Raw genomic sequence first — 72,089 nt, 5'->3', positions numbered from 1 at the left:
AGCAGGTCCAAGGGATACAGTAAACCTGGAGTGGAGCATCGGAATCTAAAACTGGACTCACAGGAGAGGTTCAAATCATAGAAAGTTAGAGTATCAGCCCTCTTGTACTTAAGTCGGCATTGTGCCTTTTGAATTTCATTCCGATCCAATTTGTGTGCTTCATCGTCAATAAGAAGGTCCATGGTAGACAGTAAACCTGAAGTGTAGCATCGGCATCTAAAACTGGCCCCACAGGTAAGGTCCAATTCATAGAAATGTAGAGTGCCTGTCCTCTTGTACTTAAGTCGGCATTGTGCCTTTTGAATATAATTCCGATGCAATTTCTGTATTTCATCGTCAATAAGAATGTCCACGGTATACAGTAAACCTGAAGTGAAGCATCGGAATCAAGAAGTGGACTCACAGGAGAGGTTCAAATCATAGAAAGTTAGAGTGTCAGTCCTCTTGTACTTAAGTCGGCATTGTGCCTTTTGTATTTAATTCGCATGCAATTTCTGTGTTTCATCGTCAATAAGAAGGTCCAAGGGATACAGTAAACCTGAAGTGAAGCATCGGAATCTAAAACTGGCCTCACAGGAGAGGTTCGAATCATAGAAATTTAGAGTGTCAGTCCTCTTGTACTTAAGTCGGCATTGTGCCTTTTGATTATAAGTCCGATGCAATTTCTGTGTTTCATCGTCAATAAGAAGGTCCAAGGTATACAGTAAACCTGAAGTGAAGCATCGGAATCAAAACCTGGACTCACAGGAGAGGTTCAAATTATAGAAAGTTAGAGTGTCAGTCCTCTTGTACTTAAGTCGGCATTGTGCCTTTTGTATTAAATTCGGATGCAATTTTTGTGATTCATCCTCAATAAGAAGGTCCAAGGGATACAGTAAACCTGAAGTGATGCATCGGAAACTAATACTGGACTCACAGGAGAGGTTCAAATCATAGAAAATTAGAGTGTCAGTCCTTTTGTACTTAAGTCGTCATTGTGCCTATTGTATTAAGTTCGGATGCAATTTCTGTGTTTCATCTTCAATAAGAAGGTTCGAGGGATACAGTAAACCTGAAGTGACGCATCGGAATCTAAAACTGGACTCACTGGAGAGGTTCAAATCAGAGAAAGTTAGAGTGTCAGTTCTCTTGTACTTAAGTCGGCATTGTGCCCTTTGTATTAAATTCGGATGCAATTTCTGTGTTTCATCGTCAATAAGAAGGTACAAGGGATACAGTAAACCTGAAGTGAAGCATCGGAATCTAAAACTGGACCCACAGGAGGGTTTCAAATAATAGAAAGATAGAGTGTCAGTCCTCTTGTACTTAAGTCGGCATTGTGCCTTTTGTATTAAATTCGGATGCAATTTCTGTGTTTCATCGTCAATAGGAAGGTCCAAGGGATACAGTAAACCTGAAGTGAAACATCGGATTCTAAAACTGGACTCACAGGAGAGGTTCAAATCATAGAAAGTTAGAGTGCCAGTCATCTTGTACTTAAGTCGGCATTGTGCCTGTTGAATTTCTTTCCGATGCAATTTCTGTGTTTCATCGTCAATAAGAAGGTCCAAGGTATACAGTAATCCTGAAGTGAAGCATCGGAATCTAAAACTGGACTCACTGGAGAGGTTCTAATCATAGAAAGTTAGAGTGTCAGTCCACTTGTACTTAAGTCGGCATTGTGCCATTTGAATTTAATTCCGATGCAATTACTGTGTTTTATCGTCAATAAGAAGGTACAAGGGATACAGTAAACCTGAAGTGAAGCATCGGAATCTAAAACTGGACCCACAGGAGGGTTTCAAATAATAGAAAGTTAGAGTGTCAGTCCTCTTGTACTTAAGTCGGCATTGTGCCTTTTCTATTTAATTCCGATGCAATTTCTGTCTTTCATCGTCAATAAGAAGGTCCAAGGTATACAGTACACTTGAAATGAAGCATCGGAATCTAAAACTGGACTTACAGGAAAGATTCAAATCATAGAAAGTTGAAGTGTCAGTCCTCTTGTACCTAAGTCGGCATTGTGCCTTTGGAATTTAATTCCGATGCAATTTGTGTGCTTCATCGTCAATAAGAAGGTAAAAGGGATACAGTAAACCTGAAGTGAAGCATCGGAATCTAAAAATGGACTCACAGGAAAGGTTCATATCATATAAAGTTAGAGTGTCAGTTCTCTTGTACTTAAGTCGGCATTGTGCCTTTTGAATTTAATTCCGATCCAATTTCTGTGCTTCATCGTCAATATGAAGGTCCATTGTAGACAGTAAACGTGAGGTGTAGCATCGGCATCTAAAACTGGACCCACAGGTGAGGTTCAAATCATAGAAAGTTAGAGTGTCAGTCCTCTTGTACTTAAGTCGGCATTGTGCCTTTTGAATTTAATTCCGATGCAATTTCTGTGTTTCATCGTCAATAAGAAGGTCCAAGGGATACAGTAAGCATGAAGTGAAGCATCGGAATCTAAAACTGGCCTCACAGGAGAGGTTCGACTCATAGAAATTTAGAGTGTCGGTCGTCTTGTACTGAAGTCGGCATTGTGCCTTTTGTATTTAATTCGGATGCAATTTCTGTGTTTCATCGTCAATAAGAAGCATCGGAATCAAAAACTGGACTCACAGGATAGGTTCAAATCATAGAAAGTTAGAGTGTCAGTCCTCTTGTACTTAAGTCGGCATTGTGCCTTTTGTATTTAATTCGGATGCAATTTCTGTGTTTCATCGTCAATAAGAAGGTCCAAGGGATACAGTAAACCTGAAGTGAAGCATCGGAATCTATAACTGGACTCACAGGAGAGGTTCAAATCATAGAAAATTAGAGTGGTAGTCCTCTTGTACTTAAGTCGGCATTGTGCCTTTTGAATTAATTTCCGATGCAATTACTGTGCTTCATCGACAAAAAGAAGGTCCAAGGGATACAGTAAGCATGAAGTGAAGCATCGGAATCTAAAACTGGCCTCACAGGAGAGGTTCGACTCATAGAAATTTAGAGTGTCGGTCGTCTTGTACTGAAGTCGGCATTGTGCCTTTTGTATTAAATTCGGATGCAATTTTTGTGTTTCATCCTCAATAAGAAATTCCAAGGGATACAGTAAACCTGAAGTGAAGCATCGGAATCTAAAACTGGACTCGCAGGAGAGGTTCCAATCATAGAAAGTTAGAGTGTCAGTCCACTTGTACTTAATTCGGCATTGTGCCTTTTGAATTTCATTCCCATGCAATTTCTGAGCTTCGTCGTCAGTAAGAAGGTCCAAGGGATACAGTAAACCTGAAGTGAAGCATCGGAATCTAAAATTCTACTCACAGGAGACGTTAAAATCATAGAAAGTTAGAGTATCAGTCCTCTTGTACTTACGTCGGCAATATGCCTTTTGAATTTAATTCCGATGCAATTTCTGTGTTTCATCGTCAAAAACAAGGTCCAAGGTATACAGTAAACCTGAAGTGAAGCATCCGAATCTAAAACTGGACTCACTGGAGAGGTTCAAATCATAGAAAATTAGAGTGTCAGTCCTCTTGTACTTAAGTCGGCATTGTGCCATTTGAATTTAATTCCGATGCAATTACTGTGTTTAGTCGTCAATAAGAAGGTACAAGGTATACCGTGAACCTGAAGTGAAGCATCGGAATCTAAAACTGGAGTCACAGGAGAGGTCCAAATCATAGAAAGTTAGAGTGTCAGTCCTCTTGTACTTAAGTCAGCATTGTGCCTTTTGTATTTAATTCGGATGCAATTTCTGTGCTTCATCGACAATAAGAAGGTACAAGGGATACAGTAAACCTGAAGTGAAGCATCGGAATCTAAAACTGGACCCACAGGAGGGTTTCAAATAATAGAAAGTTGGAGTGTCAGTCCTCTTGTACTTAAGTCGGCATTGTGCCTTTTCTATTTAATTCCGATGCAATTTCTGTCTTTCATCGTCAATAAGAAGGTCCAAGGTATACAGTACACTTGAAATGAAGCATCGGAATCTAAAACTGGACTTACAGGAGAGATTCAAATCATAGAAAGTTGAAGTGTCAGTCCTCTTGTACTTAAGTCGGCATTGTGCCTTTTCTATTTAATTCCGATGCAATTTCTGTCTTTCATCGTCAATAAGAAGGTCCAAGGTATACAGTACACTTGAAATGAAGCATCGGAATCTAAAACTGGACTTACAGGAGAGATTCAAATCATAGAAATTTGAAATGTCAGTCCTCTTGTACTTAAGTCGGCATTGTGCCTTTGGAATTTAATTCCGATGCAATTTGTGTGCTTCATCGTCAATAAGAAGGTAAAAGGGATACAGTAAACCTGAAGTGAAGCATCGGAATCTAAAACTGGACCCACAGGAGGGTTTCAAATAATAGAAAGTTAGAGTGTCAGTCCTCTTGTACTTAAGTCGGCATCGTGCCTTTTGAATTTAATTCCGATGCAATTTCTGTGTTTCATCGTTAATAACAAGGTCCAAGGTATACAGTAAACCTGAAGTGAAGCATCCGAATCTAAAACTGGACTCACTGGAGAGGTTCAAATCATAGAAAATTAGAGTGTCAGTCCTCTTGTACTTAAGTCGGCATTGTGCCATTTGAATTTAATTCCGATGCAATTACTGTGTTTAGTCGTCAATAAGAAGGTACAAGGTATACCGTGAACCTGAAGTGAAGCATCGGAATCTAAAACTGGAGTCACAGGAGAGGCCAAATCATAGAAAGTTAGAGTGTCAGTCCTCTTGTACTTAAGTCAGCATTGTGCCTTTTGTATTAAATTCGGATGCAATTTCTGTGCTTCATCGTCAATAAGAAGGTCCAAGGGATACACTAAACCTGAATTGATGCATCGGAATCTAATACTGGACTCACAGGAGAGGTTCAAATCATAGAAAATTAGAGTGTCAGTCCTTTTGTACTTAAGTCGTCATTGTGCCTATTGTATTAAGTTCGGATGCAATTTCTGTGTTTCATCGTCAATAAGAAGGTTCAAGGGATACAGTAAACCTGAAGTGACGCATCGGAATCTTAAACTGGACTCACAGGAGAGGTTCAAATCAGAGAAAGTTAGAGTGTCAGTCCTCTTGTACTTAAGTCGGCATTGTGCCTTTTGAATTTAATTCCGATGCAATTTCTGTGTTTCATCGTCAATAAGGAGGTCCAAGGTATACCGTGAACCTGAAGTGAAGCATCGGAATCTAAAACTGGAGTCACAGGAGAGGTCCAAATCATAGTAAGTTAGAGTGTCAGTCCTCTTGTACTTAAGTCAGCATTGTGCCTTTTGTATTAAATTCGGATGCAATTTCTGTGTTTCATCGTCAATAAGAAGGTCCAAGGCATACAGTAAACCTGAAGTGAAGCATCGGAATCTAAAACTGGACTCACTGGAGAGGTTCAAATCATAGAAAGTTAGAGTGTCAGTCCTCTTGTACTTAAGCCGGCATTGTGCCTTTTGAATTTAATTCCGATGCAATTTCTGTGTTTCATCGCCAATAAGAAGGTCCAAGGGATACAGTAATCCTGAAGTGAAGCATCGGAATCTAAAACTGGACTCACAGGGGAGGTTCAACTCATAGAAAGTTAGAGTGTCAGTCCTCTTGTACTTAAGTCGGCATTGTGCCTTTTGAATTTAATTCCGATCCAATTTCTGTGCTTCATCGTCAATAAGAAGGTCCATGGTACACAGTAAACCTGAAGTGTAGCATCGGCATCTAAAACTGACCCACAAGTGAGGTTCAAATCATAGAAAATTAGAGTGTCAGTCCTCTTGTACTTAAGTCGGCATTGTGCCTTTCGAATTTAATTCCGATGCAATTTCTGAGCTTCATTGTCAATAAGAAGGTCCAAGGGATACAGTAAACCTGAAGTGAAGCATCGGAATCTAAAATTCTACTCACAGCAGACGTTAACATCTTAGAAAGTTAGAGTATCAGTCCTCTTGTACTTACGTCGGCAATGTGCCTTTTGAATGTAATTCCGATGCAATTTCTGTGTTTCATCGTCAATAAGAAGATCCAAGGTATACAGTAAACCTGAAGTGAAGCATCGGAATCTAAAACTGGACTCACTGGAGAGGTTCAAATCATAGAAAGTTAGAGTGTCAGTCATCTTGTACTTAAGTCGGCATTGTGGCATTTGAATTTAATTCCGATGCAATTACTGTGTTTTATCGTCAATAAGAAGGTACAAGGGATACAGTAAACCTGAAGTGAAGCATTGGAATCTAAAACTGGACCCACAGGAGGGTTTCAAATAATAGAAAGTTAGAGTGTCAGTAATCTTGTACTTAAGTCGGCATTGTGCCTTTTCTATTTAATTCCGATGCAATTTCTGTCTTTCATCGTCAATAAGAAGGTCCAAGGTATACAGTACACTTGAAATGAAGCATCGGAATCTAAAACTGGACTTACTGGAGAGATTCAAATCATAGAAAGTTGAAGTGTCAGTCCTCTTGTACTTAAGTCGGCATTGTGCCTTTGGAATTTAATTCCGATGCAATTTGTGTGCTTCATCGTCAATAAGAAGGTAAAAGGGATACAGTAAACCTGAAGTGAAGCATCGGAATCTAAAAATGGACTCTCAGGAGAGGTTCATATCATATAAAGTTAGAGTGTCAGTTCTCTTGTACTTAAGTCGGCATTGTGCCTTTTGAATGTAATTCCGATGCAATTTCTGTGTTTCATCGTCAAAAACAAGGTCCAAGGTATACAGTAAACCTGAAGTGAAGCATCCGAATCTAAAACTGGACTCACTGGAGAGGTTCAAATCATAGAAAATTAGAGTGTCAGTCCTCTTGTACTTAAGTCGGCATTGTGCCATTTGAATTTAATTCCGATGCAATTACTGTGTTTAGTCGTCAATAAGAAGGTACAAGGTATACCGTGAACCTGAAGTGAAGCATCGGAATCTAAAACTGGAGTCACAGGAGAGGTCCAAATCATAGAAAGTTAGAGTGTCAGTCCTCTTGTACTTAAGTCAGCATTGTGCCTTTTGTATTTAATTCGGATGCAATTTCTGTGCTTCATCGACAATAAGAAGGTACAAGGGATACAGTAAACCTGAAGTGAAGCATCGGAATCTAAAACTGGACCCACAGGAGGGTTTCAAATAATAGAAAGTTGGAGTGTCAGTCCTCTTGTACTTAAGTCGGCATTGTGCCTTTTCTATTTAATTCCGATGCAATTTCTGTCTTTCATCGTCAATAAGAAGGTCCAAGGTATACAGTACACTTGAAATGAAGCATCGGAATCTAAAACTGGACTTACAGGAGAGATTCAAATCATAGAAAGTTGAAGTGTCAGTCCTCTTGTACTTAAGTCGGCATTGTGCCTTTTCTATTTAATTCCGATGCAATTTCTGTCTTTCATCGTCAATAAGAAGGTCCAAGGTATACAGTACACTTGAAATGAAGCATCGGAATCTAAAACTGGACTTACAGGAGAGATTCAAATCATAGAAATTTGAAATGTCAGTCCTCTTGTACTTAAGTCGGCATTGTGCCTTTGGAATTTAATTCCGATGCAATTTGTGTGCTTCATCGTCAATAAGAAGGTAAAAGGGATACAGTAAACCTGAAGTGAAGCATCGGAATCTAAAACTGGACCCACAGGAGGGTTTCAAATAATAGAAAGTTAGAGTGTCAGTCCTCTTGTACTTAAGTCGGCATCGTGCCTTTTGAATTTAATTCCGATGCAATTTCTGTGTTTCATCGTTAATAACAAGGTCCAAGGTATACAGTAAACCTGAAGTGAAGCATCCGAATCTAAAACTGGACTCACTGGAGAGGTTCAAATCATAGAAAATTAGAGTGTCAGTCCTCTTGTACTTAAGTCGGCATTGTGCCATTTGAATTTAATTCCGATGCAATTACTGTGTTTAGTCGTCAATAAGAAGGTACAAGGTATACCGTGAACCTGAAGTGAAGCATCGGAATCTAAAACTGGAGTCACAGGAGAGGCCAAATCATAGAAAGTTAGAGTGTCAGTCCTCTTGTACTTAAGTCAGCATTGTGCCTTTTGTATTAAATTCGGATGCAATTTCTGTGCTTCATCGTCAATAAGAAGGTCCAAGGGATACACTAAACCTGAATTGATGCATCGGAATCTAATACTGGACTCACAGGAGAGGTTCAAATCATAGAAAATTAGAGTGTCAGTCCTTTTGTACTTAAGTCGTCATTGTGCCTATTGTATTAAGTTCGGATGCAATTTCTGTGTTTCATCGTCAATAAGAAGGTTCAAGGGATACAGTAAACCTGAAGTGACGCATCGGAATCTTAAACTGGACTCACAGGAGAGGTTCAAATCAGAGAAAGTTAGAGTGTCAGTCCTCTTGTACTTAAGTCGGCATTGTGCCTTTTGAATTTAATTCCGATGCAATTTCTGTGTTTCATCGTCAATAAGGAGGTCCAAGGTATACCGTGAACCTGAAGTGAAGCATCGGAATCTAAAACTGGAGTCACAGGAGAGGTCCAAATCATAGTAAGTTAGAGTGTCAGTCCTCTTGTACTTAAGTCAGCATTGTGCCTTTTGTATTAAATTCGGATGCAATTTCTGTGTTTCATCGTCAATAAGAAGGTCCAAGGCATACAGTAAACCTGAAGTGAAGCATCGGAATCTAAAACTGGACTCACTGGAGAGGTTCAAATCATAGAAAGTTAGAGTGTCAGTCCTCTTGTACTTAAGCCGGCATTGTGCCTTTTGAATTTAATTCCGATGCAATTTCTGTGTTTCATCGCCAATAAGAAGGTCCAAGGGATACAGTAATCCTGAAGTGAAGCATCGGAATCTAAAACTGGACTCACAGGGGAGGTTCAACTCATAGAAAGTTAGAGTGTCAGTCCTCTTGTACTTAAGTCGGCATTGTGCCTTTTGAATTTAATTCCGATCCAATTTCTGTGCTTCATCGTCAATAAGAAGGTCCATGGTACACAGTAAACCTGAAGTGTAGCATCGGCATCTAAAACTGACCCACAAGTGAGGTTCAAATCATAGAAAATTAGAGTGTCAGTCCTCTTGTACTTAAGTCGGCATTGTGCCTTTCGAATTTAATTCCGATGCAATTTCTGAGCTTCATTGTCAATAAGAAGGTCCAAGGGATACAGTAAACCTGAAGTGAAGCATCGGAATCTAAAATTCTACTCACAGCAGACGTTAACATCTTAGAAAGTTAGAGTATCAGTCCTCTTGTACTTACGTCGGCAATGTGCCTTTTGAATGTAATTCCGATGCAATTTCTGTGTTTCATCGTCAATAAGAAGATCCAAGGTATACAGTAAACCTGAAGTGAAGCATCGGAATCTAAAACTGGACTCACTGGAGAGGTTCAAATCATAGAAAGTTAGAGTGTCAGTCATCTTGTACTTAAGTCGGCATTGTGGCATTTGAATTTAATTCCGATGCAATTACTGTGTTTTATCGTCAATAAGAAGGTACAAGGGATACAGTAAACCTGAAGTGAAGCATTGGAATCTAAAACTGGACCCACAGGAGGGTTTCAAATAATAGAAAGTTAGAGTGTCAGTAATCTTGTACTTAAGTCGGCATTGTGCCTTTTCTATTTAATTCCGATGCAATTTCTGTCTTTCATCGTCAATAAGAAGGTCCAAGGTATACAGTACACTTGAAATGAAGCATCGGAATCTAAAACTGGACTTACTGGAGAGATTCAAATCATAGAAAGTTGAAGTGTCAGTCCTCTTGTACTTAAGTCGGCATTGTGCCTTTGGAATTTAATTCCGATGCAATTTGTGTGCTTCATCGTCAATAAGAAGGTAAAAGGGATACAGTAAACCTGAAGTGAAGCATCGGAATCTAAAAATGGACTCTCAGGAGAGGTTCATATCATATAAAGTTAGAGTGTCAGTTCTCTTGTACTTAAGTCGGCATTGTGCCTTTTGAATGTAATTCCGATGCAATTTCTGTGCTTCATCGTCAATAAGAAGGTCCAAGGGATACACTAAACCTGAAGTGAAGCATCGGAATCTAATACTGGACTCACAGGAGAGGTTCAAATCATAGAAAATTAGAGTGTCAGTCCTTTTGTACTTAAGTCGTCATTGTGCCTATTGTATTAAGTTCGGATGCAATTTCTGTGTTTCATCGTCAATAAGAAGGTTCGAGGGATACAGTAAACCTGAAGTGACGCATCGGAATCTAAAACTGGACTCACAGGAGAGGTTCAAATCAGACAAAGTTAGAGTGTCAGTCCTCTTGTACTTAAGTCGGCATTGTGCCTTTTGAATTTAATTCCGATGCAATTTCTGTGTTTCATCGTCAATAAGAAGGTCCAAGGTATACCGTGAACCTGAAGTGAAGCATCGGAATCTAAAACTGGAGTCACAGGAGAGGTCCAAATCATAGAAAGTTAGAGTGTCAGTCCTCTTGTACTTAAGTCAGCATTGTGCCTTTTGCATTAAATTCGGATGCAATTTCTGTGTTTCATCGTCAATAAGAAGGTCCAAGGCCTACAGTAAACCTGAAGTGAAGCATCGGAATCTAAAACTGGACTCACTGGAGAGGTTCAAATCATAGAAAGTTAGAGTGTCAGTCCTCTTGTACTTAAGCCGGCATTGTGCCTTTTGAATTTCATTCCGATGCAATTTCTGTGTTTCATCGCCAATAAGAAGGTCCAAGGGATACAGTAATCCTGAAGTGAAGCATCGGAATCTAAAACTGGACTCACAGGGGAGGTTCAACTCATAGAAAGTTAGAGTGTCAGTCCTCTTGTACTTAAGTCGACATTGTGCCTTTTGAATTTAATTCCGATCCAATTTCTGTGCTTCATCGTCAATAAGAAGGTCCAAGGTATACCGTGAACCTGAAGTGAATCATCGGAATCTAAAACTGGAGTCACAGGAGAGGTCCAAATCATAGAAAGTTAGAGTGTCAGTCCTCTTGTACTTAAGTCAGCATTGTGCCTTTTGTATTAAATTCGGATGAAATTTCTGTGTTTCATCGTCAATAAGAAGATCCAAGGCATACAGTAAACCTGAAGTGAAGCATCGGAATCTAAAACTGGACTCACTGGAGAGGTTCAAATCATAGAAAATAAGAGTGGTAGTCCTCTTGTACTTAAGTCGGCATTGTGCTTTTTGAATTAATTTCCGATGCAATTACTGTGCTTCATCGTCAAAAAGAAGGTCCAAGGGATACAGTAAGCATGAAGTGAAGCATCGGAATCTAAAACTGGCCACACAGGAGAGGTTCGACTCATAGAAATTTAGAGTGTCGGTCGTCTTGTACTGATGTCGGCATTGTGCCTTTTGTATTAAATTCGGATGCAATTTTTGTGTTTCATCCTCAATATGAAATTCCAAGGGATACAGTAAACCTGAAGTGAAGCATCGGAATCTAAAACTGGACTCGCAGGAGAGGTTCCAATCATAGAAAGTTAGAGTGTCAGTCCACTTGTACTTAATTCGGCATTGTGCCTTTTGAATTTCATTCCCATGCAATTTCTGAGCTTCGTCGTCAGTAAGAAGGTCCAAGGGATACAGTAAACCTGAAGTGAAGCATCGGAATCTAAAATTCTACTCACAGGAGACGTTAAAATCATAGAAAGTTAGAGTATCAGTCCTCTTGTATTTACGTCGGCAATATGCCTTTTGAATTTAATTCCGATGCAATTTCTGTGTTTCATCGTCAATAACAAGGTCCAAGGTATACAGTAAACCTGAAGTGAAGCATCCGAATCTAAAACTGGACTCACTGGAGAGGTTCAAATCATAGAAAATTAGAGTGTCAGTCCTCTTGTACTTAAGTCGGCATTGTGCCATTTGAATTTAATTCCGATGCAATTACTGTGTTTAGTCGTCAATAAGAAGGTACAAGGTATACCGTGAACCTGAAGTGAAGCATCGGAATCTAAAACTGGAGTCACAGGAGGGGTCCAAATCATAGAAAGTTAGAGTGTCAGTCCTCTTGTACTTAAGTCAGCATTGTGCCTTTTGTATTAAATTCGTATGCAATTTCTGTGCTTCATCGACAATAAGAAGGTACAAGGGATACAGTAAACCTGAAGTGAAGCATCGGAATCTAAAACTGGACCCACAGGAGGGTTTCAAATAATAGAAAGTTAGAGTGTCAGTCCTCTTGTACTTAAGTCGGCATTGTGCCTTTTCTATTTAATTCCGATGCAATTTCTGTCTTTCATCGTCAATAAGAAGGTCCAAGGTATACAGTACACTTGAAATGAAGCATCGGAATCTAAAACTGGACTTACAGGAAAGATTCAAATCATAGAAAGTTGAAGTGTCAGTCCTCTTGTACTTAAGTCGGCATTGTGCCTTTTCTATTTAATTCCGATGCAATTTCTGTCTTTCATCGTCAATAAGAAGGTCCAAGGTATACAGTACACTTGAAATGAAGCATCGGAATCTAAAACTGGACTTACAGGAGAGATTCAAATCATAGAAATTTGAAGTGTCAGTCCTCTTGTACTTAAGTCGGCATTGTGCCTTTGGAATTTAATTCCGATGCAATTTGTGTGCTTCATCGTCAATAAGAAGGTAAAAGGGATACAGTAAACCTGAAGTGAAGCATCGGAATCTAAAACTGGACCCACAGGAGAGTTTCAAATAATAGAAAGTTAGAGTGTCAGTCCTCTTGTACTTAAGTCGGCATTGTGCCTTTTGAATTTAATTCCGATGCAATTTCTGTGTTTCATCGTCAATAACAAGGTCCAAGGTATACAGTAAACCTCAAGTGAAGCATTCGAATCAAAACTGGACTCACTGGAGAGGTTCAAATCATAGAAAATTAGAGTGTCAGTCCTCTTGTACTTAAGTCGGCATTGTGCCATTTGAATTTAATTCCGATGCAATTACTGTGTTTAGTCGTCAATAAGAAGGTACAAGGTATACCGTGAACCTGAAGTGAAGCATCGGAATCTAAAACTGGAGTCACAGGAGAGGTCCAAATCATAGAAAGTTAGAGTGTCAGTCCTCTTGTACTTAAGTCAGCATTGTGCCTTTTGTATTAAATTCGGATGCAATTTCTGTGCTTCATCGTCAATAAGAAGGTCCAAGGGATACACTAAACCTGAATTGATGCATCGGAATCTAATACTGGACTCACAGGAGAGGTTCAAATCATAGAAAATTAGAGTGTCAGTCCTTTTGTACTTAAGTCGTCATTGTGCCAATTGTATTAAGTTCGGATGCAATTTCTGTGTTTCATCGCCAATAAGAAGGTTCGAGGGATACAGTAAACCTGAAGTGACGCATCGGAATCTAAAACTGGACTCACAGGAGAGGTTCAAATCAGAGAAAGTTAGAGTGTCAGTCCTCTTGTACTTAAGTCGGCATTGTGCTTTTTGAATTTAATTCCGATGCAATTTCTGTGTTTCATCGTCAATAAGAAGGTCCAAGGTATACCGTGAACCTGAAGTGAAGCATCGGAATCTAAAACTGCAGTCACAGGAGAGGTCCAAATCATAGTAAGTTAGAGTGTCCGTCCTCTTGTACTTAAGTCAGCATTGTGCCTTTTGTATTAAATTCGGATGCAATTTCTGTGTTTCATCGTCAATAAGAAGGTCCAAGGCACACAGTAAACCTGAAGTGAAGCATCGGAATCTAAAACTGGACTCACTGGAGAGGTTCCAATCATAGAAAGTTAGAGTGTCAGTCCTCTTGTACTTAAGCCGGCATTGTGCCTTTTAAATTTAATTCCGATGCAATTTCTGTGTTTCATCGCCAATAAGAAGGTCCAAGGGATAGAGTAATCCTGAAGTGAAGCATCGGAATCTAAAACTGGACTCACAGGGGAGGTTCAACTCATAGAAAGTTAGAGTGTCAGTCCTCTTGTACTTAAGTCGGCATTGTGCCTTTTGAATTTAATTCCGATCCAATTTCTGTGCTTCATCGTCAGTAAGAAGGTCCATGGTACACAGTAAACCTGAAGTGTAGCATCGGCATCTAAAACTGGACCCACAAGTGAGGTTCAAATCATAGAAAATTAGAGTGTCAGTCCTCTTGTACTTAAGTCGGCATTGTGCCTTTCGAATTTAATTCCGATGCAATTTCTGAGCTTCATTGTCAATAAGAAGGTCCAAGGGATACAGTAAACCTGAAGTGAAGCATCGGAATCTAAAATTCTACTCACAGGAGACGTTAACATCTTAGAAAGTTAGAGTATCAGTCCTCTTGTACTTACGTCGGCAATGTGCCTTTTGAAAGCAATTCCGATGCAATTTCTGTGTTTCATCGTCAATAAGAAAATCCAAGGTATACAGTAAACCTGAAGTGAAGCATCGGAATCTAAAACTGGACTCACTGGAGAGGTTCAAATCATAGAAAGTTAGAGTGTCAGTCATCTTGTAATTAAGTCGGCATTGTGGCATTTGAATTTAATTCCGATGCAATTACTGTGTTTTATCGTCAATAAGAAGGTACAAGGGATACAGTAAACCTGAAGTGAAGCATCGGAATCTAAAACTGGACCCACAGGAGGGTTTCAAATAATAGAAAGTTAGAGTGTCAGTCCTCTTGTACTTAAGTCGGCATTGTGCCTTTTCTATTTAATTCCGATGCAATTTCTGTCTTTCATCGTCAATAAGAAGGTAGAAGGTATACAGTACACTTGAAATGAAGCATCGGAATCTAAAACTGGACTTACTGGAGAGATTCAAATCATAGAAAGTTGAAGTGTCAGTCCTCTTGTACTTAAGTCGGCATTGTGCCTTTGGAATTTAATTCCGATGCAATTTGTGTGCTTCATCGTCAATAAGAAGGTAAAAGGGATACAGTAAACCTGAAGTGAAGCATCGGAATCTAAAACTGGACTCTCAGGAGAGGTTCATATCATATAAAGTTAGAGTGTCAGTTCTCTTGTACTTAAGTCGGCATTGTGCCTTTTGAATGTAATTCCGATGCAATTTCTGTGCTTCATCGTCAATAAGAAGGTCCAAGGGATACACTAAACCTGAAGTGAAGCATCGGAATCTAATACTGGACTCACAGGAGAGGTTCAAATCATAGAAAATTAGAGTGTCAGTCCTTTTGTACTTAAGTCGTCATTGTGCCTATTGTATTAAGTTCGGATGCAATTTCTGTGTTTCATCGTCAATAAGAAGGTTCGAGGGATACAGTAAACCTGAAGTGACGCATCGGAATCTAAAACTGGACTCACAGGAGAGGTTCAAATCAGAGAAAGTTAGAGTGTCAGTCCTCTTTTACTTAAGTCGGCATTGTGCCTTTTGAATTTAATTCCGATGCAATTTCTGTGTTTCATCGTCAATAAGAAGGTCCAAGGTATACCGTGAACCTGAAGTGAAGCATCGGAATCTAAAACTGGAGTCACAGGAGAGGTCCAAATCATAGAAAGTTTGAGTGTCAGTCCTCTTGTACTTAAGTCAGCATTGTGCCTTTTGTATTATATTCGGATGCAATTTCTGTGTTTCATCGTCAATAAGAAGGTCCAAGGCATACAGTAAACCTGAAGTGAAGCATCGGAATCTAAAACTGGACTCACTGGAGAGGTTCAAATCATAGAAAGTTAGAGTGTCAGTCCTCTTGTACTTAAGCCGGCATTGTGCCTTTTGAATTTCATTCCGATGCAATTTCTGTGTTTCATCGCCAATAAGAAGGTCCAAGGGATACAGTAATCCTGAAGTGAAGCATCGGAATCTAAAACTGGACTCACAGGGGAGGTTCAACTCATAGAAAGTTAGAGTGTCAGTCCTCTTGTACTTAAGTCGACATTGTGCCTTTTGAATTTAATTCCGATCCAATTTCTGTGCTTCATCGTCAATAAGAAGGTCCATGGTACACAGTAAACCTGAGGTGTAGCATCGGCATCTAAAACTGGAACCACAGGTGAGGTACAAATCATAGAAAATTAGAGTGTCAGTCCTCTTGTACTTAAGTCGGCATTGTGCCTTTCGAATTTAATTCCGATGCAATTTCTGTGCTTCATCGACAAAAAGAAGGTCCAAGGGATACAGGAAACATGAAGTGAAGCATCGGAATCTAAAACTGGCCTCACAGGAGAGGTTCGACACATAGAAATTTAGAGTGTCAGTCCTCTTGTACTTAAGTCGGCATTGTGCCTTTTGAATATAAGTCCGATGCAATTTCTGTGTTTCATCGTCAATAAGTAGGTCCAAGGTATACAGTAAACCTGAAGTGAAGCATCGGAATCAAAACCTGGACTCACAGGAGAGGTTCAAATTATAGAAAGTTAGAGTGTCAGTCCTCTTGTACTTAAGTCGGCATTGTGCTTTTTGTATTAAATTCGGATGCAATTTTTGTGATTCATCCTCTATAAGAAGGTCCAAGGGATACAGTAAACCTGAAGTGATGCATCGGAATCTAAAACTGGACTCGCAGGAGAGGTTCAAATCATAGAAAGTTAGAGTGTCAGTCCACTGGTACTTAAATCGGCATTGTGCCTTTTGAATTTCATTCCGATGCAATTTCTGAGCTTCATTGTCAATACGAAGGTCCAAGGGATACAGTAAACCTGAAGTGAAGCATCGGAATCTAAAATTCTACTCACAGGAGACGTTAAAATCTTAGAAAGTTAAAGTATCAGTCCTCTTGTACTTACGTCGGCAATGTGCCCTTTGAATGTAATTCCGATGCAATTTCTGTGTTTCATCGTCAATAAGAAGGTCCAAGGTATACAGTAAACCTGAAGTGAAGCATCGGAATCTAAAACTGGACTCACTGGAGAGGTTCAAATCATAGAAAGTTAGAGTGTCAGTCCTCTTGTACTTAAGTCGGCATTGTGGCATTTGAATTTAATTACGATGCAATTACTGTGTTTTATCGTCAATAAGAAGGTACAAGGGATACAGTAAACCTGAAGTGAAGCATCGGAATCTAAAACTGGACCCACAGGAGGGTTTCAAATAATAGAAAGTTAGAGTGTCAGTCCTCTTGTACTTAAGTTGGCATTGTGCCTTTTCTATTTAATTCCGATGCAATTTCTGTCTTTCATCGTCAATAAGAAGGTCCAAGGTATACAGTACACTTGAAATGAAGCATCGGAATCTAAAACTGGACTTACAGGAAAGATTCAAATCATAGAAAGTTGAAGTGTCAGTCCTCTTGTACTTAAGTCGGCATTGTGCCTTTTCTATTTAATTCCGATGCAATTTCTGTCTTTCATCGTCAATAAGAAGGTCCAAGGTATACAGTACACTTGAAATGAAGCATCGGAATCTAAAACTGGACTTACAGGAGAGATTCAAATCATAGAAATTTGAAGTGTCAGTCCTCTTGTACTTAAGTCGGCATTGTGCCTTTGGAATTTAATTCCGATGCAATTTGTGTGCTTCATCGTCAATAAGAAGGTAAAAGGGATACAGTAAACCTGAAGTGAAGCATCGGAATCTAAAACTGGACCCACAGGAGAGTTTCAAATAATAGAAAGTTAGAGTGTCAGTCCTCTTGTACTTAAGTCGGCATTGTGCCTTTTGAATTTAATTCCGATGCAATTTCTGTGTTTCATCGTCAATAACAAGGTCCAAGGTATACAGTAAACCTGAAGTGAAGCATCCGAATCTAAAACTGGACTCACTGGAGAGGTTCAAATCATAGAAAATTAGAGTGTCAGTCCTCTTGTACTTAAGTCGGCATTGTGCAATTTGAATTTAATTCCGATGCAATTACTGTGTTTAGTCGTCAATAAGAAGGTACAAGGTATACCGTGAACCTGAAGTGAAGCATCGGAATCTAAAACTGGAGTCACAGGAGAGGTCCAAATCATAGAAAGTTAGAGTGTCAGTCCTCTTGTACTTAAGTCAGCATTGTGCCTTTTGTATTAAATTCGGATGCAATTTCTGTGCTTCATCGTCAATAAGAAGGTCCAAGGGATACACTAAACCTGAATTGATGCATCGGAATCTAATACTGGACTCACAGGAGAGGTTCAAATCATAGAAAATTAGAGTGTCAGTCCTTTTGTACTTAAGTCGTCATTGTGCCAATTGTATTAAGTTCGGATGCAATTTCTGTGTTTCATCGCCAATAAGAAGGTTCGAGGGATACAGTAAACCTGAAGTGACGCATCGGAATCTAAAACTGGACTCACAGGAGAGGTTCAAATCAGAGAAAGTTAGAGTGTCAGTCCTCTTGTACTTAAGTCGGCATTGTGCCTTTTGAATTTAATTCCGATGCAATTTCTGTGTTTCATCGTCAATAAGAAGGTCCAAGGTATACCGTGAACCTGAAGTGAAGCATCGGAATCTAAAACTGGAGTCACAGGAGAGGTCCAAATCATAGTAAGTTAGAGTGTCCGTCCTCTTGTACTTAAGTCAGCATTGTGCCTTTTGTATTAAATTCGGATGCAATTTCTGTGTTTCATCGTCAATAAGAAGGTCCAAGGCATACAGTAAACCTGAAGTGAAGCATCGGAATCTAAAACTGGACTCACTGGAGAGGTTCCAATCATAGAAAGTTAGAGTGTCAGTCCTCTTGTACTTAAGCCGGCATTGTGCCTTTTAAATTTAATTCCGATGCAATTTCTGTGTTTCATCGCCAATAAGAAGGTCCAAGGGATAGAGTAATCCTGAAGTGAAGCATCGGAATCTACAACTGGACTCACAGGGGAGGTTCAACTCATAGAAAGTTAGAGTGTCAGTCCTCTTGTACTTAAGTCGGCATTGTGCCTTTTGAATTTAATTCCGATCCAATTTCTGTGCTTCATCGTCAATAAGAAGGTCCATGGTACACAGTAAACCTGAAGTGTAGCATCGGCATCTAAAACTGGACCCACAAGTGAGGTTCAAATCATAGAAAATTAGAGTGTCAGTCCTCTTGTACTTAAGTCGGCATTGTGCCTTTCGAATTTAATTCCGATGCAATTTCTGAGCTTCATTGTCAATAAGAAGGTCCAAGGGATACAGTAAACCTGAAGTGAAGCATCGGAATCTAAAATTCTACTCACAGGAGACGTTAACATCTTAGAAAGTTAGAGTATCAGTCCTCTTGTACTTACGTCGGCAATGTGCCTTTTGAAAGTAATTCCGATGCAATTTCTGTGTTTCATCGTCAATAAGAAGGTCCAAGGTATACCGTGAACCTGAAGTGAAGCATCGGAATCTAAAACTGGAGTCACAGGAGAGGTCCAAATCATAGTAAGTTAGAGTGTCCGTCCTCTTGTACTTAAGTCAGCATTGTGCCTTTTGTATTAAATTCGGATGCAATTTCTGTGTTTCATCGTCAATAAGAAGGTCCAAGGCATACAGTAAACCTGAAGTGAAGCATCGGAATCTAAAACTGGACCCACAGGAGGGTTTCAAATAATAGAAAGTTAGAGTGTCAGTCCTCTTGTACTTAAGTCGGCATTGTGCCTTTTCTATTTAATTCCGATGCAATTTCTGTCTTTCATCGTCAATAAGAAGGTAGAAGGTATACAGTACACTTGAAATGAAGCATCGGAATCTAAAACTGGACTTACTGGAGAGATTCAAATCATAGAAAGTTTGAGTGTCAGTCCTCTTGTACTTAAGTCAGCATTGTGCCTTTTGTATTATATTCGGATGCAATTTCTGTGTTTCATCGTCAATAAGAAGGTAAAAGGGATACAGTAAACCTGAAGTGAAGCATCGGAATCTAAAACTGGACTCTCAGGAGAGGTTCATATCATATAAAGTTAGAGTGTCAGTTCTCTTGTACTTAAGTCGGCATTGTGCTTTTTGAATGTAATTCCGATGCAATTTCTGTGCTTCATCGTCAATAAGAAGGTCCAAGGGATACACTAAACCTGAAGTGAAGCATCGGAATCTAATACTGGACTCACAGGAGAGGTTCAAATCATAGAAAATTAGAGTGTCAGTCCTTTTGTACTTAAGTCGTCATTGTGCCTATTGTATTAAGTTCGGATGCAATTTCTGTGTTTCATCGTCAATAAGAAGGTTCGAGGGATACAGTAAACCTGAAGTGACGCATCGGAATCTAAAACTGGACTCACAGGAGAGGTTCAAATCAGAGAAAGTTAGAGTGTCAGTCCTCTTGTACTTAAGTCGGCATTGTGCCTTTTGAATTTAATTCCGATGCAATTTCTGTGTTTCATCGTCAATAAGAAGGTCCAAGGTATACCGTGAACCTGAAGTGAAGCATCGGAATCTAAAACTGGAGTCACAGGAGAGGTCCAAATCATAGAAAGTTTGAGTGTCAGTCCTCTTGTACTTAAGTCAGCATTGTGCCTTTTGTATTATATTCGGATGCAATTTCTGTGTTTCATCGTCAATAAGAAGGTCCAAGGCATACAGTAAACCTGAAGTGAAGCATCGGAATCTAAAACTGGACTCACTGGAGAGGTTCAAATCATAGAAAGTTAGAGTGTCAGTCCTCTTGTACTTAAGCCGGCATTGTGCCTTTTGAATTTCATTCCGATGCAATTTCTGTGTTTCATCGCCAATAAGAAGGTCCAAGGGATACAGTAATCCTGAAGTGAAGCATCGGAATCTAAAACTGGACTCACAGGGGAGGTCCAACTCATAGAAAGTTAGAGTGTCAGTCCTCTTGTACTTAAGTCGACATTGTGCCTTTTGAATTTAATTCCGATCCAATTTCTGTGCTTCATCGTCAATAAGAAGGTCCATGGTACACAGTAAACCTGAGGTGTAGCATCGGCATCTAAAACTGGAACCACAGGTGAGGTACAAATCATAGAAAATTAGAGTGTCAGTCCTCTTGTACTTAAGTCGGCATTGTGCCTTTCGAATTTAATTCCGATGCAATTTCTGTGCTTCATCGACAAAAAGAAGGTCCAAGGGATACAGGAAACATGAAGTGAAGCATCGGAATCTAAAACTGGCCTCACAGGAGAGGTTCGACACATAGAAATTTAGAGTGTCAGTCCTCTTGTACTTAAGTCGGCATTGTGCCTTTTGAATATAAGTCCGATGCAATTTCTGTGTTTCATCGTCAATAAGTAGGTCCAAGGTATACAGTAAACCTGAAGTGAAGCATCGGAATCAAAACCTGGACTCACAGGAGAGGTTCAAATTATAGAAAGTTAGAGTGTCAGTCCTCTTGTACTTAAGTCGGCATTGTGCTTTTTGTATTAAATTCGGATGCAATTTTTGTGATTCATCCTCTATAAGAAGGTCCAAGGGATACAGTAAACCTGAAGTGATGCATCGGAATCTAAAACTGGACTCGCAGGAGAGGTTCAAATCATAGAAAGTTAGAGTGTCAGTCCACTGGTACTTAAATCGGCATTGTGCCTTTTGAATTTCATTCCGATGCAATTTCTGAGCTTCATTGTCAATACGAAGGTCCAAGGGATACAGTAAACCTGAAGTGAAGCATCGGAATCTAAAATTCTACTCACAGGAGACGTTAAAATCTTAGAAAGTTAAAGTATCAGTCCTCTTGTACTTACGTCGGCAATGTGCCCTTTGAATGTAATTCCGATGCAATTTCTGTGTTTCATCGTCAATAAGAAGGTCCAAGGTATACAGTAAACCTGAAGTGAAGCATCGGAATCTAAAACTGGACTCACTGGAGAGGTTCAAATCATAGAAAGTTAGAGTGTCAGTCCTCTTGTACTTAAGTCGGCATTGTGGCATTTGAATTTAATTCCGATGCAATTACTGTGTTTTATCGTCAATAAGAAGGTACAAGGGATACAGTAAACCTGAAGTGAAGCATCGGAATCTAAAACTGGACCCACAGGAGGGTTTCAAATAATAGAAAGTTAGAGTGCCAGTCCTCTTGTACTTAAGTTGGCATTGTGCCTTTTCTATTTAATTCCGATGCAATTTCTGTCTTTCATCGTCAATAAGAAGGTCCAAGGTATACAGTACACTTGAAATGAAGCATCGGAATCTAAAACTGGACTTACAGGAAAGATTCAAATCATAGAAAGTTGAAGTGTCAGTCCTCTTGTACTTAAGTCGGCATTGTGCCTTTTCTATTTAATTCCGATGCAATTTCTGTCTTTCATCGTCAATAAGAAGGTCCAAGGTATACAGTACACTTGAAATGAAGCATCGGAATCTAAAACTGGACTTACAGGAGAGATTCAAATCATAGAAATTTGAAGTGTCAGTCCTCTTGTACTTAAGTCGGCATTGTGCCTTTGGAATTTAATTCCGATGCAATTTGTGTGCTTCATCGTCAATATGAAGGTAAAAGGGATACAGTAAACCTGAAGTGAAGCATCGGAATCTAAAACTGGACCCACAGGAGAGTTTCAAATAATAGAAAGTTAGAGTGTCAGTCCTCTTGTACTTAAGTCGGCATTGTGCCTTTTGAATTTAATTCCGATGCAATTTCTGTGTTTCATCGTCAATAACAAGGTCCAAGGTATACAGTAAACCTGAAGTGAAGCATCCGAATCTTAAACTGGACTCACTGGAGAGGTTCAAATCATAGAAAATTAGAGTGTCAGTCCTCTTGTACTTAAGTCGGCATTGTGCCATTTGAATTTAATTTCGATGCAATTACTGTGTTTAGTCGTCAATAAGAAGGTACAAGGTATACCGTGAACCTGAAGTGAAGCATCGGAATCTAAAACTGGAGTCACAGGAGAGGTCCAAATCATAGAAAGTTAGAGTGTCAGTCCTCTTGTACTTAAGTCAGCATTGTGCCTTTTGTATTAAATTCGGATGCAATTTCTGTGCTTCATCGTCAATAAGAAGGTCCAAGGGATACACTAAACCTGAATTGATGCATCGGAATCTAATACTGGACTCACAGGAGAGGTTCAAATCATAGAAAATTAGAGTGTCAGTCCTTTTGTACTTAAGTCGTCATTGTGCCAATTGTATTAAGTTCGGATGCAATTTCTGTGTTTCATCGCCAATAAGAAGGTTCGAGGGATACAGTAAACCTGAAGTGACGCATCGGAATCTAAAACTGGACTCACAGGAGAGGTTCAAATCAGAGAAAGTTAGAGTGTCAGTCCTCTTGTACTTAAGTCGGCATTGTGCCTTTTGAATTTAATTCCGATGCAATTTCTGTGTTTCATCGTCAATAAGAAGGTCCAAGGTATACCGTGAACCTGAAGTGAAGCATCGGAATCTAAAACTGGAGTCACAGGAGAGGTCCAAATCATAGTAAGTTAGAGTGTCCGTCCTCTTGTACTTAAGTCAGCATTGTGCCTTTTGTATTAAATTCGGATGCAATTTCTGTGTTTCATCGTCAATAAGAAGGTCCAAGGCATACAGTAAACCTGAAGTGAAGCATCGGAATCTAAAACTGGACTCACTGGAGAGGTTCCAATCATAGAAAGTTAGAGTGTCAGTCCTCTTGTACTTAAGCCGGCATTGTGCCTTTTAAATTTAATTCCGATGCAATTTCTGTGTTTCATCGCCAATAAGAAGGTCCAAGGGATAGAGTAATCCTGAAGTGAAGCATCGGAATCTAAAACTGGACTCACAGGGGAGGTTCAACTCATAGAAAGTTAGAGTGTCAGTCCTCTTGTACTTAAGTCGGCATTGTGCCTTTTGAATTTAATTCCGATCCAATTTCTGTGCTTCATCGTCAATAAGAAGGTCCATGGTACACAGTAAACCTGAAGTGTAGCATCGGCATCTAAAACTGGACCCACAAGTGAGGTTCAAATCATAGAAAATTAGAGTGTCAGTCCTCTTGTACTTAAGTCGGCATTGTGCCTTTCGAATTTAATTCCGATGCAATTTCTGAGCTTCATTGTCAATAAGAAGGTCCAAGGGATACAGTAAACCTGAAGTGAAGCATCGGAATCTAAAATTCTACTCACAGGAGACGTTAACATCTTAGAAAGTTAGAGTATCAGTCCTCTTGTACTTACGTCGGCAATGTGCCTTTTGAAAGTAATTCCGATGCAATTTCTGTGTTTCATCGTCAATAAGAAGGTCCAAGGTATACCGTGAACCTGAAGTGAAGCATCGGAATCTAAAACTGGAGTCACAGGAGAGGTCCAAATCATAGTAAGTTAGAGTGTCCGTCCTCTTGTACTTAAGTCAGCATTGTGCCTTTTGTATTAAATTCGGATGCAATTTCTGTGTTTCATCGTCAATAAGAAGGTCCAAGGCCTACAGTAAACCTGAAGTGAAGCATCGGAATCTAAAACTGGACCCACAGGAGGGTTTCAAATAATAGAAAGTTAGAGTGTCAGTCCTCTTGTACTTAAGTCGGCATTGTGCCTTTTCTATTTAATTCCGATGCAATTTCTGTCTTTCATCGTCAATAAGAAGGTAGAAGGTATACAGTACACTTGAAATGAAGCATCGGAATCTAAAACTGGACTTACTGGAGAGATTCAAATCATAGAAAGTTTGAGTGTCAGTCCTCTTGTACTTAAGTTAGCATTGTGCCTTTTGTATTATATTCGGATGCAATTTCTGTGTTTCATCGTCAATAAGAAGGTAAAAGGGATACAGTAAACCTGAAGTGAAGCATCGGAATCTAAAACTGGACTCTCAGGAGAGGTTCATATCATATAAAGTTAGAGTGTCAGTTCTCTTGTACTTAAGTCGGCATTGTGCTTTTTGAATGTAATTCCGATGCAATTTCTGTGCTTCATCGTCAATAAGAAGGTCCAAGGGATACACTAAACCTGAAGTGAAGCATCGGAATCTAATACTGGACTCACAGGAGAGGTTCAAATCATAGAAAATTAGAGTGTCAGTCCTTTTGTACTTAAGTCGTCATTGTGCCTATTGTATTAAGTTCGGATGCAATTTCTGTGTTTCATCGTCAATAAGAAGGTTCGAGGGATACAGTAAACCTGAAGTGACGCATCGGAATCTAAAACTGGACTCACAGGAGAGGTTCAAATCAGAGAAAGTTAGAGTGTCAGTCCTCTTGTACTTAAGTCGGCATTGTGCCTTTTGAATTTAATTCCGATGCAATTTCTGTGTTTCATCGTCAATAAGAAGGTCCAAGGTATACCGTGAACCTGAAGTGAAGCATCGGAATCTAAAACTGGAGTCACAGGAGAGGTCCAAATCATAGAAAGTTTGAGTGTCAGTCCTCTTGTACTTAAGTCAGCATTGTGCCTTTTGTATTATATTCGGATGCAATTTCTGTGTTTCATCGTCAATAAGAAGGTCCAAAGCATACAGTAAACCTGAAGTGAAGCATCGGAATCTAAAACTGGACTCACTGGAGAGGTTCAAATCATAGAAAGTTAGAGTGTCAGTCCTCTTGTACTTAAGCCGGCATTGTGCCTTTTGAATTTCATTCCGATGCAATTTCTGTGTTTCATCGCCAATAAGAAGGTCCAAGGGATACAGTAATCCTGAAGTGAAGCATCGGAATCTAAAACTGGACTCACAGGGGAGGTTCAACTCATAGAAAGTTAGAGTGTCAGTCCTCTTGTACTTAAGTCGACATTGTGCCTTTTGAATTTAATTCCGATCCAATTTCTGTGCTTCATCGTCAATAAGAAGGTCCATGGTACACAGTAAACCTGAGGTGTAGCATCGGCATCTAAAACTGGAACCACAGGTGAGGTACAAATCATAGAAAATTAGAGTGTCAGTCCTCTTGTACTTAAGTCGGCATTGTGCCTTTCGAATTTAATTCCGATGCAATTTCTGTGCTTCATCAACAAAAAGAAGGTCCAAGGGATACAGGAAACATGAAGTGAAGCATCGGAATCTAAAACTGGCCTCACAGGAGAGGTTCGACACATAGAAATTTAGAGTGTCAGTCCTCTTGTACTTAAGTCGGCATTGTGCCTTTTGAATATAAGTCCGATGCAATTTCTGTGTTTCATCGTCAATAAGTAGGTCCAAGGTATACAGTAAACCTGAAGTGAAGCATCGGAATCAAAACCTGGACTCACAGGAGAGGTTCAAATTATAGAAAGTTAGAGTGTCAGTCCTCTTGTACTTAAGTCGGCATTGTGCTTTTTGTATTAAATTCGGATGCAATTTTTGTGATTCATCCTCTATAAGAAGGTCCAAGGGATACAGTAAACCTGAAGTGATGCATCGGAATCTAAAACTGGACTCGCAGGAGAGGTTCAAATCATAGAAAGTTAGAGTGTCAGTCCACTGGTACTTAAATCGGCATTGTGCCTTTTGAATTTCATTCCGATGCAATTTCTGAGCTTCATTGTCAATACGAAGGTCCAAGGGATACAGTAAACCTGAAGTGAAGCATCGGAATCTAAAATTCTACTCACAGGAGACGTTAAAATCTTAGAAAGTTAAAGTATCAGTCCTCTTGTACTTACGTCGGCAATGTGCCTTTTGAATGTAATTCCGATACAATTTCTGTGTTTCATCGTCAATAAGAAGGTCCAAGGTATACAGTAAACCTGAAGTGAAGCATCGGAATCTAAAACTGGACTCACTGGAGAGGTTCAAATCATAGAAAGTTAGAGTGTCAGTCCTCTTGTACTTAAGTCGGCATTGTGGCATTTGAATTTAATTCCGATGCAATTACTGTGTTTTATCGTCAATAAGAAGGTACAAGGGATACAGTAAACCTGAAGTGAAGCATCGGAATCTAAAACTGGACCCACAGGAGGGTTTCAAATAATAGAAAGTTAGAGTGTCAGTCCTCTTGTACTTAAGTTGGCATTGTGCCTTTTCTATTTAATTCCGATGCAATTTCTGTCTTTCATCGTCAATAAGAAGGTCCAAGGTATACAGTACACTTGAAATGAAGCATCGGAATCTAAAACTGGACTTACAGGAGAGATTCAAATCATAGAAAGTTGAAGTGTCAGTCCTCTTGTACTTACGTCGGCATTGTGCCTTTGGAATTTAATTCCGATGCAATTTGTGTGCTTCATCGTCAATAAGAAGGTAAAAGGGATACAGTAAACCTGAAGTGAAGCATCGGAATCTAAAAATGGACTCTCAGGAGAGGTTCATATCATATAAAGGTAGAGTGTCAGTTCTCTTGTACTTAAGTCGGCATTGTGCCTTTTGAAATTAATTCCGATGCAATTTCTGTGCTTCATCGTCAATAAGAAGGTCCAAGGGATACACTAAACCTGAAGTGAAGCATCGGAATCTAATACTGGACTCACAGGAGAGGTTCAAATCATAGAAAATTAGAGTGTCAGTCCTTTTGTACTTAAGTCGTCATTGTGCCTATTGTATTAAGTTCGGATGCAATTTCTGTGTTTCATCGTCAATAAGAAGGTTCGAGGGATACAGTATACCTGAAGTGACGCATCGGAATCTAAAACTGGACTCACAGGTGAGGTTCAAATCAGAGAAAGTTAGAGTGTCAGTCCTCTTGTACTTAAGTCGGCATTGTGCCTTTTGAATTTAATTCCGATGCAATTTCTGTGTTTCATCGTGAATAAGAAGGTCCAAGGTATACCGTGAACCTGAAGTGAAGCATCGGAATCTAAAACTGGAGTCACAGGAGAGGTCCAAATCATAGAAAGTTAGAGTGTCAGTCCTCTTGTACTTAAGTCAGCATAGTGCCTTTTGTATTAAATTCGGATGCAATTTCTGTGCTTCATCGACAATAAGAAGGTGCAAGGGATACAGTAAACCTGAAGTGAAGCATCGGAATCTAAAACTGGACTCACAGGAGAGGTTCAAATCATAGAAAGTTAGAGTGTCAGTCCTCTTGTACTTACGTCGGCAATGTGCCTTTTGAATTTAATTCCGATGCAATTTCTGTGTTTCATCGTCAATAAGAAGGTCCAAGGCATACAGTAAACCTGAAGTGAAGCATCGGAATCTAAAACTGGACTCACTGGAGGGGTTCAAATCGTGGAAAGTTAGAGTGTCAGTCCTCTTGTACTTAAGTCGGCATTGTGCCTTTTGAATTTCATTCCGATGCAATTTCTGAGCTTTCTTTGTCAATACGAAGGTCCAAGGGATACAGTAAACCTGAAGTGAAGCATCGGAATCTAAAATTCTACTCACAGGAGACATTAAAATCTTAGAAAGTTAAAGTATCAGTCCTCTTGTACTTACGTCGGCAATGTGCCTTTTGAATGTAATTCCGATGCAATTTCTGTGTTTCATCGTCAATAAGAAGGTCCAAGGTATACAGTAAACCTGAAGTGAAGCATCGGAATCTAAAACTGGACTCACTGGAGAGGTTCAAATCATAGAAAGTTAGAGTGTCAGTCCTCTTGTACTTAAGTCGGCATTGTGGCATTTGAATTTAATTCCGATGCAATTACTGTGTTTTATCGTCAATAAGAAGGTACAAGGGATACAGTAAACCTGAAGTGAAGCATCGGAATCTAAAACTGGACCCACAGGAGGGTTTCAAATAATAGAAAGTTAGAGTGTCAGTCCTCTTGTACTTAAGTTGGCATTGTGCCTTTTCTATTTAATTCCGATGCAATTTCTGTCTTTCATCGTCAATAAGAAGGTCCAAGGTATACAGTACACTTGAAATGAAGCATCGGAATCTAAAACTGGACTTACAGGAGAGATTCAAATCATAGAAAGTTGAAGTGTCAGTCCTCTTGTACTTACGTCGGCATTGTGCCTTTGGAATTTAATTCCGATGCAATTTGTGTGCTTCATCGTCAATAAGAAGGTAAAAGGGATACAGTAAACCTGAAGTGAAGCATCGGAATCTAAAAATGGACTCTCAGGAGAGGTTCATATCATATAAAGGTAGAGTGTCAGTTCTCTTGTACTTAAGTCGGCATTGTGCCTTTTGAAATTAATTCCGATGCAATTTCTGTGCTTCATCGTCAATAAGAAGGTCCAAGGGATACACTAAACCTGAAGTGAAGCATCGGAATCTAATACTGGACTCACAGGAGAGGTTCAAATCATAGAAAATTAGAGTGTCAGTCCTTTTGTACTTAAGTCGTCATTGTGCCTATTGTATTAAGTTCGGATGCAATTTCTGTGTTTCATCGTCAATAAGAAGGTTCGAGGGATACAGTATACCTGAAGTGTCGCATCGGAATCTAAAACTGGACTCACAGGAGAGGTTCAAATCAGAGAAAGTTAGAGTGTCAGTCCTCTTGTACTTAAGTCGGCATTGTGCCTTTTGAATTTAATTCCGATGCAATTTCTGTGTTTCATCGTGAATAAGAAGGTCCAAGGTATACCGTGAACATGAAGTGAAGCATCGGAATCTAAAACTGGAGTCACAGGAGAGGTCCAAATCATAGAAAGTTAGAGTGTCAGTCCACTTGTACTTCAGTCGGCATCGTGCCTTTTGAATTTAATTCCGATCCAATTTCTGTGCTTCATCGTCAATAAGAAGGTCCATGGTAGACAGTAAACCTGAGGTGTAGCATCGGCATCTAAAACTGGACCCAGAGGTGAGGTTCAAATCATAGAAAGTTAGAGTGCCAGTCCTCTTGTACTTAAGTCTGCATTGTGCCTTTTGAATATAAGTCCGATGCAGTTTCTGTGTTTCATTGTCAATAAGAAGGACCAAGGTATACAGTAAACCTGAAGTGAAGCATCGGAATCAAAACCTGGACTCACAGGAGAGGTTCAAATTATAGAAAGTTAGAGTGTCAGTCCTCTTGTACTTAAGTCGGCATTGTGCCTTTTGAATTTAATTCCGATGCAATTTCTGTGTTTCATCGTCAATAAGAAGGTCCAAGGGATACAGTAAACCTGAAGTGAAGCATCGGAATCTAAAACTGGACTCGCAGGAGAGGTTCCAATCATAGAAAGTTAGAGTGTCAGTCCTCTTGTACTGAAGTCGGCATTGTGCCTTTTGTATTAAATTCGGATGCAATTTTTGTGTTTCATCCTCAATAAGAAGGTCCAAGGCATACAGTAAACCTGAAGTGAAGCATCGGAATCTGAAACTGGACTCGCAGGAGAGGTTCCAATCATAGAAAGTTAGAGTGTCAGTCCACTTGTACTTAATTCGGCATTGTGCCTTTTGAATTTCATTCCGATGCACTTTCTGAGCTTCGTCGTCAGTTAGAAGGTCCAAGGGATTCAGTAAACCTGAAGTGAAGCATCGGAATCTAAAATTTTACTCACAGGAGACGTTAAAATCATAGAACGTTAGAGTATCAGTCCTCTTGTACTTACGTCGGCAATGTGCCTTTTGAATTTAATTCCGATGCAATTTCTGTGTTTCATCGTCAATAACAAGGTCCAAGGTATACAGTAAACCTGAAGTGAAGCATCCGAATCTAAAACTGGACTCACTGGAGAGGTTCAAGTCATAGAAAATTAGAGTGTCAGTCTTCTTGTACTTAAGTCGGCATTGTGCCATTTGAATTTAATTCCGATGCAATTTCTGTGTTTCATCGTCAATAAGAAGGTCCAAGGTATACAGTGAACCTGAAGTGAAGCATCGGAATCTAAAACTGGACTCACAGGAGAGGTTCAAATCATAGAAAGTTAGAGTGTCAGTCCTCTTGTACTTAAGCCGGCATTGTGCCTTTAGAATTTAATTCCGATGCAATTACTGTGTTTCATCGCCAGTAAGAGGGTCCATGGTACACAGTAAACCTGAAGTGTAGCATCGGCATCTAAAACTGGACCCACAGGTGAGGTTCAAATCATAGAAAGTTAGAGTGTCAGTCCTCTTGTACTTAAGCCGGCATTGTGCATTTGAATTTAATTCCGATGCAATTTCTGTGTTTCATCGCCAATAAGAAGGTCCAAGGGATACAGTAATCCTGAAGTGAAGCATCGGAATCTAAAACTGGACTCACAGGGGAGGTTCAACTCATAGAAAGTTAGAGTGTCAGTCCTCTTGTAATTAAGTCGGCATTGTGCCTTTTGAATTTAATTCCGCTCCAATTTCTGTGCTTCATCGTCAATAAGAAGGTCCATGGTACACAGTAAACCTGAAGTGTAGCATCGGCATCTAAAACTGGACCCACAGGTGAGGTTCAAATCATAGAAAGTTGGAGTATCAGTCCCCTTGTACTTAGTCGGCATTGTGCCTTTTGTATTTAATTCGGATGCATTTTCTGTGTTTCATTGTCAATAAGAAGGTCCAAGGGATACAGTAAACCTGAAGTGAAGCATCGGAATCTAAAACTGGACTCACAGGAGAGGTTCAAATCATAGACAGTTAGAGTGTCAGCCCTGTTGTACTTAAGTCGGCATTGTGCCTTTTGAATTTGATTCCGATCCAATTTGTGTGCTTCATCGTCAATAAGAAGCATCGGAATCAAAAACTGGACTCACAGGAGAGGTTCAAATCATAGAAAGTTAGAGTGTCCGTCCTCTTGTACTAGAGTCGGCATTGTGCCTTTTGAATTTAATTCCGATGCAATTTCTGTGCTTCATCTTCAATAAGAAGGTCCCAGGGATACAGTAAACCTGAAGTGAAGCATCGGAATCTGAAACTGGACTCACAGGAGAGGTTCAAATCAGAGAAAGTTAGAGTGTCAGTCCTCTTCTACTTAAGTCGGCATTGTGCCTTTTGTATTAAATTCGGATGCAAATTCTGTGTTTCATCGTCAATAGGTAGGTCCAAGGGATACAGTAAACCTGAAGTGAAACATCGTATTCTAAAACTGGCCTCACAGGAGAGGTTCAAATCATTGAAAGTTAGAGTGCCAGTCATCCTGTACTCAAGTCGGCATTGTGCCTGTTGAATTTCTTTCCGATGCAATTTCTTAGCTTCATCGTCAATAAGAAGGTTCATGGTATACAGTGAACCTAAAGTGTAGCATCGGAATCTGAAACTGGACTCACACAAGAGGTTCAAATCATAGAAAGTTAGAGTGTCCGTCCTCTTGTACTTGAGTCGGCATTGTGCCTTTTGAATTTAATTCCGATGCAATTTCTGTGCTTCATCGTCAATAAGAAGATCCCAGGGATACACTAAACCTGAAGTGAAGCATCGGAATCTGAAACTGGACTCACAGGAGAGGTTCAAATCAGAGAAAGTTAGAGTGTCAGTCCTCTTGTACTTAAGTCTGCATTGTGCCTTTTGTATCAAATTCGGATGCAATTTCTGTGTTTCATCGACAATAAGAAGGTCCAAGGGATACAGTAAACCTGAAGTGAAGCATCGGAATCTAAAACTGGACTCACGGGAGAGGTTCAAATCATAGAAAGTTAGAGTGTCAGTCCTCTTGTACTTATGTCGGCAATGTGCCTTTTGAATTTAATTCCGATGCAATTTCTGTGTTTCATCGTCAATAAGAAGGTCCAAGGCATACAGTAAACCTGAAGTGAAGCATCGGAATCTAAAACTGGACTCACTGGAGAGGTTCAAATCATAGAAAGTTAGAGTGTCAGTCCTCTTGTACCTAAGCCGGCATTGTGCCTTTTGAATTTAATTCCGATGCAATGTCTGTGTTTCATCGTCAATAAGAAGGTCCAACAGATACAGTAATCCTGAAGTGAAGCATCGGAATCTGAAACTGGACTCACAGGGGAGGTTCAACTCATAGAAAGTTAGAGTGTCAGTCCTCTTGTACTTAAGTCGGCATTGTGCCTTTTGAATTTAATTCCGATCCAATTTCTGTGCTTCACCGTCAATAAGAAGGTCCAAGGTATACCGTGAACCTGAAGTGAAGCATCGGAATCTAAAACTGGAGTCACAGGAGAGGTCCAAATCCTAGAAAGTTAGAGTGTCAGTCCTCTTGTACTTAAGTCAGCATAGTGCCTTTTGTATTAAATTCGGATGCAATTTCTGTGCTTCATCGTCAATAAGAAGGTCCAAGGGATACACTAAACCTGAAGTGAAGCATCGGAATCTAATACTGGACTCACAGGAGAGGTTCAAATCATAGAAAATTAGAGTGTCAGTCCTTTTGTACTTAAGTCGTCATTGTGCCTATTGTATTAAGTTCGGATGCAATTTCTGTGTTTCATCGTCAATAAGAAGGTTCGAGGGATACAGTAAACCTGAAGTGACGCATCGGAATCTAAAACTGGACTCACAGGAGAGGTTCAAATCAGAGAAAGTTAGAGTGTCAGTCCTCTTGTACTTAAGTCGGCATTGTGCCTTTTGAATTTAATTCCGATGCAATTTCTGTGTTTCATCGTGAATAAGAAGGTCCAAGGTATACCGTGAACCTAAAGTGAAGCATCGGAATCTAAAACTGGAGTCACAGGAGAGGTCCAAATCACAGAAAGTTAGAGTGTCAGTCCTCTTGTACTTAAGTCAGCATAGTGCCTTTTGTATTAAATTCGGATGCAATTTCTGTGCTTCATCGACAATAAGAAGGTCCAAGGGATACGGTAAACCTGAAGTGAAGCATCGGAATCTAAAACTGGACTCACAGGAGAGGTTCAAATCATAGAAAGTTAGAGTGTCAGTCCTCTTGTACTTACGTCGGCAATGTGCCTTTTGAATTTAATTCCGATGCAATTTCTGTGTTTCATCGTCAATAAGAAGGTCCAAGGCATACAGTAAACCTGAAGTGAAGCATCGGAATCTAAAACTGGACTCACAGGGGAGGTTCAAATCATAGTAAGTTAGAGTGTCAGTCCACTTGTACTTCAGTCGGCATTGTGCCTTTTGAATTTAATTCCGATCCAATTTCTGTGCTTCATCGTCAATAAGAAGGTCCATGGTAGACAGTAAACCTGAGGTGTAGCATCGGCATCTAAAACTGGACCCAGAGGTGAGGTTCAAATCATAGAAAGTTAGAGTGCCAGTCCTCTTGTACTTAAGTCTGCATTGTGCCTTTTTAATATAAGTCCGATGCAATTTCTGTGTTTCATCGTCAATAAGAAGGACCAAGGTATACAGTAAACCTGAAGTGAAGCATCGGAATCAAAACCTGGACTCACAGGAGAGGTTCAAATTATAGAAAGTTAGAGTGTCAGTCCTCGTGTACTTAAGTCGGCATTGTGCCTTTTGAATTTAATTCCGATGCAATTTCTGTGTTTCATCGTCAATAAGAAGGTCCAAGGGATACAGTAAACCTGAAGTGAAGCATCGGAATCTAAAACTGGACTCACAGGGGAGGTTCAAATCACAGAAAGTTAGAGTGTCAGTCCTCTTGTACTTAAGTCGGCATTGTGCCTTTTGAATATAATTCCAATGCAATTTCTGTGTTTCATCGTCAATAAGAAGCATCGGAATCAAAAACTGGACTCACAGGAGAGGTTCAAATCATAGAAAGTTAGAGTGTCAGTCCTCTTGTACTTAAGTCGGCATTGTGCCTTTTGTATTTAATTCGGATGCAATTTCTGTGTTTCATCGTCAATAAGAAGGTCCAAGGGATACAGTAAACCTGAAGTGAAGCATCGGAATCTAAAACTGGACTCACAGGAGAGGTTCAAATCATAGAAAATTAGAGTGGTAGTCCTCTTGTACTTAAGTCGGCATTGTGCCTTTTGAATTAAATTCCGATGCAATTTCTGTGCTTCATCGACAAAAAGAAGGTCCAAGGGATACAGTAAGCATGAAGTGAAGCATCGGAATCTAAAACTGGCCTCACAGGAGGGGTTCGACTCATAGAAATTCAGAGTGTCAGTCCTCTTGTACTGAAGTCGGCATTGTGCCTTTTGTATTAAATTCGGATGCAATTTTTGTGTTTCATCCTCAATAAGAAGGTCCAAGGGATACAGTAAACCTGAAGTGAAGCATCGGAATCTAAAACTGGACTCGCAGGAGAGGTTCCAATCATAGAAAGTTAGAGTGTCAGTCCACTTGTACTTAATTCGGCATTGTGCCTTTTGAATTTCATTCCGATGCAATTTCTGAGCTTCGTCGTCAGTTAGAAGGTCCAAGGGATTCAGTAAACCTGAAGTGAAGCATCTGAATCTAAAATTCTACTCACAGGAGACGTTAAAATCATAGAACGTTAGAGTATCAGTCCTCTTGTACTTACGTCGGCAATGTGCGTTTTGAATTTAATTCCGATGCAATTTCTGTGTTTCATCGTCAATAACAAGGTCCAAGGTATACAGTAAACCTGAAGTGAAGCATCCGAATCTAAAACTGGACCACTGGAGAGGTTCAAATCATAGAAAATTAGAGTGTCAGTCCTCTTGTACTTAAGTCGGCATTGTGCCATTTGAATTTAATTCCGATGCAATTTCTGTGTTTCATCGTCAATAAGAAAGTCCAAGGTATACAGTGAACCTGAAGTGAAGCATCGGAATCTAAAACTGGACTCACAGGAGAGGTTCAAATCATAGAAAGTTAGAGTGTCAGTCCTCTTGTACTTAAGTCAGCATTGTGCCTTTTGTATCAAATTCGGATGCAATTTCTGTGCTTCATCGACAATAAGAAGGTCCAAGGGATACAGTAAACCTGAAGTGAAGCATCGGAATTTAACTGGACTCACGGGAGAGGTTCAAATCATTGAAAGTTAGAGTGTCAGTCCTCTTGTACTTATGTCGGCAATGTGCCCTTTTGAATTTAATTCCGATGCAATTTCTGTGTTTCATCGTCAATAAGAAGGTCCAAGGCATACAGTAAACCTGAAGTGAAGCATCGGAATCTAAAACTCGACTCACTGGAGAGGTTCAAATCATAGAAAGTTAGAGTGTCAGTCCTCTTGTACTTAAGCCGGCATTGTGCCTTTAGAATTTAATTCCGATGCAATTTCTGTGTTTCATCCCCAATAAGAGGGTCCAAGGGATACAGTAATCCTGAAGTGAATCATCGGAATCTAAAACTGGACTCACAGGGGAGGTTCAACTCATAGAAAGTTAGAGTGTCAGTCCTCTTGTACTTAAGTCAGCATTGTGCCTTTTGAATTTAATTCCGAATCAATTTCTGTGCTTCATCGTCAATAAGAAGGTCCATGGTACACAGTAAACCTGAAGTGTAGCATCGGCATCTAAAACTGGACCCACAGGTGAGGTTGAAATCATAGAAAGTTAGAGTATCAGTCCCCTTGTACTTAAGGCGGCATTGTGCCTTTTGTATTTAATTCGGATGCATTTTCTGTGTTTCATCGTCAATAAGAAGGTCCAAGGGATACAGTAAACCTGAAGTGAAGCATCGGAATCTAAAACTGGACTCACAGGAGAGGTTCAAATCATAGACAGTTAGAGTGTCAGCCCTCTTGTACTTAAGTCGGCATTGTGCCTTTTGAATTTGATTCCGATCCAATTTGTGTGCTTCATCGTCAATAAGAAGCATCGGAATCAAAAACTGGACTCACAGGAGAGGTTCAAATCATAGAATGTTAGAGTGTCCGTCCTCTTGTACTTGAGTCGGCATTCTGCCTTTTGAATTTAATTCCGATGCAATTTCTGTGCTTCATCGTCAATAAGAAGGTCCCAGGGATACAGTAAACCTGAAGTGAAGCATCGGAAACTGAAACTGGACTCACAGGAGAGGTTCAAATCAGAGAAAGTTAGAGTGTCAGTCCTCTTGTACTTAAGTCGGCATTGTGCCTTTTGTATTAAATTCGGATGCAAATTCTGTGTTTCATCGTCAATAGGTAGGTCCAAGGGAAACAGTAAACCTGAAGTGAAACATCGTATTCTAAAACTGGTCTCACAGGAGAGGTTCAAATCATTGAAAGTTAGAGTGCCAGTCATCTCGTACTCAAGTCGGCATTGTGCCTGTTGAATTTCTTTCCGATGCAATTTCTTAGCTTCATCGTCAATAAGAAGGTTCATGGTATACAGTGAACCTGAAGTGTAGCATCGGAATCTGAAACTGGACTCACAGAAGAGGTTCAAATCATAGAAAGTGAGAGTGTCAGTCCTCTTGTACTTGAGTCGGCATTGTGCTTTTTGAATTTAATTCCGATGCAATTTCTGTGCTTCATCGTCAATAAGAAGGTCCCAGGGATACACTAAACCTGAAGTGAAGCATCGGAATCTGAAACTGGACTCACAGGAGAGGTTCAAATCAGAGAAAGTTAGAGTGTCAGTCCTCTTGTACTTAAGTCTGCATTGTGCCTTTTGAATTTAATGCCGATGCAATTTCTGTGTTTCATCGTCAATAAGAATGTCCAAGGTATACAGTGAACCTGAAGGGAAGCATCGGAATCTAAAACTGGACTCACAGGAGAGGTTCATATCATAGAAAGTTAGAGTGTCAGTCCTCTTGTACTTAAGTCACCATTGTGCCTTTTGTATCAAATTCGGATGCAATTTCTGTGTTTCATCGACAATAAGAAGGTCCAAGGGATACAGTAAACCTGAAGTGAAGCATCGGAATCTAAAACTGGACTCACTGGAGAGGTTCAAATCATAGAAAGTTAGAGTGTCAGTCCTCTTGTACCTAAGCCGGCATTGTGCCTTTTGAATTTAATTCCGATGCAATGTCTGTGTTTCATCGTCAATAAGAAGGTCCAAGGGATACAGTAATCCTGAAGTGAAGCATCGGAATCTAAAACTGGACTCACAGGGGAGGTTCAACTCATAGAAAGTTAGAGTGTCAGTCCTCTTGTACTTAAGTCGGCATTGTGCCTTTTGAATTTAATTCCGATCCAATTTCTGTGCTTCATCGTCAATAAGAAGGTCCATGGTACACAGTAAACCTGAAGTGTAGCATCGGCATCTAAAACTGGACCCACAGGTGAGGTTCAAATCATAGAAAGTTAGAGTGTCAGTCCCCTTGTACTTATGTCGGCATTGTGCCTTTTGTATTTAATTCGGATGCATTTTCTGTGTTTCATCGCCAATAAGAAGGTCCAAGGGATACAGTAAACCTGAAAAGAAGCATCGGAATCTAAAACTGGACTCACAGGAGAGGTTCAAATCATAGACAGTTAGAGTGTCAGCCCTCTTGTACATAAATCGGAATTGTGCCTTTTGAATTTAATTCCGATCCAATTTGTGTGCTTCATCGTCAATAAGAAGGTCCATGGTAGACAGTAAACCTGAAGTGTAGCATCGGCATCTAAAACTGGCCCCACAGGTGAGGTTCAATTCATAGAATGTTAGAGTGCCAGTCCTCTTGTACTTAAGTCGGCATTGTGCTTTTTAAATATAATTCCGATGGAATTTCCGTGTTTCATCGTCAATAAGAAGCATCGGAATCAAAAACTGGATTCACAGGAGAGGTTCAAATCATAGAAAGTTAGAGTGTCAGTCCTCTTGTACTTAAGTCGGCATTGTGCCTTTTGAATTTAATTCGGATGCCATTTCTGTGTTTCATCGTCAATAAGAAGGTCCAAGGTATACAGTAAACCTGAAGTGAAGCATCGGAATCTAAAACTGGACTCACAGGAGAGGTTCAAATCATAGAAAATTAGAGTGGTAGTCCTCTTGTACTTAAGTCGGCATTGTGCCTCTTGAATTAAATTCCGATGCAATTTCTGTGCTTCATCGACAAAAAGAAGGTCCAAGGGATACAGTAAGCATGAAGTGAAGCATCGGAATCTAAAACTGGTCTCACAGGAGAGGTTCGACTCATAGAAATTTAGAGTGTCAGTCCTCTTGTACTCAAGTCGGCATTGTGCCTGTTGAATTTCTTTCCGATGCAATTTCTTAGCTTCATCGTCAATAAGAAGGTTCATGGTATACTGTGAACCTGAAGTGTAGCATCGGAATCTGAAACTGGACTCACAGAAGAGGTTCAAATCATAGAGAGTTAAAGTGTCCGTCCTCTTGTACTTAAGTCGGCATTGTGCCTTTTGAATTTAATTCCGCTGCAATTTCTGTGCTTCATCGTCAATAAGAAGGTCCCAGGGATACAGTAAACCTGAAGTCAAGAATCGGAATCTGAAACTGGACTCACAGGAGAGGATCAAATCAGAGAAAGTTAGAGTGTCAGTCCTCTTGTACTTAAGTCTGCATTGTGCCTTTTGAATTTAATTCCGATGCAATTTCTGTGCTTCATCGTCAATAAGAAGCATCGGAATCAAAAACAGGATTCACAGGAGAGGTTCAAATCATAGAAAATTAGAGTGTCAGTCCTCTTGTACTTAAGTCGTCATTGTGCTTTTTGTATTAAATTCGGATGCAATTTCTGTGTTTCATCGTCAATAAGAAGGTCCAAGGGATACACTAAACCTGAAGTGAAGCATCGGAATCTAATACTGGACTCACAGGAGAGGTTCAAATCACAGAAAATTAGAGTGTCAGTCCTTTTGTACTTAAGTCGTCATTGTGCCTTTAGTATTAAATTCGGATGCAATTTCTGTGTTTCTTCGTCAATAAGAAGGTTCGAGGGATACTGTAAACCTGAAGTGTCGCATCGGATTCTAAAACTGGACTCACAGGAGAGGTTCAAATCAGAGAAAGTTAGAGTGTCAGTCCTCTTGTACTTAAGTTGGCATTGTGCCTTTTGAATTTAATTCCGATGCAATTTCTGTGTTTCATCGTCAATAAGAAGGTCCAAGGAATACAGTGAACCAGAAGTGAAGCATCGGAATCTAAAACTGGACTCACAGGAGAGGTTCAAATCATAGAAAGTTAGAGTGTCAGTCCTCTTGTACTTAAGTCAGCATTGTGCCTTTTGTATCAAATTCGGATGCAATTTCTGTGCTTCATCGACAATAAGAAGGTCCAAGGGATCCAGTAAACCTGAAGTGAAGCATCGGAAACTAAAACTGGACTCACGGGAGAGGTTCAAATCATAGAAAGTTAGAGTGTCAGTCCTCTTGTACTTATGTCGGCAATGTGCCTTTTGAATTTAATTCCGATGCAATTTCTGTGTTTCATCGTCAATAAGAAGGCCCAAGGCATCCAGTAAACCTGAGGTGAAGCATCGGAATCTAAAACTGGACTCACTGGAGAGGTTCAAATCATAGAAAGTTAGAGTGTCAGTCCTCTTGTACATAAGCCGGCATTGTGCCTTTTGAATTTAATTCCGATGCAATTTCTGTGTTTCATCGTCAATAAGAAGGTCCAAGGGATACAGTAATCCTGAAGTGAAGCATCGGAATCTAAAACTGGACTCACAGGGGAGGTTCAACTCATAGAAAGTTAGAGTGTCAGTCCTCTTGTACTTAAGTCGGCATTGTGCCTTTTGAATTTAATTCCGATCCAATTTCTGTGCTTCATCGTCAATAAGAAAGTCCATGGTACACAGTAAACCTGAAGTGTAGCATGGTCATCTAAAACTGGACCCACAGGTGAGGTTCAAATCATAGAAAGTTGGAGTGTCAGTCCCCTTGTACTTAAGTCGGCATTGTGCCTTTTGTATTTAATTCGGATGCATTTTCTGTGTTTCATCGTAAATAAGAAGGTCCAAGGGATACAGTAAACCTGAAGTGACGCATCGGAATCTAAAACTGGACTCACAGGAGAGGTTCAAATCAGAGAAAGTTAGAGTGTCAGTCCTCTTGTACTTAAGTCGGCATTGTGCCTTTTGAATTTAATTCCGATGCAATTTCTGTGTTTCATAGTGAATAAGAAGGTCCAAGGTATACCGTGAACCTGCAGTGAAGCATCGGAATCTAAAACTGGAGTCACAGGAGAGGTCCAAATCATAGAAAGTTAGAGTGTCAGTCCTCTTGTACTTAAGTCAGCATAGTGCCTTTTGTATTAAATTCGGATGCAATTTCTGTGCTTCATCGACAATAAGAAGGTCCAAGGGATACAGTAAACCTGAAGTGAAGCATCGGAATCTAAAACTGGACTCACAGGAGAGGTTCAAATCATAGAAAGTTAGAGTGTCAGTCCTCTTGTACTTACGTCGGCAATGTGCCTTTTGAATTTAATTCCGATGCAATTTCTGTGTTTCATCGTCAATAAGAAGGTCCAAGGCATACAGTAAACCTGAAGTGAAGCATCGGAATCTAAAACTGGACTCACTGGAGAGGTTCAAATCGTAGAAAGTTAGAGTGTCAGTCCTCTTGTACTTAATGTGGCATTGTGCCTTTTGAATTTAATTCCGATGCAATTTCTGTGTTTCATCGTCACTAAGAAGTTCCAAGGAATACAGTAAACCTGAAGTGAAGCATCGGAATCTAAAACTGGACTCACAGGGGAGGTTCAAATCATAGAAAGTTAGAGTGTCAGTCCACTTGTACTTCAGTCGGCATTGTGCCTTTTGAATTTAATTCCGATCCAATTTCTGTGCTTCATCGTCAATAAGAAGGTCCATGGTAGACACTAAACCTGAGGTGTAGCATCGGCATCTAAAACTGGACCCAGAGGTGAGGTTCAAATCATAGAAAGTTAGAGTGCCAGTCCTCTTGTACTTAAGTCTGCATTGTGCCTTTTGAATATAAGTCCGATGCAATTTCTGTGTTTCATCGTCAATAAGAAGGACTAAGGTATACAGTAAACCTGAAGTGAAGCATCGGAATCAAAACCTGGACTCACAGGAGAGGTTCAAATTATAGAAAGTTAGAGTGTTTGTCCTCTTGTACTTAAGTCGGCATTGTGCCTTTTGAATTTAATTCCGATGCAATTTCTGTGTTTCATCGTCAATAACAAGGTCCAAGGGATACAGTAAACCTGAAGTGAAGCATCGGAATCTAAAACTGGACTCACAGCGGAGGTTCAAATCATAGAAAGTTAGAGTGTCAGTCCTCTTGTACTTAAGTCGGCATTGTGCCTTTTTAATATAATTCCAATGCAATTTCTGTGTTTCATCGTCAATAAGAAGCATCGGAATCAAAAACTGGACTCACAGGAGAGGTTCAAATCATAGAAAGTTAGAGTGTCAGACCTCTTGTACTTAAGTCGGCATTGTGCCTTTTGTATTTAATTCGGATGCAATTTCTGTGTTTCATCGTCAATAAGAAGGTCCAAGGGATACAGTAAACCTGAAGTGAAGCATCGGAATCTAAAACTGGACTCACAGGAGAGGTTCAAATCATAGAAAATTAGAGTGGTAGTCCTCTTGTACTTAAGTCGGCATTGTGCCTTTTGAATTAAATTCCGATGCAATTTCTGTGCTTCATCGACAAAAAGAAGGTCCAAGGGATACAGTAAGCATGAAGTGAAGCATCGGAATCTAAAACTGGCCTCACAGGAGAGGTTCGACTCATAGAAATTCAGAGTGTCAGTCCTCTTGTACTGAAGTCGGCATTGTGCCTTTTGTATTAAATTCGGATGCAATTTTTGTGTTTCATCCTCAATAAGAAGGTCCAAGGGATACAGTAAACCTGAAGTGAAGCATCAGAATCTAAAACTGGACTCGCAGGAGAGGTTCCAATCATAGAAAATTAGAGTGTCAGTCCACTTGTACTTAATTCGGCATTGTGCCTTTTGAATTTCATTCCGATGCAATTTCTGAGCTTCGTCGTCAGTTAGAAGGTCCAAGGGTTTCAGTAAACCTGAAGTGAAGCATCGGAATCTAAAATTCTACTCACAGGAGACGTTAAAATCATAGAACGTTAGAGTATCAGTCCTCTTGTACTTACGTCGGCAATGTGCCTTTTGAATTTAATTCCGATGCAATTTCTGTGTTTCATCGTCAATAACAAGGTCCAAGGTATACAGTAAACCTGAAGTGAAGCATCCGAATCTAAAACTGGACTCACTGGAGAGGTTCAAATCATAGAAAATTAGAGTGTCAGTCCTCTTGTACTTAAGTCGGCATTGTGCCATTTGAATTTAATTCCGATGCAATTTCTGTGTTTCATCGTCAATAAGAAGGTCCAAGGTATACAGTGAACCTGAAGTGAAGCATCGGAATCTAAAACTGGACTCACTGGAGAGGTTCAAATCATAGAAAGTTAGAGTGTCAGTCCTCTTGTACTTAAGCCGGCATTGTGCCTTTAGAATTTAATTCCGATGCAATTTCTGAGTTTCATCGCCAATAAGAGGGTCCAAGGGATACAGTAATCCTGAAGTGAAGCATCGGAATCTAAAACTGGACTCACAGGGGAGGTTCAACTCATAGAAAGTTAGAGTGTCAGTCCTCTTGTACTTGAGTCAGCATTGTGCCTATTGAATTTAATTCCGATCCAATTTCTGTGCTTCATCGTCAATAAGAAGGTCCATGGTAGACACTAAACCTGAGGTGTAGCATCGGCATCTAAAACTGGACCCAGAGGTGAGGTTCAAATCATAGAAAGTTAGAGTGCCAGTCCTCTTGTACTTAAGTCTGCATTGTGCCTTTTGAATATAAGTCCGATGCAATTTCTGTGTTTCATCGTCAATAAGAAGGACGAAGGTATACAGTAAACCTGAAGTGAAGCATCGGAATCAAAACCTGGACTCACAGGAGAGGTTCAAATTACAGAAAGTTAGAGTGTCAGTCCTCTTGTACTTAAGTCGGCATTGTGCCTTTTGAATTTAATTCCGATGCAATTTCTGTGTTTCATCGTCAATAACAAGGTCCAAGGGATACAGTAAACCTGAAGTGAAGCATCGGAATCTAAAACTGGACTCACAGGGGAGGTTCAAATCATAGAAAGTTAGAGTGTCAGTCCTCTTGTACTTAAGTCGGCATTGTGCCTTTTGAATATAATTCCAATGCAATTTCTGTGTTTCATCGTCAATAAGAAGCATCGGAATCAAAAACTGGACTCACAGGAGAGGTTCAAATCATAGAAAGTTAGAGTGTCAGTCCTCTTGTACTTAAGTCGGCATTGTGCCTTTTGTATTTAATTCGGATGCAATTTCTGTGTTTCATCGTCAATAAGAAGGTCCAAGGGATACAGTAAACCTGAAGTGAAGCATCGGAATCTAAAACTGGACTCACAGGAGAGGTTCAAATCATAGAAAATTAGAGTGGTAGTCCTCTTGTACTTAAGTCGGCATTGTGCCTTTTGAATTAAATTCCGATGCAATTTCTGTGCTTCATCGACAAAAAGAAGGTCCAAGGGATACAGTAAGCATGAAGTGAAGCATCGGAATCTAAAACTGGCCTCACAGGAGAGGTTCGACTCATAGAAATTCAGAGTGTCAGTCCTCTTGTACTGAAGTCGGCATTGTGCCTTTTGTATTAAATTCGGATGCAATTTTTGTGTTTCATCCTCAATAAGAAGGTCCAAGGGATACAGTAAACCTGAAGTGAAGCATCAGAATCTAAAACTGGACTCGCAGGAGAGGTTCCAATCATAGAAAGTTAGAGTGTCAGTCCACTTGTACTTAATTCGGCATTGTGCCTTTTGAATTTCATTCCGATGCAATTTCTGAGCTTCGTCGTCAGTTAGAAGGTCCAAGGGATTCAGTAAACCTGAAGTGAAGCATCGGAATCTAAAATTCTACTCACAGGAGACGTTAAAATCATAGAACGTTAGAGTATCAGTCCTCTTGTACTTACGTCGGCAATGTGCCTTTTGAATTTAATTCCGATGCAATTTCTGTGTTTCATCGTCAATAAGAAGGTCCAAGGTATACAGTGAACCTGAAGTGAAGCATCGGAATCTAAAACTGGACTCACAGGAGAGGTTCAAATCATAGAAAGTTAGAGTGTCAGTCCACTTGTACTTATGTTGGCAATGTGCCTTTTGAATTTAATTCCGATGCAATTTCTGTGTTTCATCGTCAATAAGAAGGTCCAAGGCATACAGTAAACCTGAAGTGAAGCATCGGAATCTAAAACTGGACTCACTGGAGAGGTTCAAATCATAGAAAGTTAGAGTATCAGTCCTCTTGTACTTACGTCGGCAATGTGCCTTTTGAATTTAATTCCGATGCAATTTCTGTGTTTCATCGTCAATAAGAAGGTCCAAGGTATACAGTGAACCTGAAGTGAAGCATCGGAATCTAAAACTGGACTCACAGGAGAGGCTCAAATCATAGAAAGTTAGAGTGTCAGTCCTCTTGTACTTATGTTGGCAATGTGCCTTTTGAATTTAATTCCGATGCAATTTCTGTGTTTCATCGTCAATAACAAGGTCCAAGGTATACAGTAAACCTGAAGTGAAGCATCCGAATCTAAAACTGGACTCACTGGAGAGGTTCAAATCATAGAAAATTAGAGTGTCAGTCCTCTTGTACTTAAGTCGGCATTGTGCCATTTGAATTTAATTCCGATGCAATTTCTGTGTTTCATCGTCAATAAGAAGGTCCAAGGTATACAGTGAACCTGAAGTGAAGCATCGGAATCTAAAACTGGACTCACAGGAGAGGTTCAAATCATAGAAATTTAGAGTGTCAGTCCTCTTGTACTTAAGTCAGCATTGTGCCTTTTGTATCAAATTCGGATGCAATTTCTGTGCTTCATCGACAATAAGAAGGTCCAAGGGATACAGTAAACCTGAAGTGAAGCATCGGAATCTAAAACTGGACTCACGGGAGAGGTTCAAATCATAGAAAGTTAGAGTGTCAGTCCTCTTGTACTTATGTTGGCAATGTGCCTTTTGAATTTAATTCCGATGCAATTTCTGTGTTTCATCGTCAATAAGAAGGTCCAAGGCATACAGTAAACCTGAAGTGAAGCATCGGAATCTAAAACTGGACTCACTGGAGAGGTTCAAATCATAGAAAGTTAGAGTGTCAGTCCTCTTGTACTTAAGCCGGCATTGTGCCTTTAGAATTTAATTCCGATGCAATTTCTGTGTTTCATCGCCAATAAGAGGGTCCAAGGGATACAGTAATCCTGAAGTGAAGCATCGGAATCTAAAACTGGACTCACAGGGGAGGTTCAACTCATAGAAAGTTGGAGTGTCAGTCCTCTTGTACTTAAGTCAGCATTGTGCCTATTGAATTTAATTCCGATCCAATTTCTGTGCTTCATCGTCAATAAGAAGGTCCATGGTACACAGTAAACCTGAAGTGTAGCATCGGCATCTAAAACTGGACCCACAGGTGAGGTTGAAATCATAGAAAGCTAGAGTATCAGTCCCCTTGTACTTAAGGCGGCATTGTGCCTTTTGTATTTAATTCGGATGCATTTTCTGTGTTTCATCGTCAATAAGAAGGTCCAAGGGATACAGTAAACCTGAAGTGAAGCATCGGAATCTAAAACTGGACTCACAGGAGAGGTTCGAATCATAGACAGTTAGAGTGTCAGCCCTCTTGTACTTAAGTCGGCATTGTGCCCTTTGAATTTGATTCCGATCCAATTTGTGTGCTTCATCGTCAATAGGAAGCATCGGAATCAAAAACTGGACTCACAGGAGAGGTTCAAATCATAGAATATTAGAGTGTCCGTCCTCTTGTACTTGAGTCGGCATTGTGCCTTTTGAATTTAATTCCGATGCAATTTCTGTGCTTCATCGTCAATAAGAAGGTCCCAGGGATACAGTAAACCTGAAGTGAAGCATCGGAAACTGAAACTGGACTCACAGGAGAGGTTCAAATCAGAGAAAGTTAGAGTGTCAGTCCTCTTGTACTTAAGTCGGCATTGTGCCTTTTGTATTAAATTCGGATGCAAATTCTGTGTTTCATCGTCAATAGGTAGGTCCAAGGGATACAGTAAACCTGAAGTGAAACATCGTATTCTAAAACTGGTCTCACAGGAGAGGTTCAAATCATTGAAAGTTAGAGTGCCAGTCATCTTGTACTCAAGTCGGCATTGTGCCTGTTGAATTTCTTTCCGATGCAATTTCTTAGCTTCATCGTCAATAAGAAGGTTCATGGTATACAGTGAATCTGAAGTGTAGCATCGGAATCTGAAACTGGACTTACAGAAGAGGTTCAAATCATAGAAAGTTAGAGTGTCAGTCCTCTTGTACTTGACTCGGCATTGTGCCTTTTGAATTTAATTCCGATGCAATTTCTGTGCTTCATCGTCAATAAGAAGGTCCAAGGTATACAGTGAACCTGAAGTGAAGCATCGGAATCTAAAACTGGACTCACAGGAGAGGATCATATCATAGTAAGTTAGAGTGTCAGTCCTCTTGTACTTAAGTCAGCATTGTGCCTTTTGTATCAAATTCGGATGCAATTTCTGTGTTTCATCGACAATACGAAGGTCCAAGGGATACAGTAAACCTGAAGTGAAGCATCGGAATCTAAAACTGGACTCACTGGAGAGGTTCAAATCATAGAAAGTTAGAGTGTCAGTCCTCTTGTACTTAAGCCGGCATTGTGCCTTTAGAATTTAATTCCGATGCAATTTCTGTGTTTCATCGCCAATAAGAGGGTCCAAGGGATACAGTAATCCTGAAGTGAAGCATCGGAATCTAAAACTGGACTCACAGGGGAGGTTCAACTCATAGAAAGTTGGAGTGTCAGTCCTCTTGTACTTAAGTCAGCATTGTGCCTATTGAATTTAATTCCGATCCAATTTCTGTGCTTCATCGTCAATAAGAAGGTCCATGGTACACAGTAAACCTGAAGTGTAGCATCGGCATCTAAAACTGGACCCACAGGTGAGGTTGAAATCATAGAAAGCTAGAGTATCAGTCCCCTTGTACTTAAGGCGGCATTGTGCCTTTTGTATTTAATTCGGATGCATTTTCTGTGTTTCATCGTCAATAAGAAGGTCCAAGGGATACAGTAAACCTGAAGTGAAGCATCGGAATCTAAAACTGGACTCACAGGAGAGGTTCGAATCATAGACAGTTAGAGTGTCAGCCCTCTTGTACTTAAGTCGGCATTGTGCCCTTTGAATTTGATTCCGATCCAATTTGTGTGCTTCATCGTCAATAGGAAGCATCGGAATCAAAAACTGGACTCACAGGAGAGGTTCAAATCATAGAATATTAGAGTGTCCGTCCTCTTGTACTTGAGTCGGCATTGTGCCTTTTGAATTTAATTCCGATGCAATTTCTGTGCTTCATCGTCAATAAGAAGGTCCCAGGGATACAGTAAACCTGAAGTGAAGCATCGGAAACTGAAACTGGACTCACAGGAGAGGTTCAAATCAGAGAAAGTTAGAGTGTCAGTCCTCTTGTACTTAAGTCGGCATTGTGCCTTTTGTATTAAATTCGGATGCAAATTCTGTGTTTCATCGTCAATAGGTAGGTCCAAGGGATACAGTAAACCTGAAGTGAAACATCGTATTCTAAAACTGGTCTCACAGGAGAGGTTCAAATCATTGAAAGTTAGAGTGCCAGTCATCTTGTACTCAAGTCGGCATTGTGCCTGTTGAATTTCTTTCCGATGCAATTTCTTAGCTTCATCGTCAATAAGAAGGTTCATGGTATACAGTGAATCTGAAGTGTAGCATCGGAATCTGAAACTGGACTTACAGAAGAGGTTCAAATCATAGAAAGTTAGAGTGTCAGTCCTCTTGTACTTGAGTCGGCATTGTGCCTTTTGAATTTAATTCCGATGCAATTTCTGTGCTTCATCTTCAATAAGAAGGTCCCAGGGATACACTAAACCTGAAGTGAAGCATCGGAATCTGAAACTGGACTCACAGGAGAGGTTCAAATCAGAGAAAGTTAGAGTGTCAGTCCTCTTGTACTTAAGTCTGCATTGTGCCTTTTGAATTTAATTCCGATGCAATTACTGTGTTTCATCGTCAATAAGAAGGTCCAAGGTATACAGTGAACCTGAAGTGAAGCATCGGAATCTAAAACTGGACTCACAGGAGAGGATCATATCATAGTAAGTTAGAGTGTCAGTCCTCTTGTACTTAAGTCAGCATTGTGCCTTTTGTATCAAATTCGGATGCAATTTCTGTGTTTCATCGACAATACGAAGGTCCAAGGGATACAGTAAACCTGAAGTGAAGCATCGGAATCTAAAACTGGACTCAATGGAGAGGTTCAAATCATAGAAAGTTAGAGTGTCAGTCCTCTTGTACCTAAGCCGGCATTGTGCCTTTTGAATTTAATTCCGATGCAATGTCTGTGTTTCATCGTCAATAAGAAGGTCCAAGGGATACAGTAATCCTGAAGTGAAGCATCGGAATCTAAAACTGGACTCACAGGGGAGGTTCAAATCATAGAAAGTTAGAGTGTCAGTCCTCTTGTACTTAAGTCGGCATTGTGCCTTTTGAATATAATTCCAATGCAATTTCTGTGTTTCATCGTCAATAAGAAGCATCGGAATCAAAAACTGGACTCACAGGAGAGGTTCAAATCATAGAAAGTTAGAGTGTCAGTCCTCTTGTACTTAAGTCGGCATTGTGCCTTTTGTATTTAATTCGGATGCAATTTCTGTGTTTCATCGTCAATAAGAAGGTCCAAGGGATACAGTAAACCTGAAGTGAAGCATCGGAATCTAAAACTGGACTCACAGGAGAGGTTCAAATCATAGAAAATTAGAGTGGTAGTCCTCTTGTACTTAAGTCGGCATTGTGCCTTTTGAATTAAATTCCGATGCAATTTCTGTGCTTCATCGACAAAAAGAAGGTCCAAGGGATACAGTAAGCATGAAGTGAAGCATCGGAATCTAAAACTGGCCTCACAGGAGAGGTTCGACTCATAGAAATTCAGAGTGTCAGTCCTCTTGTACTGAAGTCGGCATTGTGCCTTTTGTATTAAATTCGGATGCAATTTTTGTGTTTCATCCTCAATAAGAAGGTCCAAGGGATACAGTAAACCTGAAGTGAAGCATCAGAATCTAAAACTGGACTCGCAGGAGAGGTTCCAATCATAGAAAGTTAGAGTGTCAGTCCACTTGTACTTAATTCGGCATTGTGCCTTTTGAATTTCATTCCGATGCAATTTCTGAGCTTCGTCGTCAGTTAGAAGGTCCAAGGGATTCAGTAAACCTGAAGTGAAGCATCGGAATCTAAAATTCTACTCACAGGAGACGTTAAAATCATAGAACGTTAGAGTATCAGTCCTCTTGTACTTACGTCGGCAATGTGCCTTTTGAATTTAATTCCGATGCAATTTCTGTGTTTCATCGTCAATAAGAAGGTCCAAGGTATACAGTGAACCTGAAGTGAAGCATCGGAATCTAAAACTGGACTCACAGGAGAGGTTCAAATCATAGAAAGTTAGAGTGTCAGTCCACTTGTACTTATGTTGGCAATGTGCCTTTTGAATTTAATTCCGATGCAATTTCTGTGTTTCATCGTCAATAAGAAGGTCCAAGGCATACAGTAAACCTGAAGTGAAGCATCGGAATCTAAAACTGGACTCACTGGAGAGGTTCAAATCATAGAAAGTTAGAGTATCAGTCCTCTTGTACTTACGTCGGCAATGTGCCTTTTGAATTTAATTCCGATGCAATTTCTGTGTTTCATCGTCAATAAGAAGGTCCAAGGTATACAGTGAACCTGAAGTGAAGCATCGGAATCTAAAACTGGACTCACAGGAGAGGCTCAAATCATAGAAAGTTAGAGTGTCAGTCCTCTTGTACTTATGTTGGCAATGTGCCTTTTGAATTTAATTCCGATGCAATTTCTGTGTTTCATCGTCAATAACAAGGTCCAAGGTATACAGTAAACCTGAAGTGAAGCATCCGAATCTAAAACTGGACTCACTGGAGAGGTTCAAATCATAGAAAATTAGAGTGTCAGTCCTCTTGTACTTAAGTCGGCATTGTGCCATTTGAATTTAATTCCGATGCAATTTCTGTGTTTCATCGTCAATAAGAAGGTCCAAGGTATACAGTGAACCTGAAGTGAAGCATCGGAATCTAAAACTGGACTCACAGGAGAGGTTCAAATCATAGAAATTTAGAGTGTCAGTCCTCTTGTACTTAAGTCAGCATTGTGCCTTTTGTATCAAATTCGGATGCAATTTCTGTGCTTCATCGACAATAAGAAGGTCCAAGGGATACAGTAAACCTGAAGTGAAGCATCGGAATCTAAAACTGGACTCACGGGAGAGGTTCAAATCATAGAAAGTTAGAGTGTCAGTCCTCTTGTACTTATGTTGGCAATGTGCCTTTTGAATTTAATTCCGATGCAATTTCTGTGTTTCATCGTCAATAAGAAGGTCCAAGGCATACAGTAAACCTGAAGTGAAGCATCGGAATCTAAAACTGGACTCACTGGAGAGGTTCAAATCATAGAAAGTTAGAGTGTCAGTCCTCTTGTACTTAAGCCGGCATTGTGCCTTTAGAATTTAATTCCGATGCAATTTCTGTGTTTCATCGCCAATAAGAGGGTCCAAGGGATACAGTAATCCTGAAGTGAAGCATCGGAATCTAAAACTGGACTCACAGGGGAGGTTCAACTCATAGAAAGTTGGAGTGTCAGTCCTCTTGTACTTAAGTCAGCATTGTGCCTATTGAATTTAATTCCGATCCAATTTCTGTGCTTCATCGTCAATAAGAAGGTCCATGGTACACAGTAAACCTGAAGTGTAGCATCGGCATCTAAAACTGGACCCACAGGTGAGGTTGAAATCATAGAAAGCTAGAGTATCAGTCCCCTTGTACTTAAGGCGGCATTGTGCCTTTTGTATTTAATTCGGATGCATTTTCTGTGTTTCATCGTCAATAAGAAGGTCCAAGGGATACAGTAAACCTGAAGTGAAGCATCGGAATCTAAAACTGGACTCACAGGAGAGGTTCGAATCATAGACAGTTAGAGTGTCAGCCCTCTTGTACTTAAGTCGGCATTGTGCCCTTTGAATTTGATTCCGATCCAATTTGTGTGCTTCATCGTCAGTAGGAAGCATCGGAATCAAAAACTGGACTCACAGGAGAGGTTCAAATCATAGAATATTAGAGTGTCCGTCCTCTTGTACTTGAGTCGGCATTGTGCCTTTTGAATTTAATTCCGATGCAATTTCTGTGCTTCATCGTCAATAAGAAGGTCCCAGGGATACAGTAAACCTGAAGTGAAGCATCGGAAACTGAAACTGGACTCACAGGAGAGGTTCAAATCAGAGAAAGTTAGAGTGTCAGTCCTCTTGTACTTAAGTCGGCATTGTGCCTTTTGTATTAAATTCGGATGCAAATTCTGTGTTTCATCGTCAATAGGTAGGTCCAAGGGATACAGTAAACCTGAAGTGAAACATCGTATTCTAAAACTGGTCTCACAGGAGAGGTTCAAATCATTGAAAGTTAGAGTGCCAGTCATCTTGTACTCAAGTCGGCATTGTGCCTGTTGAATTTCTTTCCGATGCAATTTCTTAGCTTCATCGTCAATAAGAAGGTTCATGGTATACAGTGAATCTGAAGTGTAGCATCGGAATCTGAAACTGGACTTACAGAAGAGGTTCAAATCATAGAAAGTTAGAGTGTCAGTCCTCTTGTACTTGAGTCGGCATTGTGCCTTTTGAATTTAATTCCGATGCAATTTCTGTGCTTCATCGTCAATAAGAAGGTCCCAGGGATACACTAAACCTGAAGTGAAGCATCGGAATCTGAAACTGGACTCACAGGAGAGGTTCAAATCAGAGAAAGTTAGAGTGTCAGTCCTCTTGTACTTAAGTCTGCATTGTGCCTTTTGAATTTAATTCCGATGCAATTACTGTGTTTCATCGTCAATAAGAAGGTCCAAGGTATACAGTGAACCTGAAGTGAAGCATCGGAATCTAAAACTGGACTCACAGGAGAGGATCATATCATAGTAAGTTAGAGTGTCAGTCCTCTTGTACTTAAGTCAGCATTGTGCCTTTTGTATCAAATTCGGATGCAATTTCTGTGTTTCATCGACAATACGAAGGTCCAAGGGATACAGTAAACCTGAAGTGAAGCATCGGAATCTAAAACTGGACTCAATGGAGAGGTTCAAATCATAGAAAGTTAGAGTGTCAGTCCTCTTGTACTTAAGTCTGCATTGTGCCTTTTGAATTTAATTCCGATCCAATTTCTGTGCTTCATCGTCAATAAGAAGGTCCATGGCACACAGTAAACCTGAAGTGTAGCATCGGCATCTAAAACTGGACCCACAGGTGAGGTTCATATCATAGAAAGTTAGAGTGTCAGTCCCCTTGTACTTATGTCGGCATTGTGCCTTTTGTATTTAATTCGGATGCATTTTCTGTGTTTCATCGCCAATAAGAAGGTCCAAGGGATACAGTAAACCTGAAATGAAGCATCGGAATCTAAAACTGGACTCACACGAGAGGTTCAAATCATAGACAGTTAGAGTGTCAGCCCTCTTGTACTTAGGTCGGCATTGTGCCTTTTGAATTTAATTCCGATCCAATTTGTGTGCTTCATCGTCAATAAGAAGGTCCATGGTAGACAGTAAACCTGAAGTGTAGCATCGGCATCTAAAACTGGCCCCACAGGTGAGGTTCAGTTCATAGAATGTTAGAGTGCCAGTCCTCTTGTACTTAAGTCGGCATTGTGCCTTTTGAATATAATTCCGATGCAATTTCCGTGTTTCATCGTCAATAAGAAGCATCGGAATCAAAAACTGGATTCACAGGAGAGGTTCAAATCATAGAAAGTTAGAGTGTCAGTCCTCTTGTACTTAAGTCGGCATTGTGCCTTTTGAATTTAATTCGGATGCCATTTCTGTGTTTCATCGTCAATAAGAAGGTCCAAGGGATACAGTAAACCTGAAGTGAAGCTCGGAATCTAAAACTGGACTCACAGGAGAGGTTCAAATCATAGAAAATTAGAGTGGTAGTCCTCTTGTACTTAAGTCGGCATTGTGCCTCTTGAATTAAATTCCGATGCAATTTCTGTGCTTCATCGACAAAAAGAAGGTCCAATGGATACAGTAAGCATGAAGTGAAGCATCGGAATCTAAAACTGGACTCACAGGGGAGGTTCAACTCATAGAAAGTTAGAGTGACAGTCCTCTTGTACTTAAGTCGGCATTGTGCCTTTTGAATTTAATTCCGATGCAATTTCTGTGTTTCATCGTCAATAAGAAGGCCCAAGGCATCCAGTAAACCTGAGGTGAAGCATCGGAATCTAAAACTGGACTCACTGGAGAGGTTCAAATCATAGAAAGTTAGAGTGTCAGTCCTCTTGTACATAAGCCGGCATTGTGCCTTTTGAATTTAATTCCGATGCAATTTCTGTGTTTCATCGTCAATAAGAAGGTCCAAGGGATACAATAATCCTGAAGTGAAGCATCGGAATCTAAAACTGGACTCACAGGGGAGGTTCAACTCATAGAAAGTTAGAGTGTCAGTCCTCTTGTACTTAAGTCGGCATTGTGCCTTTTTAATTTAATTCCGATCCAATTTCTGTGCTTCATCGTCAATAAGAAAGTCCATGGTACACAGTAAACCTGAAGTGTAGCATGGGCATCTAAAACTGGACCCACAGGTGAGGTTCAAATCATAGAAAGTTGGAGTGTCAGTCCCCTTGTACTTAAGTCGGCATTGTGCCTTTTGTATTTAATTCGGATGCATTTTCTGTGTTTCATCGTAAATAAGAAGGTCCAAGGGATTCAGTAAACCTGAAGTGAATCATCGGAATCTAAAACTGGACTCACAGGAGAGGTTCAAATCATAGAAAGTTTGAGTGTCAGTCCTCTTGTACTTAAGACGGCATTGTGCCTTTTGAATTTAATTCCGATGCAATTTCTGTGCTTCATCGTCAATAAGAAGGTCCAAGGGATACACTTAAACAGAAGTGAAGCATCGGAATCTAATACTGGACTCACAGGAGTGGTTCAAATTATAGAAAATTAGAGTGTCAGTCCTTTTGCACTTAAGTTGTCATTGTGCCTTTTGTATTAAATTTGGATGCAATTTCTGTGTTTCATCGTCAATAAGAAGGTTCGAGGGATACAGTAAACCTGAAGTGACGCATCGGAATCTAAAACTGGACTCACAGGAGAGGTTCAAATCAGAGAAAGTTAGAGTGTCAGTCCTCTTGTACTTAAGTCGGCATTGTGCCTTTTGAATTTAATTCCGATGCAATTTCTGTGTTTCATCGTCAATAAGAAGGTCAAAGGTATACAGTGAACCTGAAGTGAAGCATCGGAATCTAAAACTGGACTCACAGGAGTGGTTCAAATCATAGAAAGTTAGAGTGTCAGTCCTCTTGTACTTATGACAGCATTGTGCCTTTTGTATTAAATTCGGATGCAATTTCTGTCATTCATCGACAATAAGATGGTCCAAAGGATACAGTAAACCTGAAGTGAAGCATCGGAATCTAAAACTGGACTCACAGGAGAGGTTCAAATAATAGAAAGTTAGAGTGGCTGTCCTCTTGTACTTACGTCGGCAATGTGCCTTTTGAATTTAATTCCGATTCAATTTCCGTGTTTCATCGTCAATAACAAAGTCCAAGGAATACATAAACCTGAAGTGCAGCATCGGAATCTAAAACTGGACTCACTGGAGAGGTTCGGATCATAGAAAGTTAGAGTGTCAGTCCTCTTGTACTTAAGTCGGCATTGTGCCTTTTGAATTTAATTCCGATGCAATTTCTGTGATTCATCGTCAATAAGAAGGTCCAAGGGATACAGTAAACCAGAAGTGAAGCATCGGAATCTAAAACTGGACTCACTGGAGAGGTTCGGATCATAGAAAGTTAGAGTGTCAGTCCTCTTGTACTTAAGTCGGCATTGTGCCTTTGGAATTTAATTCCGATGCAATTTCTGAGCTTCATTGTCAATAAGAAGGTCCAAGGGATACAGTAAACCAGAAGTGAAGCATCGGAATCTCAAACTGGACTCACAGGGGAGGTTCATATCATAGAAAGTTAGAGTGTCCGTCCTCTTGCACATAAGTCGGCATTGTGCCTTTTGGATTTACTTCCGATGCAATTTCTGTGTTTCATCGTCAATAAGAAGGTCCAAGGTATACAGTAAACCTGAAGTGAAAAATCGGAATCTGAAACTGGACTCACAGGACAGGTTCAAATCATAGAAAGTTAGAGTGTCAGTCCGATTGTAATTAAGTCGGCATTGTGCCACTTGTATTAAATTTGGATGCAATTTCTGTGTTTCATCGTGAATAAGAAGGTCCAAGGGCTACAGTATACCTGAAGTGTAGCATCGGAATCTAAAACTGGACTCAAGGGAGAGATGCAAATCATAGAAAGTTAGAGTGTCAGTTCTCTTGTACTTAAGTCGGCATTGTGCCTTTTGAATTTTTATTCCGATGCTATTACTGTGTTTCATCGCTAATAAGAAGTTCCAAGGTATGCTGTAAACCTGTAGTGAAACATTGGAATCTAGAACTGGACTCACAGGAGAAGTTAAAATCATAGAAAGTTAGAGTGTCAGTCCTCTTGTACTTAGGTCGGCATTGTGCTTTTTGTATTAAATTCGGATGCAATTTCTGGGTTTCGTCGTCAATAAGAAGGTCCAAGGAATACAGTAAACCTGAAATGAATCATCGGAATCTAAAACTGGACTCACAGGAGAGGTTCAAATCATAAAAAGTGAGAGTGTCAGTCCTCTTGTACTTAAGTCGGTATTGTGCCTTTTGTATTAAAATCGGATGCAATTTCAGTGTTTCATCGTCAATAAGATGGTCCAACGGATACAGTAAACCTGAAGTGAAGCATCCGAATCTAAAACTGGACTCACAGGAGAGGTTCAAATCATAGAAAGTTAGTGTGTCAGTCCTCTTGTACCTAAGTCGGCATTGTGCCTCTTGTATTAAATTCGGATCCAATTTCTGTGTTCCATCGTCAATAACAAGGTCCAAGGTATACAGTAAACCTGAAGTGAAGCATCGGAATCTAAAACTGGACTCACAGGAGTGGTTCAAATCATAGAGTGTCAGTCCTCTTGTACTTAAGTCGGTATTGTGCCTCTTGTATTAAATTCGGATGCAATTTCTGTGTTTCATCGTCAGTTAGAAGGTCCAAGGTATACAGTAAACCTGAAATGAAGCATCGGAATCTAAAACTGGACTCACTGGAGAGGTTCAAATCACAGAAAGTTAGAGTGTCAGTCCTCTTGTACTTATGTCGGCATTGTGCCTTTTGTATTAAATTCGGATGCAATTTCTGTGTTTCATCGTCAATAAGAGGGTCCAAATTATACAGTAAACCTGAAGTGAAGCATCGGAATCTCAAACTGGACTCACAGGAGAGGTTCAAATTATAGAAAAGTAGAGTGTCAGTCCACTTGTACTTAAGTCGGTATTGTGCCTTTTGAATTTCATTCGGATGCAATTTCTGTGTTTCATCGTCAATACGAAGGTCCAGGGTATACAGAAAACCTGAAGTGAAGCGTCGGAATCTAAAACTGGACTCACAGGTGAGGTTCAAATCATAGAAAGTGAGAGTGTCAGTCCTCTTGCACTTAAGTCGGCATTGTGCCTTTTATATTAAATTCGGATGCAATTTCTGTGTTTCATCGTCAAGAAGAAGGTCCAAGGTATACAGTAAACCTGAAGTGAAAAATCGGAATCTGTAATTGGACTCACAGGAGAGGTTCATATCATTGAAAGTAAGGTTGTCAGTCCTCTAGTACTTAAGTCGGCATTGTGCTTTTTGTATTAAATTCGGATGCAATTTCTGTGTTTCGTCGTCAATAAGAAGGTCCAAGTTATACAGTAAACCTGAAGTGAAGCATCGGAATCTAATACTGGACTCACAGGAGAGGTTCAAATTATAGAAAGTTAGAGTGTCAGTCCTCTTGTACTTATGTCGGCATTGTGCCTTTTGAATTTAATTCCGATGCAATTTCTGTGTTTCATCGTCAATAAGAAGGTCCAAGTTATACAGTAAACCTGAAGTGAGGCATCGGAATCTAAAAATGGACTCACAGGAGAGGTTCAAATCATAGAAAGTTAGAGTGTCAGCAATCTTGTACTTACGTCGGCATTGTGCCTTTTGTATTAAATTCAGATGCAGTTTCTGTTTTATCGTCAGTAAGAAGGTCCAAGGTATACAGTAAACCTGAAGGGAAGCATCGGAATATAAAACTGGTCTCACAGGAGAGGTTCAAATCATAGAAAGTGAGAGTGTCAGTCCTCTTGTACTTAAGTCTGCATTGTGCCTTTTGAATTAAATTCGGATGCAATTTCTGTGTTTCATCGTCAATAAGAAGGACGAGGGTATACAGAAAACCTGAAGTGAAGCGCCGGAATCTAAAACTGGACTCAAAGGAGAGGTTCAAATCATAGATAGTGAGAGTGTCAGTCCTCTTGTACTTAAGTCGGCATTGTGCCTTTTTTATTAAATTCGGATGCAATTTCTGTGTTTCATCGTCAAGAAGAATGTCCAAGGTATACAGGAAACCTCAAGTGAAGCATCGGAAACTAAAACTGGACTCACAGGAGAGGCTCAAATCATAGAAAGTGAGAGTGTCAGTCCTCTTGTACTTAAGTCGGCATTGTGCCTTTTGTATTAAATTCGGATGCAATTTCTGTGTTTCGTCGTCAATAAGAGAGTCCAAGGTATACACGAAACCTGTAGTGAAGCATCGGAATCTAAAACTGGACTCACAGGCGAGGTTCAAATCATAGAAAGTTACAGTGTCAGTCCTGTTGTACTTAAGTCGGCATTGTGCCTTTTGTATTACATTCGGATGCAATATCTGTGTTTCATCGTCAATAAGAAGGTCCAAGGGATACAGCAAACCTGAAGTGAAGCATTGGATTCTAAAACTGGACTCACAGGAGCGGTTAAAATCATAGAAAGTTAGAGTGTCAGTCATCTTGTACTTTAGTCGGCATTGTGCCTTTTGAATTTCATTCCGATGCAATTGCTGTGCTTCATCGTCTATACGAAGGTCGATGGTATACAGTAAACCTGAAGTGAAGCATCGGAATCTAAAACTGGACTCACAGGAGATGTTCAAATCACAGAAAGTTAGAGTGTCAGTCCTCTTGTACTTAAGTCGGCATTGTGCCTTTTGAATTTAATTCCGATGCAATTTCCGTGCTTCATCGACAAAAAGAAGGTCCAAGGGGTACAGTAAACCTGAAGTCAAAAATCGGAATCTAAAATTGGACTCACAGGAGAGGTTCATATCATTGAAAGTTAGAGTGTCAGTCCCCTTGTACTTATGTCGGCATTGTGCATTTTGAATTTAATTCGGATGCAATTTCTGTGTTTTATCGTCAATAAGAAGGTCCAAGGTATACAGTAAACCTGAAGTGAAGCTTCGGAATCTAAAACTGGACTCACAGGAGAGGTTCAAATCACAGAAAGTTAGAGTGTCAGTCCTCTTGTACTTATGTCGGCATTGTGCCTTTTGTATTAAATTCGGATGCAATTTCTGTGTTTCATCGTCAATAAGAAGGTCCAAGGGATACAGTAAACCTGAAGTGAAGCATCGGAATCTAAAACTCGACTCACAGGAGAGGTTCAAATCATAGAAAGTTAGAGTTTCAGTCCCCTTGTACTTATGCCGGCATTGTGCATTTTGAATTTAATTCGGATGCAATTTCTGTGTTTTATCGTCAATAAGAAGGTCCAAGGTATACAGTAAACCTGAAGTGAAGCATCGGAATCTAAAACTGGACTCACAGGAGAGGTTCAAATCACAGAAAGTTAGAGTGTCAGTCCTCTTGTACTTATGTCGGCATTGTGCCTTTTGTATTAAATTCGGATGCAATTTCTGTGTTTCATCGTCAATAAGAGGGTCCAAAGGATACAGTAAACCTGAAATGAAGCATCGGAATCTAAAACTGGTCTCACAGGAGAGGTTCAAATCACAGAGAGTTAGAGTGTCAGTTCTCTTGTACTTATGTCGGCATTGTGCCATTTGTATTAAATTCGGATGCAATTTCTGTGTTTCACCGTCAATAAGTTGGTCCAAAGGATACAGTAAACCTGAAGTGAAGCATCGGAATCTAAAACTGGACTCACAGGAGAGGTTCAAATTATAGAAAAGTAGAGTCTCAGTCCTCTTGTACTTAAGTCGGTATTATGCCTTCTGAATTTAATTCCGATGCAATTTCTCTGCTTCACCGTCAAAAAGAAGGTCCAAGGGATACAGTAAACCTGAAGTGAAAAATCGGAATCTAAAACTGGACTCAAAGGAGAAGTGCAAATCGTAGAAAGTTGGAGTGTCAGCAATCTTGTACTTAAGTCGGCATTGTGCCTTTTGTATTAAATTCGGATGCAATTTCTGTGTTTCATCGTCAATAAGAAGGTAAAGGGATACAGTAAACTTGAAGTGAAGCATCGGAATCTAAAACTTGACTCACAGGAGGGGTTCAAATCATAGAAAGTGAGAGTGTCAGTCCTCTTGTACTTAAGTCGGCATTGTGCCTTTTGTATTAAATTCGGATGCAATTTCTGTGTTTCATCGTCAATAATATGGTCCAAGGGATACAGTAAACCTGAAGTGAAGCATCCGAATCTAAAACTGGACTCACAGGAGAGGTTCAAATCATAGAAAGTTAGTGTGTCAGTCCTCTTGTACCTAAGCCGGCATTGTGCCCTTTGTATTAAATTCGGATCCAATTTCTGTGTTCCATCGTCCATAAGAAGGTACAAGGTATACGGTAAACCAGAAGTGAAGCATCGGAATATAGAACTGGACTCACAGGAGTGGTACAAATCATAGAGTGTCAGTGCTCTTGTACTTAAGTCGGTATTGTGCCTCTTGTATTAAATTCGGATGCAACTTCTGTGTTTCATCGTCAATAAGAAGGTCTAAGAGATACAGTAAACCTGAAGTGAGGCATCGGAATCTAAAAATGGGCTCACAGGAGAGGTTCAAATCATAGAAAGATAGAGTGTCAGCAATCTTGTACTTAAGTCGGCATTGTGCCTTTTGTATTAAATTAAGATGCAGTTTCTGTTTTATCGTCAGTCTGAAGGTCCAAGGTATACAGTAAACCTGAAGTGAAGCATCGGAATCTAAAACTCGACTCACAGGAGAGGTTCAAATCATAGAAAGTTAGAGTGTCAGTCCTCTTGTACTTATGTCGGCATTGTGCCTTTTGAATTTAATTCCGATGCAATTTCTGTGTTTTATCGTCAATAAGAAGGTCCAAGGTATACTGTAAACCTGAAGTGAAGCATCGGAATCTAAAACTGGACTCACAGGAGAGGTTCAATTCATAGAAAGTTAGAGTGGCTGTCCTCTTGTACTTTCGTCGGCAATGTGCATTTTGAATTTAATTCCGATGCAATTTCCGTGTTTCATCGTCAATAACAAGGTCCAAGGCATACATAAACCTGAAGTGAAGCATCGGAATCTAAAACTGGACTCACTGGAGAGGTTCGGATCATAGAAAGTTAGAGTGTCAGTCCTCTTGTACTTAAGTCGGCATTGTGCCTTTTGAATTTAATTACGATGCAATTTCTGTGTTTCATCGTCAATAAGAAGGTCCAAGGGATACAGTAAACCAGAAGTGAAGCATCGGAATCTCAAACTCGACTCACAGGGGAGGTTCATATTATAGAAAGTTAGAGTGTCCGTCCTCTTGCACATAAGTCGACATTGTGCCTTTTGGATTTACTTCCGATGCAATTTCTGTGTTTCATTGTCAATAAGAAGGTCCAAGGTATACAGTAAACCTGAAGTGAAAAATCTGAATCTGAAACTGGACTCACAGGACAGGTTCAAATCATAGAAAGTTAGAGTGTCAGTCCTCTTGTACTTATGTCGGCATTGTGCCTTTTAAATTTAATTCCGATGCAATTTCTGTGTTTTATCGTCAATAAGAAGGTCCAAGGTATACTGTAAACCTGAAGTTAAGCATCGGAATCTAAAACTGGACTCACAGGAGAGGTTCAAATCATAGAAAGTTAGAGTGGCTGTCCTCTTGTACTTACGTCGGCAATGTGCCTTTTGAATTTAATTCCGATGCAATTTCCGTGTTTCATCGTCAATAACAAGGTCCAAGGCATACATAAACCTGAAGTGAAGCATCGGAATCTAAAACTGGACTCACTGGAGAGGTTCGGATCATAGAAAGTTAGAGTGTCAGTCCTCTTGTACATAAGTCGGCATTGTGCCTTTTGAATTTAATTCCGATGCAATTTCTGTGTTTCATCGTCAATAAGAAGGTCCAAGGGATACAGTAAACCAGAAGTGAAGCATCGGAATCTCAAACTGGACTCACAGGGGAGGTTCATATCATAGAAAGTTAGAGTGTCCGTCCTCTTGCACATAACTCGGCATTGTGCCTTTTGAATTTTTATTCCGATGCTATTACTGTGTTTCATCGCTAATAAGAAGTTCCAAGGTATGCTGTAAACCTGTAGTGAAACATCGGAATCTAGAACTGGACTCACAGGAGAAGTTAAAATCATAGAAAGTTAGAGTGTCAGTCCTCTTGTACTTAGGTCGGCATTGTGCTTTTTGTATTAAATTCGGATGCAATTTCTGGGTTTCGTCGTCAATAAGAAGGTCCAAGGAATACAGTAAACCTGAAATGAATCATCGGAATCTAAAACTGGACTCACAGGAGAGGTTCAAATCATAAAAAGTGAGAGTGTCAGTCCTCTTGTACTTAAGTCGGTATTGTGCCTTTTGTATTAAAATCGGATGCAATTTCAGTGTTTCATCGTCAATAAGATGGTCCAAGGGATACAGTAAACCTGAAGTGAAGCATCCGAATCTAAAACTGGACTCACAGGAGAGGTTCAAATCATAGAAAGTTAGTGTGTCAGTCCTCTTGTACCTAAGTCGGCATTGTGCCTCTTGTATTAAATTCGGATCCAATTTCTGTGTTCCATCGTCAATAACAAGGTCCAAGGTATACAGTAAACCTGAAGTGAAGCATCGGAATCTAAAACTGGACTCACAGGAGTGGTTCAAATCATAGAGTGTCAGTCCTCTTGTACTTAAGTCGGTATTGTGCCTCTTGTATTAAATTCGGATGCAATTTCTGTGTTTCATCGTCAGTTAGAAGGTCCAAGGTATACAGTAAACCTGAAATGAAGCATCGGAATGTAAAACTGGACTCACAGGAGAGGTTCAAATCACAGAAAGTTACAGTGTCAGTCCTCTTGTACTTATGTCGGCATTGTTCCTTTTGTATTAAATTCGGATGCAATTTCTGTGTTTCATCGTCAATAAGAGGGTCCAAATTGTACAGTAAACCTGAAGTGAAGCATCGGAATCTCAAACTGGACTCACAGGAGAGGTTCAAATTATAGAAAAGTAGAGTGTCAGTCCTCTTCTACTTAAGTCGGCATTGTGCTTTTTGTATTAAATTCGGATGCAATTTCTGTGTTTCATCGTCAATAAGAAGGTCCAAGTTATACAGTAAACCTGAAGTGAAGCATCGGAATCTAAAACTGGACTCACAGGAGAGGTTCAAATCATAGAAAGTTAGAGTGTCAGTCCTCTTGTACTTATGTCGGCATGGTGCCTTTTGAATTTAATTCCGATGCAATTTCTGTGTTTCATCGTCAATAAGAAGGTCCAAGTTATACAGTAAACCTGAAGTGAGGCATCGGAATCTAAAAATGGACTAACAGGAGAGGTTCAAATCATAGAAAGTTAGAGTGTCAGCAATCTTGTTCTTAAGTCGGCATTGTGCCTTTTGTATTAAATTCAGATGCAGTTTCTGTTTTATCGTCAGTAAGAAGGTCCAAGGTATACAGTGGACCTGAAGGGAAGCATCGGAATATAAAACTGGTCTCACAGGAGAGGGTCAAATCATAGAAAGTGAGAGTGTCAGTCCTCTTGTATTTAAGTCTGCATTGTGCCTTTTGAATTTAATTCGGATGCAATTTCTGTGTTTCATCGTCAATAAGAAGGACGAGGGTATACAGAAAACCTGAAGTGAAGCGCCGGAATCTAAAACTGGACTCACAGGAGAGGTTCAAATCATAGATAGTGAGAGTGTCAGTCCTCTTGTACTTAAGTCGGCATTGTGCCTTTTTTATTAAATTCGGATGCAATTTCTGTGTTTCATCGTCAAGAAGAATGTCCAAGGTATACAGGAAACCTCAAGTGAAGCATCGGAAACTAAAACTGGACTCACAGGAGAGGCTCAAATCATAGAAAGTGAGAGTGTCAGTCCTCTTGTACTTAAGTCGGCATTGTGCCTTTTGTATTAAATTCGGATGCAATTTCTGTGTTTCGTCGTCAATAAGAGAGTCCAAGGTATACACGAAACCTGTAGTGAAGCATCGGAATCTAAAACTGGACTCACAGGCGATGTTCAAATCATAGAAAGTTGCAGTGTCAGTCCTGTTGTACTTAAGTCGGCATTGTGCCTTTTGTATTACATTCGGATGCAATATCTGTGTTTCATCGTCAATAAGAAGGTCCAAGGGATACAGCAAACCTGAAGTGAAGCATTGGATTCTAAAACTGGACTCACAGGAGCGGTTAAAATCATAGAAAGTTAGAGTGTCAGTCATCTTGTACTTTAGTCGGCATTGTGCCTTTTGAATTTCATTCCGATGCAATTGCTGTGCTTCATCGTGTATACGAAGGTCGATGGTATACAGTAAACCTGAAGTGAAGCATCGGAATCTAAAACTGGACTCACAGGAGAGGTTCAAATCACAGAAAGTTAGAGTGTCAGTCCTCTTGTACTTAAGTCGGCATTGTGCCTTTTGAATTTAATTCCGATGCAATTTCCGTGCTTCATCGACAAAAAGAAGGTCCAAGGGGTACAGTAAACCTGAAGTGAAAAATCGGAATCTAAAATTGGACTCACAGGACAGGTTCATATCATTGAAAGTTAGAGTGTCAGTCCTCTAGTACTTAAGTCGACATTGTGCTTTTTGTATTAAATTCGGATGCAATTTCTGTGTTTCATCGTCAATAAGAAGGTCCAAGGGATACAGTAAACCTGAAGTGAAGCATCGGAATCTAAAACTCGACTCACAGGAGAGGTTCAAATCATAGAAAGTTAGAGTGTCAGTCCTCTTGTACTTATGTCGGCATTGCGCCTTTTGAATTTAATTCGGATGCAATTTCTGTGTTTTATCGTCAATAAGAAGGTCCAAGGTATACAGTAAACCTGAAGTGAAGCATCGGAATCTAAAACTGGACTCACAGGAGAGGTTCAAATCACAGAAAGTTAGAGTGTCAGTCCTCTTGTACTTATGTCGGCATTGTGTCTTTTGTATTAAATTCGGATGCAATTTCTGTGTTTCATCGTCAATAAGAGGGTCCAAAGGATACAGTAAACCTGAAATGAAGCATCGGAATCTAAAACTGGTCTCACAGGAGAGGTTCAAATCACAGAAAGTTAGAGTGTCAGTTCTCTTGTACTTATGTCGGCATTGTGCCTTTTGTATTAAATTCGGATGCAATTTCTGTGTTTCACCGTCAATAAGTTGGTCCAAAGGATACAGTAAACCTGAAGTGAAGCATCGGAATCTAAAACTGGACACACAGGAGAGGTTCAAATTATAGAAAAGTAGAGTGTCAGTCCTCTTGTACTTAAGTCGGTATTATGCCTTTTGAATTTAATTCCGATGCAATTTCTGTGCTTCACCGTCAAAAAGAAGGTCCAAGGGATACAGTAAACCTGAAGTGAAAAATCGGAATCTAAAACTGGACTCAAAGGAGAAGTGCAAATCGTAGAAAGTTAGAGTGTCAGCCATCTTGTACTTAAGTCGGCATTGTGCCTTTTGTATTAAATTCGGATGCAATTTCTGTGTTTCATCGTCAATAAGAAGGTCCAAGGGATACAGTAAACCTGAAGTGAAGCATCCGAATCTAAAACTGGACTCAAAGGAGAAGTGCAAATCGTAGAAAGTTGGAGTGTCTGCATCTTGTACTTAAGTCGGCATTGTGCCTTTTGTATTAAATTCGGATGCAATTTCTGTGTTTCATCGTCAATAAGAAGGTCCAAGGGATACAGTAAACCTGAAGTGAAGCATCGGAATCTAAAACTTGACTCACAGGAGAGGTTCAATCATAGAAAGTGAGAGTGTCAGTCCTCTTGTACTTAAGTCGGCATTGTGCCTTTTGTATTAAATTCGGATGCAATTTCTGTGTTTCATCGTCAATAATATGGTCCAAGGGATACAGTAAACCTGAAGTGAAGCATCCGAATCTAAAACTGGACTCACAGGAGAGGTTCAAATCATAGAAAGTTAGTGTGTCAGTCCTCTTGTACCTAAGTCGGCATTGTGCCTTTTGTATTAAATTCGGATCCAATTTCATTGTTCCATCGTCCATAAGAAGGTCCAAGGTATACAGTAAACCAGAAGTGAAGCATCGGAATCTAGAACAGGACTCACAGGAGTGGTTCAAATCATAGAGTGTCAGTGCTCTTGTACTTAAGTCGGTATTGTGCCTCTTGTATGAAATTTGGATCCAATTTCTGTGTTTCATCGTCAATAAGAAGGTCTAAGAGATACAGTAAACCTGAAGTGAGGCATCGGAATCTAAAAATGGACTCACAGGAGAGGTTCAAATCATAGAAAGTGAGAGTGTCAGTCCTCTTGTATTTAAGTCTGCATTGTGCCTTTTGAATTTAATTCGGATGCAATTTCTGTGTTTCATCGTCAATAAGAAGGACGAGGGTATACAGAAAACCTGAAGTGAAGCGCCGGAATCTAAAACTGGACTCACAGGAGAGGTTCAAATCATAGATAGTGAGAGTGTCAGTCCTCTTGTACTTAAGTCGGCATTGTGCCTTTTTTATTAAATTCGGATGCAATTTCTGTGTTTCATCGTCAAGAAGAATGTCCAAGGTATACAGGAAACCTCAAGTGAAGCATCGGAAACTAAAACTGGACTCACAGGAGAGGCTCAAATCATAGAAAGTGAGAGTGTCAGTCCTCTTGTACTTAAGTCGGCATTGTGCCTTTTGTATTAAATTCGGATGCAATTTCTGTGTTTCGTCGTCAATAAGAGAGTCCAAGGTATACACGAAACCTGTAGTGAAGCATCGGAATCTAAAACTGGACTCACAGGCGATGTTCAAATCATAGAAAGTTGCAGTGTCAGTCCTGTTGTACTTAAGTCGGCATTGTGCCTTTTGTATTACATTCGGATGCAATATCTGTGTTTCATCGTCAATAAGAAGGTCCAAGGGATACAGCAAACCTGAAGTGAAGCATTGGATTCTAAAACTGGACTCACAGGAGCGGTTAAAATCATAGAAAGTTAGAGTGTCAGTCATCTTGTACTTTAGTCGGCATTGTGCCTTTTGAATTTCATTCCGATGCAATTGCTGTGCTTCATCGTGTATACGAAGGTCGATGGTATACAGTAAACCTGAAGTGAAGCATCGGAATCTAAAACTGGACTCACAGGAGAGGTTCAAATCACAGAAAGTTAGAGTGTCAGTCCTCTTGTACTTAAGTCGGCATTGTGCCTTTTGAATTTAATTCCGATGCAATTTCCGTGCTTCATCGACAAAAAGAAGGTCCAAGGGGTACAGTAAACCTGAAGTGAAAAATCGGAATCTAAAATTGGACTCACAGGACAGGTTCATATCATTGAAAGTTAGAGTGTCAGTCCTCTAGTACTTAAGTCGACATTGTGCTTTTTGTATTAAATTCGGATGCAATTTCTGTGTTTCATCGTCAATAAGAAGGTCCAAGGGATACAGTAAACCTGAAGTGAAGCATCGGAATCTAAAACTCGACTCACAGGAGAGGTTCAAATCATAGAAAGTTAGAGTGTCAGTCCTCTTGTACTTATGTCGGCATTGCGCCTTTTGAATTTAATTCGGATGCAATTTCTGTGTTTTATCGTCAATAAGAAGGTCCAAGGTATACAGTAAACCTGAAGTGAAGCATCGGAATCTAAAACTGGACTCACAGGAGAGGTTCAAATCACAGAAAGTTAGAGTGTCAGTCCTCTTGTACTTATGTCGGCATTGTGTCTTTTGTATTAAATTCGGATGCAATTTCTGTGTTTCATCGTCAATAAGAGGGTCCAAAGGATACAGTAAACCTGAAATGAAGCATCGGAATCTAAAACTGGTCTCACAGGAGAGGTTCAAATCACAGAAAGTTAGAGTGTCAGTTCTCTTGTACTTATGTCGGCATTGTGCCTTTTGTATTAAATTCGGATGCAATTTCTGTGTTTCACCGTCAATAAGTTGGTCCAAAGGATACAGTAAACCTGAAGTGAAGCATCGGAATCTAAAACTGGACACACAGGAGAGGTTCAAATTATAGAAAAGTAGAGTGTCAGTCCTCTTGTACTTAAGTCGGTATTATGCCTTTTGAATTTAATTCCGATGCAATTTCTGTGCTTCACCGTCAAAAAGAAGGTCCAAGGGATACAGTAAACCTGAAGTGAAAAATCGGAATCTAAAACTGGACTCAAAGGAGAAGTGCAAATCGTAGAAAGTTAGAGTGTCAGCCATCTTGTACTTAAGTCGGCATTGTGCCTTTTGTATTAAATTCGGATGCAATTTCTGTGTTTCATCGTCAATAAGAAGGTCCAAGGGATACAGTAAACCTGAAGTGAAGCATCCGAATCTAAAACTGGACTCAAAGGAGAAGTGCAAATCGTAGAAAGTTGGAGTGTCAGCATCTTGTACTTAAGTCGGCATTGTGCCTTTTGTATTAAATTCGGATGCAATTTCTGTGTTTCATCGTCAATAAGAAGGTCCAAGGGATACAGTAAACCTGAAGTGAAGCATCGGAATCTAAAACTTGACTCACAGGAGAGGTTCAATCATAGAAAGTGAGAGTGTCAGTCCTCTTGTACTTAAGTCGGCATTGTGCCTTTTGTATTAAATTCGGATGCAATTTCTGTGTTTCATCGTCAATAATATGGTCCAAGGGATACAGTAAACCTGAAGTGAAGCATCCGAATCTAAAACTGGACTCACAGGAGAGGTTCAAATCATAGAAAGTTAGTGTGTCAGTCCTCTTGTACCTAAGTCGGCATTGTGCCTTTTGTATTAAATTCGGATCCAATTTCATTGTTCCATCGTCCATAAGAAGGTCCAAGGTATACAGTAAACCAGAAGTGAAGCATCGGAATCTAGAACTGGACTCACAGGAGTGGTTCAAATCATAGAGTGTCAGTGCTCTTGTACTTAAGTCGGTATTGTGCCTCTTGTATGAAATTTGGATCCAATTTCTGTGTTTCATCGTCAATAAGAAGGTCTAAGAGATACAGTAAACCTGAAGTGAGGCATCGGAATCTAAAAATGGACTCACAGGAGAGGTTCAAATCATAGAAAGTTAGAGTGTCAGCAATCTTGTACTTAAGTCGGTATTGTGCCTTTTGTATTAAATTGAGATGCAGTTTCTGTTTTATCGTCAGTCTGAAGGTCCAAGGTATACAGTAAACCTGAAGGGAAGCATCGGAATATAAAACTGGACTCACAGGAGAGGTTCAAATCGTAGGAAGTGAGAGTGTCAGTCCTCTTGTACTTAAGTCTGCATTGTGCCTTTTGAATTTAATTCGGATGCAATTTCTGTGTTTCATCGTCAATAAGAAGGACGAGGGTATACAGAAAACCTGAAGTGAAGCGCCGGAATCTAAAACTGAACTCACAGGAGAGGTTCAAATCATAGATAGTGAGAGTGTCAGTCCTCTTGTACTTAAGTCGGCATTGTGCCTTTTTTATAAAATTCGGATGCAATTTCTGTGTTTCATCGTCAAGATGAATGTCCAAGGTATACAGGAAACCTCAAGTGAAGCATCGGAATCTAAAACTGGACTCACAGGAGAGGCTCAAATCATAGAAAGTGAGAGTGTCAGTCCACTTGTACTTAAGTCGGCATTGTGCCTTTTGTATTAAATTCGGATGCAATTTCTGTGTTTCGTCGTCAATAAGAGAGTCCATGGTATACACGAAACCTGAAGTGAAGCATCGGAATCTAAAACTGGACTCACAGGCGAGGTTCAAATCATAGAAAGTTACAGTGTCAGTCCTCTTGTACTTAAGTCGGCATTGTGCCTTTTGTATTACATTCGGATGCAATATCTGTGTTTCATCGTCAATAAGAAGGTCCAAGGGATACAGCAAACCTGAAGTGAAGCATTGGATTCTAAAACTGGACTCACAGGAGCGGTTCAAATCATAGAAAGTTAGAGTGTCAGTCATCTTGTACTTTAGTCGGCATTGTGCCTTTTGAATTTCAATCCGATGCAATAGCTGTACTTCATCGTCTATAAGAAGGTCGATGGTATACAGTAAACCTGAAGTGAAGCATCGGAATCTAAAACTGGACTCACAGGAGAGGTTCAAATCACAGAAAGTTAGAGTGTCAGTCCTGTTGTACTTAAGTCGGCATTGTGCCACTTGTATTAAATTCGGATGCAATTTCTGTGTTTCATCGTCAATAAGATGGTCCAAGGAATACAGTAAACCTGAAGTGAAGCATCGGAATCTAACACTGGACTCACAGGAGCGGTTCAAATCATAGAAAGTGAGAGTGTCAGTCCTCTTGTACTGAAGTAGGCATTGTGCCTTTTGTATTAAATTCGGATGCAATTTCTGTGTTTCATCGTCAATAATATGGTCCAAGGGATACAGTAAACCTAAAGTGAAGCATCCGAATCTAAAACTGGACTCACAAGAGAGGTTCAAATCATAGAAAGTTAGTGTGTCAGTCCTCTTGTACCTAAGTCGGCATTGTGCCTTTTGTATTAAATTCGGATCCAATTTCTGTGTTCCATCGTCAATAAGAAGGTCCAAGGTATACAGTAAACCTGAAGTGAAGCATCGGAATCTAGAACTGGACTCACAGGAGTGGTTCAAATCATAGAGTGTCAGTCCTCGTGTACTTAAGTCGGTATTGTGCCTCTTGTATTAAATTCGGACGCAATTTCTGTGTTTCATCGTCAATAAGAAGGTCCAAGAGATACAGTAAACCTGAAGTGAGGCATCGGAATCTAAAAATGGACTCACAGGAGACGTTCAAATCATAGAAAATTAGAGTGTCAGCAATCTTGATTTGAAGTCGGCATTGTGCCTTTTGTATTAAATTCAGTTGCAGTTTCTGTTTTATCGTCAGTAAGAAGGTCCAAGGTATACAGTAAACCTGAAGGGAAGCATCGGAATATAAAACTGAACTCACAGGAGAGGTTCAAATCATAGAAAGTGAGAGTTTCAGTCCTCTTGTACATAAGCCTGCATTGTGCCTTTTGAATTTAATTCGGATGCAATTTCTGTGTTTCATCGTCAATAAGAAGGACGAGGGTATACAGAAAACCTGAAGTGAATCGCCGGAATCTAAAACTGGACTCACAGGAGAGGTTCAAATCATGGAAAGTGAGAGTGTCAGTCCTCTTGTACTTAAGTCGGCATTGTGCCTTTTTTATTAAATTCGGATGCAATTTCAGAGTTTCATCGTCAAGAAGAATGTCTAAGGTATACAGGTAACCTCAAGTGAAGCATCGGAATCTAAAACTGGACTCACAGGAGAGGCTCAAATCATAGAAAGTGAGAGTGTCAGTCCTCTTGTACTTAAGTCGGCATTGTGCCTTTTGTATTAAATTCGGATGCAATTTCTGTGTTTCATCGTCAATAAGAGAGTCCAAGGTATACACTAAACCTGAAGTGAAGCATCGGAATCTAAAACTGGACTCACAGGCGAGGTTCAAATCATAGGAACTTACAGTGTCAGTCCTGTTGTACTTAAGTCGCCATTGAGCCTTTTGTATTACATTCGGATGCAATATCTGTGTTTCATCGTCAATAAGAAGGTCCAAGGGATACAGTAAACCTGGAGTAAAGCATCGGAATCTAAAACTGGACTCACAGGTGAGGTTCAAATCACAGAAATTTAGAGTGTCAGTCCTCTTGTACTTAAGTCGGCATTGTGCCTTTTGAATTTAATTCCGATGCAATTTCCGTGCTTCATCGACAAAAAGAAGGTCCAAGGTGTACAGTAAACATGAAGTGAAGCATCGGAATCCAAAACTGGACTAACAGGACAGGTTCAAATCATAGAAACTTAGAGTGCCATTCCTCTTGTACTTAAGTCGGCATTGTGACTTTTGGATTTACGTCCGATGCAATTTCTGTGTTTCATCGTCAAGAAGAAGGTCCAAGGTATACAGTAAACCTGAAGTGAAATATCGCAATCTAAAATTGGACTCACAGGAGAGGTTCATATCATTGAAAGTTAGAGTGTCAGTCATCTTGTACTAAAGTCGGCATTGTGCCTTTTGAATCTCACTCCGTAGCAATTTCTGTGCTTCATCGTCAATAAGAAAGTCCATGGTAAACAGTAAACCTGAAGTGTAGCATCGGAATCTAAAACTGGACTCACAGGAGAGGTTCAAATCATAGAAAGTGAGAGTGTCAGTCCCCTTGTACTTAAGTCGGCATTGTGCCTATTGTATTGAATTCGGATGCAATTTCTGTTTTTCATCACCAATAAGAAGGTCCAAGGGATACAGTAAACCTGATGTGAATCAACGGAATCTAGAACTGGACTCACAGGAGAGGTTCAAATCATAGAAAGTGAGAGAGTCAGTCCTCTTGTACTTAAGTCGGCATTGTGCATTTGGAATTAATTTCGGATGCAATTTCTGTGTTTCATCGTCAATAACAGGGTCCAAGGTATACAGGAATCCTGAAATGTAGCATCGGAATCGGAAACTGGACTCCCAGGAGAGGTTCAAATCATAAAAAGTGAGAGTGTCAGTCCTCTTGTACTTAAGTCGGCATTGTGCCTTTTGTATTAAATTCGGATGCAATTTCTGTGTTTCATCGTCAATAAGAAGGTCCAAGGTATACAGGAAACCTGAAGTGCAGCATCGGAATCTAAAACTGGACTCACAGGAGAGGTTCAAATCATAGAAAGTGAGAGTGTCAGTCCCCTTGTACTTAAGTCGGCATTGTGCCTATTGTATTGAATTCGGATGCAATTTCTGTTTTTCATCACCAATAAGAAGGTCCAAGGGATACAGTAAACCTGATGTGAATCAACGGAATCTAGAACTGGACTCACAGGAGAGGTTCAAATCATAGAAAGTGAGAGAGTCAGTCCTCTTGTACTTAAGTCGGCATTGTGCATTTGGAATTAATTTCGGATGCAATTTCTGTGTTTCATCGTCAATAACAGGGTCCAAGGTATACAGGAATCCTGAAATGTAGCATCGGAATCGGAAACTGGACTCCC

Source organism: Schistocerca americana, unplaced genomic scaffold (genome assembly GCF_021461395.2).
Source record: "Schistocerca americana isolate TAMUIC-IGC-003095 unplaced genomic scaffold, iqSchAmer2.1 HiC_scaffold_16, whole genome shotgun sequence".
Lineage (NCBI taxonomy): Eukaryota > Metazoa > Arthropoda > Insecta > Orthoptera > Acrididae > Schistocerca > Schistocerca americana.
Note: the sequence above shows the minus strand (reverse complement) of the source record.